The following is a 69,142-nucleotide window of genomic DNA, read 5'->3' on the forward strand; positions in this document are numbered from 1 at the left end:
TTACTCTCCCACAACCAGCAGGTCAGCACTGTTAAACACTGCACCTCCGCATGCACGCGCACAGCACATCTCACCTCTTCTACATGCACTCTGAACATTATTTTAAAACATCTGTTGATGGAATTGCAGAGGGAACTCATAAAGGCAAGGAAGATGAAAGGAAAAGGAAAGCAGCTGCCAAGCCTTCCCCCCTGTGAACGCCGTGTCTCAGTTAGGTATGAAATAAAGCTTCACCTTTCTTCGCTCATACATCACCGAGTTCCTCCTGGAGAGACAACAGGCACAAACACTGCCGCAGTGTTGTCTGCTGTTTATTCTCAGTGTGAGCCTGACTCTCATCTCCCTGGAACCACCACCAACTGACAAGGTTCCTAGGAGAATTCTGGCAGAAATGTTTTTGCAAACGTCAACTGCAGAGCCTGTGGCTGCTGCTGTGCACAAAGGCAGCTGTCTGTGTTACCCCAGGACAGGAGGTAGATGCACCTTCATAGGCGTGCATCTGCACTGGAGAGCTGTCCTGCTGAAGGCATCGTCTCAAAGCTTCTGACAACTCCAGCGTAGTCTGCTGAACATCAACAAATCAAGCAGACTAAAAATGCAGGAAGACCTGGATTTCCACATTATCCTTTTACTGCAAACCAAGGACTTTGGAAGTACAGTCCTATTGCTAATTAAGCAAGGACCATTTTTTTGTTGCTTCCTCCTCATGTTTCTTGAAAATTATTGAAAGAGTTCCCCCTGCTGGTAACTGCCTGACTCGTAAAGGGACTCAGGGCCGGCACTTCAGACCCAACGAGAAAAGGCAAGGTGGAATGGCTGCCTCATTTGTCCAACCTTTGTGTTTTGCACTTGCAGGTCTTTTTCTAAGGCACTTAAACTCAAGTCCTACTCGACTCAGTTCCCTTCTCCTCACAGAAAGGCCACTCATCTGCTAATGAAGGAGCAAGCCTCAAGATTTGCTTTAGTAACTCCTTGGCAAGTCAGCTCCAACTGGAAACATCCAGTGAGTGTTCAGAACATCTGCCATCCTGACTGCAAAGAGCGTTGACACCTCGGATTTTGCTTTGGAAAATATTCCACTATCACAATAAAGCTATTGCTTGCAGCTGGGGAAAGAAAAATAAGTGACAAATCAAACACACCACCCTAAAAAAACCCCATGTTATATATAGAATATAATATATATATATAATCATTATTTTCTAATGCACTTAGCTTATCTGTGATGAACTGGAGAGTGTCTAAAAGAGCAGAGACGTGCAAAGCAATGCAGCAGAACAGGCAAAGCCCAAACTGCTGGCAGAGAACGCGGGTGCTGCACTTCAATCCTCAACACCTCTACACTTCTGATGAATTCGGAGCCCATGCTACCACAAAACACAACTGGACAGCAATAGTTAGGCTAAAGATTCCTTTGCGTAGCCACACACCAGGTGTTATGCAGTATCTAGAAAAGCCAGAATAAACTGTAACCGTTTTGTTGATTACTCATCTCTTAGTTGAAGACAGAAAGCCTTTGCTACACTCCATCAGAAATCCCAGCATTCTGATTGAATTTCTGCCTTCTGCCCTCGGGTTGAAGACATCACAAAAAAAAGAACATAGCCAATAGAACAGTTCAACAGCTTCTCCTCTGCAAAAGGTGCCTCCGAGAGGAGCTAACACTTCTAATAATACAAAGTAACACAAATACAAAGAACTTCATTAGCTTGTAAACCCGGTTCCCTTGGAAGTTTCCTTGTATTTATCTGGAGACGGCTGAAGTCAAGCAGGAACACACAGCAGAAGCCACCAGGCAGGCTTCTGAGAACGTGGAAATCAGCCTGTCACTGGGGAGAGCCATTGCAGCAGCCCTCCTGGCAGCTCAGAGCTGGAGACCTGTTCTGTGGCAGCGCTGTTAAAACCAGCCATGAAAAAAGCCAGTGCTGATTTGAAAATAGCTTCTCGAATTGCTTTTGCAGCCTCCTCTGGGATCTCGCAGTACATGAGGTCTGGAGCAAAGACAGCAAAGCTGTCCAAGGAAATCCAAAAGATTCAGACTCAGGGTGAGCACAAGAGCCGGCTTTAAGAATTTCTTACTAAGATGTGGAGGTGCAGTGAGAACCAAGTTGGAGCCACACCAGGAATAGGCTTTAGAGCTAAAGTGGGTCAAGGCAGCCTGCAGAAATCGGAGAGAAAATCTCCTTTATTTTCTTCCTTCTTGGCAGGCTGATCCTTATGTCTGTGCTCTGAATACAGACAAGTTGGAGATACTGGGAAAGACGAATCTTGGCTTAGAAAATAGGCCCTAGAAAGCTCCCAGCTTTTTAATTTCTGCCAGTCCTCCAGGCTGCTGCAGCATGGGGAAGAGGACAGCCAGACCTGTGCTCTGAGAAAACATCCCTTGAGCCCCCGATAGCTTCTTTTCCACGGTTCAGGAATCATTTAGCAATGCTAAGTCTTTTTTTTTTCCCTTCTTTCCAATCAGACACCCTTTCTAGAGCTACAGCTGGACTCAGGGCAAGAAGAGGAGAAAAGCTCAAGAAGAGAGCGGTCTTGTGGTCCTTCCAACACACACACCAAAGCAGTTTGGAAGGTGCCTCCTCTCAGCCAGTCCTCAGGAAGTAACTTGGCTCGAGGTGCTGCAAATTAGGGAGATCACAAACAACAGCCTGACAGCAGTGGAGAAAGACTGGTGACGTCTCAGCTCCTCCATTTCTCATCACACGCGTCCTTAGGAGCACTGGTGACTAAAGAACTACAGCTAATAAGCAACCTGCTTCTGTGGAATCAAAACAGAGTCATTTCCATTTTATTTGCAGCAAGCTCCCTAGAGCAGAGAGGTGCTTTGGGAATTAACAGGTGATGCGTCTGAATGATTTTCCTGATCGTGTGGAGGAACACGGCTGAGGAAGTGATTTGTGGCATTTCTCAGCTGTTTGCACTGTGCACAGTGACGGGGGGTTATTCCTCATTAGATTACTTATTTAATAACGGGCAAAACGAGCCTGCAGAACTGTGAGTGTTTCTGCTGATGCTGGTTACTCAATTTAAGAACTGGCTGAATTCAAAAGATGCTCCTCTATCCCTCAGCACCAAGTCCTGCAGAGCAAAGACACCTTTACCACTCAGACAGCACCAAAACTCAGTGCTATCTACAGCACAAGTCATTCAGTATTTCTGCTCCCATTTATGAAATGGCAATTAATTACCTTGAATATACTGTTCTCAGGGCAGCTGGGATCTTCATACGGCAGCAGGTGCCAGCACGAAGTTCATCAAGCAGCATCCATGGAGTTACATCACAGAAGCTTTTATTTCGTGGTTCTCTACTACTGAGAACACATTTGTTTGCTGCTTATCATCTGACCTTTAAGGCAACACAAGTCAGCAAGGAGGTGAGAGTGACAGAAAAAAACAAAACCTTTCATATCCTCAGGTTTAATTCTGCAAGAAATGTGTTGTTGGAGGAGCGCTACAGGATAACGAGGCAGACTAAATGAAAAACAAATTGGAGTCCAGAAAAGTTGTAAGAAATACTGCAGAGGTGGGGATAGAAGGGGCTGGAAAGGGAGACTTACAGCAGCCGCTCAGTAAAGAGATCAAGATCCCATCTGGAGGGGCAAAAGGCCAAAGCCACAGAACAGATGGAGACCAAGCGACAGCTGGTGCAAACGTGCTTTCATGTGTAAAGTTTGTTCTGTGGAGAATTCTGCTCTCCAACTCTGCAGGCATCGTTCTGATAGCAGCTCCTCCCCCCGCAGCACTGGGACCCAGCCTGCGCCCAGGAGCGGCAGCTCACCATGATAGCGGTTAATTAACAAGGGCCCTTTCAACATTCAGAAGCTGTTGTCACACAACCTTGGCACCAGTTTAGCGGCAGAGGTTCCTGTTCCTTCCTCTGCAGGGGGAGATGAAAAGAATTCATTTTAACCCCGGCGGTTCAACAGATTTCCTGTATGTTTTTACATACGCCAAGGGCTGCCTGTTCAGAAGGGCTCAGGTGAAGAACGCAGTGCAGCACATTGTTAACAGCAGAACGTCCGACTGCCTGCTCCACTGTGAAAATCACCACACAATCAGCCAGGACAGAGGATCCTCTTCAACACAGGCATTTAATCCGGGACCTCCCCAGGCTGCACCATGCTAACGCCATTCTGACAGCCTCTCTTTGCAGAAAGCTGTGCTCTGCCTCCCCACCGTCAGCCAAGAAATCAAAGTCCTGGAGAAGAGGCCATTGTTTCCTTTTCTTTAATAAAGATAGGAAGTTTGTTTTTTCTGTTAAGGCAAGAATGTCATCCTGCTGCTAGGATCTAGTACTGCACCTTCGATTACAGAAAAAAACCATCATACTTGATTACAGTTAAAACTGAAGCAATTTGTAATTAAAAAACTAAAACAACAACAAAAAAAATCCAAACATTCCCCTTCTAATTACCTATCCTGAGTCCAGTTTCATGACAGACTTTGAGGTACAAGACAATAAATTAAAAGTTCATTCCAACAGCACAGATCCACCGCCTCCTCAATGCGACGTCTTCTTTACTCCCTTCCCAAATTTGGCATCAAGTCCAAGGCCTGCAAAGAGACAAAGCAATCTGCGTGCACGGAAAGCTTCCTCTTCTTCCCCCGCTCTAAGCTGCAGCACACTTCCATCACAAGCGTTCCACACAATTCCATTTTCTGACCAGCACCTTTTACAGCTGCCCCCGCTGAGCGCTGTTTATGTTAACGGAAGGAAGAGCTCAGCTCTGCTCCCAAACTTACCCAGGAACACCAGGACCGTCCCCACCCACTGCATGCTGCTGATGGGATTGGCAAACAGAATGACGGATGCTAAAATGGTGAAGAACTTGCGTGTCGTGGTGATGATGGAACAGGTCAGAGGTCCGAAGTAAACCACCGTCATGAAAATGAAGCTCTGGAAAACAAACAGGTGCTTTTCATCACAAAAAGACACAGCCGGGATCACATTTTCAACCACAGAGCCAGAGCTGAAAGAACAGCTTTCGGGTTGTTCTTCTTTTTTTTCCAACTCCCCATTACTTCCATACAACCATTTTAATTTCGTGGTAGCCTACATGGAAAGCAGCGATAACCAAAGCAACAGAAAGCGAGGCAACTTTGCTCTGCCATCTCCCAGCTGTGCAAACAAACCCCAGTGAAGGCTGCAGAACAAGGGCAGTTTACCTGACCCAGCGCGCTCGTCAGGCCGAACAGCAGGATGTTGTAAATGATGCTGGGATAACGCTCAGTGAAACTCAAGAACTCCCAGAGCTCTCCAGTGAACAGGATCCCTGCGGGAAGGGTCGGGATGAGAAGTTATTCACCCGAGCATCATCTCAGCCTACGGAGCACAACCTCAGTTCACATTCCCAACGCAGCCGGCAGCACGGAGGGCTGCTCAGCACGGAGCTCAGCTGGGGAATCAAGCTGTGTGTGAAGCAGCGCCCCCTGGTGGGCGTCGGAAGAGCTGCACCGAACACCCAGACACCGAACACCCAAACTGAAGCTCTTTTGCAACGAGCGTTTCCAAGTCCTTCAGGGAGCAGAACACGGCGCTGCTCCCGCAGGGCGCTGCAGGGCAGGCCGTACTTTGTGCAGGGCGTTCCTTACCAGCTCCCAGGAACAAGGTGGACCAGAGGTTAACATTCAGCATCATGTGATTGGAGCCGGTTTGATAGTGAGCTCTCATGTGGTCCTGAGAGACACCTGTCAGCCCATCCAAGGTCAGCGACAGCAACTGACAAAAGGAGACAGGGATACGAGTAAAGCGAAACCTTCTCTAAGGTGAAGACCTTCAGCTCCCTCCCTCGTTTGAGGCATCCCAAACACCTGTTAAACACCAATGATGCGATCTCAGAACAGACAGAAAGAAACATGCATCCCTCAAACTCGATGAGGCGCCCACTGCACGGAAGCATTTCCACATCAGCTTTAAGGTGCTCTTGCTGTACAAAGCTCTCACTGCTCCATCCTCCCACCCGGCAGCCCTGAGCTCACTGCACTGCAGCAGCACTCACCAGAAGGAGCTCCCCGTAGCCAAAGATGTGGTCATCACCTCCAGCTCCCTTTTTGGGCTTATACATGAACAGGGCCACGCCTGTGACTATCAGGAGGACGCAGAGGTACTTGGCCAGCGGGTACTTCTTCCTCAGCACAGTCACACCTAAAAGCATGACTGCAAAAGAAGCGACACCATGAAGCCCACATCCTCACCTGGGAATCCAGCTGCCCACAGAACAGAACACGGGGCCGAATGGTGCACAGCTGCTGTTCCTGCAACACGGCGCTGTTTTTACAGCTGTGCTCCTCGGATCGGTCAAAGGACACGAGAAACCCACAGAAACACACGCAAAGAAGCATTTTAATTTGCTTACCTGGAATGGGCTTACAGGATTTGCCTAGGACCTATCAAAAAAAAGAGCACATTAACCACCTGCACACCAACCTGCTGCCTGCAGTGTGAGCCCAACACGAGGGCGACCCGACCGGCACCGACACACTGCACCTCCTGCAGGAAAGCCAACAAAGCCCCGCCACACAGCGACCGCAAAACCAAAACCTGCAGCCCACAGCCGTCAGCGGCAGCTCCCAGCCGGCGAACGGAGCTCCGGTCCCGGAGCGGCCGACGCTCACCTGGGTCGGGTAGTTGACGAACTGCAGGGCCGAATTGCTGGAAACCATCGCGCCCAGATAAGAGAGCGAGCAGGCGGCGTACAGCCAGCCGTGCGTGCGATCCACCCTGACGGAGTCAAAGAAACGGATCACTGCGGGGAGAGCGAGGGAGGAGAAGCGTCAGGGCTGCGACGGAGCTCAGGGCGCTCAGAGCCGCGGAGCGCGGGGAGCCCCGCCGGCAGCCCGGACTCACGCAGCTTGGCGAAGGCGGCGTTGATGACGCACTGGATGAAGACCAGGCTGAGCGCGTACGTGAACTTCTCCTGCCGGGCGCCGTCGCCGTATTTCCCCCGCGTGCTGCAAGAGCGGGACGCGGTGAGCCGGCGGCGCGGGGAAAAACCCGAGTCCCGGGCCGGCCCCGCGCCCGCTCACATGCTCTCCTGCAGGATGCCGTAGTAGAAGTAGCAGGCGAAGACGCCCAGGAAGCAGATGGGCAGGCGGAGGCGCTCAGGCAGCGCGGGGCCGCCCGCGTTCGCTCCCATAGCGGCGGCGCGGCCGCTCAGCGCCGGGCCCACGTCCAAAGCCACATCGCGCACGGCGGCCGGCGGCGGCGGAGCGGGCGGCCTCATACACGCACCGTGCGCCCGCCCGCGGCGCAGGACCCGCCCGGCCCGGCCGCGCCCGCCCCCCGCGCTGCCGGATCCGCGGCGGGGTTGGGGGAGGACGAGAGGCGGGAGACGTCGAGCAAAACCATTCCGGAGCTGCGGAACGAAACCGTTCGCCTCCTCTCCGAGGTCGCCGCCGTCGCGGTTCGGCCACGATCGCGGCTGCGGGGATTTCTGGAGACAGGCAGCGCGTGGGGCAGCCCCGGGCTGGGGGCCTTCAGTGAGCGCTGCCCCGGCGGTGACGCAAGCAGATGTGGAGCACGGTGATTGGCTGTGCGGCCAGAGGGCGGAGCCCGGGTGGCGTTCCCGCCGTCGCCCGAGCGACTGGGCCGTGCCGTGCGCATGCGCAGCGCCGAGCCGTTCGGCGGCCGGGCTCGCTGCGTTCCCTCGACCCGGAGCTCCGCTCAGCGCCTCCCATCGCTCCGACCCCCGTCATACTCGGGAATATTAAATCCAACCCCCCCCCATGAACACGAGGGCTGTCGGATGCACGAAATAGTTTATTTTCTCCATGTAACTGTCAACACCAGCATCTGCAAAAACCCCTCTAAACACAACTCCAAATCTAACGTTCCTCCTTTAAGCTTTGCAATACATACATAAAATACAAACTTCAAACAGCTGCAAAAATAGTGTCTTTGGAAGAAAATAGAGTTTCTACATCAGATATAAGAAAATAGGCTTCTTCAGTACAACCCAGAGCCTTTGCAACAGAACACAACCAAACGCCGCTGTTAAGAGGCTTTTTACCATCTGTGTCCTCGTGTCACCGCTCTGCTTTCCGCTCTGCGGCCCACGAACCCCACACCCCCCCCAGGCAGCCCCAGCCCCGCTGTGCAGCTGTGTGGGCTCATGGCCGGGCGCCTTCCAGCACCGCAGTTTGTTTCCCATCCTCTCTTCCTGCAATGTGGCCGCAGCACCGGGGACACCGGCAGGCAGCTCTGCCATTCCTGAGCAGCCACCATCTCTCTCCTTCACTCCTTGCAGTAAGGCAAGTTTTCCTCCCCCTGCAGAAGGCGGCATTCGGTCACCTGTGCTCCCCCCCCTCCCCCCATTCAGCACAGCTGCCTCAGGGCTCCCAAAGCTCCGGGGTTTCAGGGGCTGAAGGCGTCCATGGAGGCGCAGGCAGAGAACGCTGCTGTCTGTGTCACCACTACAGATCAACAGCAGCTCCCACGGCCCCGGAGCAGCCGTCCTACGAGACCCTTCCCCCCTTCCCACCTCCCAGAGCTCAGCAAGCACCAGGCAGCGGCAGCAGCAGGGATGAGAAGCACTGGGAAGCTCCACCTGAATCCTCTCGGCTCAACTGCACTCAGAGGCCCGGTGCGCAGCTCCACCCATGGCAGGGGTGCCCAGCTGCTCTTCACCAGCAAAACAATCATACAGGAAATGACAATTCAACGCAGGAAAGTGCTTTCAGCAGGGGAGGCTCGGGGAAATGAGCCCCTCCCGCAGCAGCGAGGAGTCCTGTGGAACGTGGTCCTTCACAGCTGCTTTCATCCTTGGCAGCCCGCTGTGGTTTTCAGGCCCAGCGCTGCCCCTTCGCTGTCAAGTCCCAACCTCAAGGCACTGATCTCCACGGGATGGCCGAGGTGCACTGAGGAGCCAGAGCTGCTGTTGCTGGCTAACTTTCCCAAAGGCTTCACACAACGAGGGAGCTGTGGAAGACGACGTTCTCCTCTGGCTGCCCACGTTTCCAGTGTTCATAATTGAGTGAAGGCGACTTGGAGGCGTCGCTGAAGTTATCTACAGCAGCGTCCTTCCGTGCCCCAAGGAATGGCGTGGGGGCCGAGGGCTGGCAGGATGTAAACGTGCCCGTGCCAGGGCTGGATGATGCTGGAAAGCCCCTGCTAAAGAGAAAGCCCACGTTTGGGAAGAGAGGCTTCACCAGGCTGACCGGGCAGAAGGCAGAGCCCGTGGGGTTGAAGTGCACTTTGTTCTTATCTGGGCAGGAAGGCTGAAAGGTGTGGTCAGGGCTGGAGCTGAAAGAGACACAGAGGATGTGATCAGCAACAGATGCTCCCCAAGAGCACCAAACTGCCTGCGGCTGCAGGGACAACACCTGGGGTTGCGTGCTCTTCAAAGAGCCTGACTAAAAGCTGAGTCACTGGGCTGTGAGCTGGGCTGCTCCTCATGCACAGAGCAGCACGACGAGGCTGTTTTGTTTTGAAAGCACACTTATTTACAGGAAAAGCAGCTCTCTTTTTGAGGGGCTGTGCTGGCTGAGAGTTATCTACCGCCTAAGAAGGGCAGAAATCACAACACCCTTCCCAGTGTGTCTCAGGGTTAACGCTGCAGCTTTCACCTCTTCCACCAGGATCCGAGCAGCCAAGGTTTTGCTGCAGTGTTCCTTAGAGGCTGTTCCCTACTTTCAGAGCAGGGCACAACAGCACAACTGGAGGCTCAGCTGCTCCCACCCCAGCATCCTGCCATAGGAGCAACCCCAGCTGAGCTCTGCTCTGCCACAACTCCTCGCACTTACGAAGCTTCTTCAAAGGCCCGGACTTTCTCACATCCCTCAGGAGGCTCCCGTTTGAACATGTAGCTGTGGTTGGGCCGAGGAGAGGAAGCGAAAGCCAGCACTGGAGAAGGGCTGCCCTCCTCTACAAGAGATGAAAGATACTTTTAAAGAAATTTTTATGAGAATCATAGAATCACAAGGTTGGAAACGGCCCATAAGATCATCTGATCCAACAGAAGTTTAAGCTAATCCCAAGCGTGCTCTTCCAGTACCCCTGTGGCTGTGGGCTAAACCCAAAGCACTTTATTTGTGTAGCTCCCTGCTCATAACCACCATGCAGCACAACAGGAGAGCATCCACCTGGAGACCGATTAGCAGGGCTCAGGAAGTCCACCATTATTCAAAGTGGCCGAGATCCCTTCCAACCTCATCTGCAGCTTGGATCCATCACACAGCCTCCTCATCCCCCCACAGCCTCTCAGCCGCACGGGCTCAGCGCTTGCCTTTCTCTTTTGGATCCAGCTGCACCTCATCCACAGCAGAGGAGAGTTCTTCTGCCACCAGTCTCACTGGAGTGTGTGGAGAAAGGCGGAGAGGCACAGAAGGGGAAGGAGAAAGCGAGAGGCTGCTGCAGCTGCCACTGCTGGGCTCCAGCATCAGGGAGGCATCCCCAGAGCCTCTCGGAGCAGGTGCTGGTGCTCTGTGGCCATCTGGGACATCCAAGATCTAGGGAAAAAGCAAAATCTCAGCAGGACAAGAAGAAACCCAGCCCTTCCACCACAGAAAAGGTGAGGAAGCAGTTGCACCTACAGACGGTATTTTTTGGGTGCTGGCTCCCAGCAGAGGCTCAGCCACAGACAGAGCAGAAGGACACAGACCCTTCTGCATCCCCTGCACCACTTCTGCTCACAGGCTGGCTGGGATCACCTCCCACACCTGCATGGTACGAAGCAGCCTTTGGATGCTGATCTAAGACAGTGCCTCAGTGCTGCTGAGATTCCTGCTGGCTGATCTCCCACAGCACCAAGCCTAAGGAGGGAAGCCCAGAGCCATTCAGGCAGCTATGTGCCCAGAACTGAACACAGACATCATCCCCACAGCCAAGCAGCAGCTGTGGGCAGCGAGCGTCACGAGAGGAAAGCATTCAGAGACCATCCAGGAGATTGAGGGCGATCCTTCAAGCTTCACTCACCCTCAAAAGCTCTTCATCTCCATGTTCCTTCACAAACACTTCCTCTAGTTCCTGGTTTAGCCCTTCCAGGCTCCTGTGCAAGCAAGGACTGAGCCTCAAAACAGGAGACAGAGAAAGGAAGCCTGAAGGAGAGTCCTGCAACAACCCAGAGTGAAAGATGTTAGCTGTGGCAGCACAAACTCAGTCATTTCTCAGTTCCATTCCGATGTCGCAGCACTCAGTGCTCAGCCAGAGCCTTCGAGGAGGCTGACTGGCAAAGACCCACAGAAGAGCCACGGAAACCCACCAAGTGCTGGTCAGAGCACGGGGATCTGCTGAAGCAGCGGAGGAGGAAGAAAAAAACGCCCCCCTTCCACCCCCCCAACCCCTTTCTCAGAAGTCTGAGAACAGCTGGGATGTCTGCACTCATCTCATTGGGACGCACTGACAGCATGGGGAGGTGTGAGCCTACATCAACCTACCTGCAGCGATCCAAGCACGGCGTGGTCCCCCTGCAGAGGGGAGCTCTTCTCCTTTTCTTTGCCACTTCTGCCGTTTAGCTTCGTTCGCTGGAGCTGCTGCTTCAGTTTGGCAATCTAGCAAATAAAGTTTCAGCTGCAGAATGAGGCAAGCCAATACACCTCCACCAAAAATCAATCATCACATCTTGTCTCTCTCCTCCCCTCTCTCTCGACCCATGAGGAAGTGCCAAAATAGTGTCAGCTCCCATCGCACAACAAGCTGCTCTGCCTCTCCAAGGATGAGCAAGGACTGCCCACGAGGCCTCACCAAAAGCTGCCCCCTGGCAACGTGGGCAGCGCCGCTGCATCTGGGTTATCTTCCACCTGCAGCACCAGGCCCTGCTGGAGCCCACGCACACTGTGACACCTACCAGCAATGCGCTGAGCTCCAGAGGAGTTTCTTTATAACAGCTGCCTGTGAGATCAGCCTCCTGTCCAAGCACAGCATTAGGGGTGAGAATGAGGGCTAACATCTCATCTCTAACACTACAACCCCATCCTCCCACTCCCCTCCCATGCAAGCAGGAGCCTCCTGCACGTCAGCAGCTGACACAGACCTTGCTCAAGTGCTGGGAGCGATCTGTTTTACCTCTCTGCGGTGATCTGTGCTACCCCAGGAAGCAGAACGCTTGTGAGCACTGGAGCTGGCTTTTCCCACTTCTGCATCATGCCAGGACACCGGGGTCTGAATGAGGAGAAACATTGCTGAGAACAATCGCCAGCCTTACTGCTCTGAGGCTGCTGGGAGAGCACGAAAGAATAAAAGCGATCAACTGCTGCTCCTTCACAGCCCTGCTCCAGTCCTCCCCCACTGTTGCTCAGTAAAGCGCACCGAATTCTTTCAGCACTCACCAAAACCTCACCATTTTAACCGAATCTGTGCCTCTGAAGGAAAACTGGGCCCCACGGACCTGCATGGCAACTGAGCTGCTCGGAAGGCAGTGCCTCAATTCCCACGGGTACCTGGCAACGTGAGGCACAGCCATTGCTCCTCACGCCCTGGCGCTGCCTGCAGCCCAAAGCAGGGTGACGTAGAGACACAAGCACTCGTTTGTACACAGCAGCCTTACAGAGAGGAAAAGCCTCACCCAGCTGTGAGAACACACAGCTTGCTTCTGAGACCTCAGGCTCCCATTATCGCAGTTCAAAGGCGTAACCAAAAGCAGGGTTTGGCCTGCAGACTCGATGCTGCCGCAGGAGTGCTGGAAGAGCCCAGCTGCCTGTGCTGCTCACTGGCTGAAGGGCTGGCAGCTCTCAGCTGACTCTTGTTGCACAAAAACAGCCCCAGCGCACTGCACAGCTGTTTTCCAAGCAACAGCCACGTTATGAGCATCAATGGCAGTCAGAAGGGGCCGCTGATCTGATCGGCCATGGGTGTGAACTTCCTTCCGCTGAACTCAGTCCTGCTCAGCGGAGCCTCCAGCACCACAACGCTCCCAAGGCACATCAGCTGCAGGGCTGCTTTTTCCCAACATCGCATGTCAGGCCCTCTCAAAACACCCAGCCCCTGTCCCCACTGCCTGCCGTGCTGTGGGAGGCTCTGACAGCGCTCCCCTCCTCCATCCTCAGGGACGGGCTGCCCGGAGGTGCAAGGGCCTGAGAACAGCTCCTCTCCAAGCAGCTCTCCATCTCCCCTGAGGCCACTGCGAGAACAGCAGCTGTTGGAAGCAGCCCCATCGAGTCAGCAGGATGACAGAAACCTCTTCTCTCAAAATGTGTTTTAGTATGTATTGAAACCAAAGGAACAAGGCGGTTTATCTGGAGAGGTACCAGGCTTTCCTTTGCAAACTGGATGCAGAAGACTTCCAGACAGAAATCCAACCCTGCCCCAAGTCACAGGCTCCAATGCAGCCCCTCCTTGCACCCCCTCCCCCAAAGCAGGGCACACCATTCCCACCACAGCATGCGCTGCCTGGGTCTTCATCCACAGCACCAGTGAGCAGCAGGCACGGCAGCACAGCAGCTGCCACAGAGTGCAGAGCTCAGTTTGGTTTGACAGAAGCAATCTGCTCAGCCTGAAGCATTACTGCGAGGTCCTGCTGAGCTCAGAGCAGCCTCAGCCGCCCCGTGGAGGAGCAGGCTGCTCCCATAGGAAGTCCTGCAGCTCAGGCTAACCCCACACTTTGAGCACATGGCACATCTGATCTCATTTCCTACCTCAAATAGTCTCTCCTAAACAACTCGGACAGCGTTCGGTGTTGATGCCAGAACATTGTGTCATTTCACATCCCAGCAGATCACGTACGTAGGAAAGCTAAGGAGGAAAGCTAGAAGAGGCAAGACTCAGCTCCATCTCATGTTACTGCTGAAGGAGAGGCTGGGAAGCTCAGCTTCAGCTGCTGGAAGAGCCCAGGATGCGAGAAAAACTTAAGGCACCTGAAGACTCTCAAGCAACAACTCCTTTAACACCCTGCTCTACTGCTGTGACACCCAGAGCACCGGGCTGCCAAGAAACAGGGCCCAGAAAGGAAGAAGCGATGATTCTCGCAACAGGAAAACCTGAAAGTAAAGAATGTTTGTGCACCCCACTCCTTTTCTAGGCAGAGTGTCACGGCAGAAGGAAATTACAGAACTTTTTGTACTAACTGTGGCAAAACTGCTTCCTCAGAAAGAGGGGGGGAAAAAAACACTTTGCACAGCAAGATAAAGGCGCAGGCTGCAGCCATGCACGCTGCTGCCAGTCTCCCCCACGCTGAGCACCTGCAGTTGTATCTCACTTAAGGACCTTACGACAGCAAATCTACAGAGCTCTGCACAGCAGCTGATCAGTAGCTGTGGAAGGAGGAGAGTAAACACGTACTGACAGGCAGAGAAAGTCCCAGCTCAGAGCTGACAGCATGGAAGGGGCGTCAGCCTCCTGGAGGAACATTTTGTTAGAGCACAGAGCAGGCCACAACAGAGGACTTCATTCCCAGCTTCCACAACAGCCAAGTCATCTGATGTGCACACAAACCAGTGGAGCACAGCAGTGGAATGCTGGAGATCACTGCTCCTCTCACTGGCGTGTTGCAAGGTCACATCAGCGTCTGCAGATAGCAGGGCTGCAGCACAGCTGGCCCACTGAGCACAGCCAGCAGCTCCATCCTGAGGAGGTGCCCCCACTTCACAGCCCTCTCCTCACAAGGACCGAATGCAAGGGAAACTGAATGGCTGCAAAGTGCCAGAGCTCAGTGCTCGCCGATCTGCCTTGAGACAGAAAGGAGGAGCACGCTTCCCTTGCTCAGAAATGAAGGTTGACAAATCTTTTCCTTTCCAGAACGTCCTCTGCAGCTCTGCTGGGCACAGGACTGAAACAAAAGCAGGCAGAACACAGTGGGAAAGGACAAGGGAAGTTGGGAACTTCCTGCAAACAGCCCAGGAATAAATTGTCAAACAGCAAAGATCAAACAGCAAGTTAACACAGATTGAGTGTGCTAAACAAACGGCTTGCTAAGCTAACGGATGCTCTTATCCTCCTGAATTCCTTCACCTCTGCAGATAGGCGAGCACTATTTGCTGCCATGCAGTAATATTTACAGGTTGCTAAGAGTTCCTTGAGGTCTGGAGCTTTTCCATCCTACAGTAGAGCTGTGCTGTGTTAGTGAGCCCTTCTGTGGGAGCACCCTCACCGTCTCAGCGTGTGGCACGCAGCCCATGCGTGTTATATAAGGACTTGGCCCATAGCTGCAAGCCAGAAAAAAAACGAGCAGTGAGCCAGGGCTGGAGCAGAAAGCCAGAGGCCATCTGCCTCCAAAGAAGGCCAAGGAAATTCTAACTGCACCGAAATGGAATCATGGAGCTGAAAAGCACAAGGGGAAAAACAGCCTTCCTAGAAAGCTGCAGCTGGATGGAGGGGAATGCAGCAATTCCTCTCTTTGCCCAGTTTACAGCCATTGCAGTTCTGCAGCCCCTTCCTGGCCCAGGGACTTCCCGCACAGCCCACATCCATACCTGGGTAGCTTTGTCATTCATGCACGAGGCAGAAGCTCCATCAGCATCCCGTGGCCACTGCCCCAGCAGGTAGGAGCCCACGATGGTGTCCAGTGAGGAGGTGCGACGCACGCGGGGCTGCCGGGGCCGGCAGGGCTTCTCTGCAGCAGCAGCAGCGCAGGGAACACTCGCTACACAGGAGAGAAGAGAGGAGGACGTTCAGGCTCTCAAAGCACAGCTCCAGCAACAGCCACCCCCGCCAGCAAGCCCACGTACACTGCAGAGATCCCAAGAAGGGAGGGAGCACACAGAACCTGGAGAAGCTCATTTGCTTCTTGAAAATCTAAGTGCTAACGAAGGCCCTGAGCTCCCAGCCCTGCAGCAGCAGCAGCTCTGGTGCCCAGGCCACGTTGCACAGCACAGCACTGCTGCTCCTGGGCCATCAGAACCACGCAGCAGAGTGGGTCAGTGAGGGCTGGTGGAGCTCTTGCTCTCCCTTATCGCTGAGCGACTGCTTTTGTACAACAGGAGATTTTACTGCAGCCCTTCAGTGCCTGCTTGAAACCAGCGATCAGACACTCCATCCTAAGCCAAAGGAGCTGCCACACGAGCGGGGGAAGTGCTCAACAGGGCAACCTTGCTTCTGCGTGGGAAAAAACATCACGATGTCCACAGAGCCCCATTTCTTATTAGCTGCAGCGCAGTGCTTCAGCTGCAAGAAGCCGGGCTCCTCCCGTGGGAAGGCCCAGCAGTGATGGGCAGCCTGCACGCCTTCACTTCAGCAGAGGAAGCCTGCAATCGTCTGCTCCCAGCTAAGGGAGGCCAAGAGAACACCTGCACAGCTCAGGATCCTGCAGGCAGCCTTGAACCCTCGCTGCCGTTGGCAGCTGCAGGCACTCGCCCAGCAACCAGCAGGAAGGAAGAGCACAACCTGAGTGCTGCTGTGACCCAGGGCAGGCTGGCAAGACCCCAGCACCCACCCTGCAGCCCAGCACCTGCTCTGCCCAGCTTCCCCCTTCCAGGAGGTGACCACCCCTCACCCGTGCAGATTTTTACCACGGTACCGAGGAGGAAAAGCTTCGTGCATACAAGTAGTTCAAACAGCAACAGCACAGCTGCCCTCTCCTGCAGCTGAAAGCTGTTATCACCAAACCCAAAAAAGCAGCACTCATGAAAGGCAAGTTCAAGCCAGCAGAAAAGTCTGTTTGCATTTCATTTTGATTAGACATGCAAATTACCATGCATATTAGAATCAGCCCCATGGCCTCCTGGCAGGGTAGTGAGGCCACGAGCAGCTCTGCTCCAGGTGTGCTGTGCACAGACATTCTCTCCTTCCTCCCCAAACTCAAGGTAAGGCTGGCAGTGAGTTGACTGCGTTGAAGCCAGCATCAGGACTGCCCAGCACCACGCTGTGTGCCAAATTCCTCTACAGAGGTGTCTCAGCTCTCACTGCTTGGGGACGTGGCTGGGTAAATACCTCTTTTTATCAGCTAAAATACCATTTGAGAAGTGGAATTTGAGTTCCAGGTGAGAAGGGTAGGGACAAAAAGCCACGTGGGAGGGCTGGAATAGCATTAGTCCTTGCACCACAGCCACACCTCACAAGGTCCACACAGGATTAAAGGCTTATTGTGCTGGCCCAGCTGGCATCTCAAGACACACTCCCCGCTTCCAACAGTTAATAGCCTAAGACAGCTACCACTAATTTAGAAACTCAGCATTTGCAGCTTCCTCACTCACACACACCTCCATCCTGTGTGGCTGCTGCCCCTGAACTCAGCCCACGAGCACAGCAGGGACAGATCCACAGCACACAGCACAGCAGCTCCATCAGGAGCAGCACAAGGCAAGAGCTGGGCTGTGAGCAGCACGCAGGGAGGCCGTGCCATGGCTGCAGGGTGCTGCAGCAGGGTGGAGCGTCCTGTTTGCAGCCCTGAGCCGTTATCAGCGCTCTGCACTGAGCTGCACAGCTGCCACCTGGTACCGGTGCTGGGTCTGGGCAGCTCCGCAGCTGGGAAGTGTTGGCTGTGGTGCTTTTAGTTCTCAAGTGACAGCAAAGCTGCTGGAGATAAGAGAGCTATCGCTGTGCCTCCAGGAGCCACTGGGCTGCTCCGATTGCTGCACGCATCCCCAAGTTCAGGAGATCGGTGTGATGCATGCAAGCACAAGCAGGAAGCCTTCAGGATGGAGTTCTGGATCTGCAGGATCTCTGGTCTTTCCCAGCCACAACACGGGGAGTTCAGAGCTTCCAAAACCACCCTGGGCCATCACTGGGTCTAAAAAGAGAAACGCCTACAGTCCATCGATTAAAACAATAACCAAAAGGATCTCTCCATTTTCCAGAGTCACCATTCAGTGAGCAGCACTTGGAGCTGAATCCACAAATGATGGCAAACAACAACAGTGCTCCCACTACTGCTCTCTTTTTAGAGTTGTAAAATTTTATTCCTTCCTTCCCTCAATTTCACCCTGGGGAAACCCACCCTCTCACATCAGAAGGCTGTTTAGAGATTGAGGGACGTGCTGTTCAGACCCTGACATGCTTTGGAACACGGCCATGAGAAGTCTGCCTTAAAGTGACAGAGCATGAAACAACAGCCCACGTTCCAGTACAGCCAGCTTTAAAGAGAACCACAGAGCAACGGGAGCCTCAGCCCCTGAGTTCTGCACCAACCAGGCACAGGGAATGCTCTGGGACACAGCTTTCCTCTCAATGGCTTAAGCAAGAACTGTTAGCATTCCTGAAGCATCAGGCTGAAATGGAACCTAAGCAACTCGGTCAATAATTAACTCATGCAAATATCTTCCACCCAACTGTAACAGAAATTACAGCTGATTATTTAAGTTCTGCATCAGCTTCTCTTACCCACACCTTGCAATGCTCTTTACAATGCAGCCCATACCCAGGGGATGCTCCTGACCGAGGGCAGAACAGTGATCAGCAGTGCAGATGGTGGAGATCAAGATCAGAACTGAAGCCCTGATGTTATAAGCTGTTCAGGTCTCATTTCAGCCTCTCCTCAGTCCCACCAGGGTGAATCAATCAGGCTACCTGACAGGTTGCTGCCATATAGCACTGAATTCTCAGCAGCAAGCAGGCAGTTCTACGTACAATAAAACTTTAAATCCTCTGCTTTGTGCAGCACAGCAATCTGCAGGCAGAGGCATTCCCTCTGCAGGGACTCACAGCTGACCAGATGGGCACCAAATGGGCACCAAAGCACCACAGAGCTGGAACAGCACTGGGAGGCAGCATGCAGAGAAGGGACAGAGCTCCAGGCAGGTGCCTGGAAGCAGAGGTGACAGCAAATCTCAAACTCTGACCAGAAATCAATGAGAGATCCAGAGAGAACTGCAAGCATACGGCTACTGAGGGACGAGGAAGGTCTGGAACCACATCATGAACTGAGTGCCACAGCAAAACCGCTGGCATCCAGCCCTGCCACAGGACTGCATAGGAAACAATTGACATCTCCACCTCTGGCCACGTTTTCAAGCTTTGGTTCCTTTGTCCTTTAAGAAGATACGCAACACACAGTTGTACCAGGATGGGATTTCAGAGCTCTTTGCAATGTACATTAATACAGAAAGGCAGGGAAATACGGTGAGGAGACAGAAGCTGTGGTTGGACTGCAATCCCCCTCATGACTGTTGCTCAAACCATACACACATGGCTTGAGAAAAGCAGAAAGCACACAGCCCTGAGGATAACACAGATCTGCCTCTGCTTCAGGGCTTCTCCTGCACACGAAACGCTGGGAACAGCGCTGGGAAAGCAGGACTGCAGCGTCCTGCAGCCAAGGGCAAGGAGCACCAACACCTCCAGGCCAGGGGTCTGCAGCACCAGCAAAGGGATCCCAGGCTCCCAGCCCTGCTGGTTGGATGCTGCAGCGACTACAGCTGGATAGAGCTACCATAAATACAACAGGAAGAGATCAGTAAGAGCCAGCAGCAGCTCAGGCTGCTTGGGACAGTCAGAACAGCCCAGGGACTGGAACTGAGCACCCTGAACGGAGGAAACGAGCTGAACTTTTCACCTTCATCTTAATTCTTTCAAAGTTTGTTTTCCAAATGAGAAAACAATCTGAAGAATTTCAGCTTCCTCAGAGCCTTTGGTCCAAGTGAACATTTCCTCCATTGGGCCAACGCACCGCAAACCCATCTGCTCCCATTGGCAGGAGGGCTGTGTTTCTGGACGGGCTTCTGGATGCTGAAATTGGTGAAAGATCAGAAGAAACCAGAAGGGCAGGCAGGCAGGGAGCCTCTCACAGACTGTAAGGGTGGTTCAGAGACGAGCAAAATTCCAACTTCAGATTTTGAGGTAATGTTCACTCTGATCTGGAAAAAGAGTGGTGACCAAGGAGCTGCTCAGATCACCCACATCCCTATCAGAAGAGTGAAACCCCAGCTATGAAAGCAGAGCTGGGGGTGTTTTCCTCCCCCCTTTTTTGTTACACCTCTTTAAATCAATTCTGATAAGCATCTAGGAACCAAGATCTCAGCGGAAGGCAGGGCCAAGGTGAGGAACCTTTGATTCCTGAGCCCTTGGAAATCTTCCAGTACAAAGTAAAGCAAACACAGCAAAGACATCCTCAGTATTTCTACAGTTACAATCAAGCTGGAAAACAAGGAAAAAGGAGGCTTGTGCTTTATACATACAGGTACATAAATCTCACCACACTGCACGACAAGCCCTTCTCCCTTTCTCCTTCACAGCCATCGTTAGGATGAGTTTCAGTTGAGCCTGCAGAGTCCAAGCGTGAAACTATTGAGAAAAGCCTTCATCAGGGAGAAAAAGTAAGAATAAAGCCACAGGATCTGCTACTCCTTCCTACAGCCTTCCTTGTGCCTCCCACCTGGGGCAGCAGAATGGCACAGCTGCTATCAGCTCACCAGCCTGAACGGCACTGCAGGGCAGCAGCCACGGGACCAAGCCAGGAACTGCACTCAGTAACTCCTGCAGACTGAGAGGATGGCAAAGTGGGAGAAGCACAGGGAGGGCAGGAGCAGCAGCTCTGTGCAGTGGCACACAGGCATGGCAGGCAGCACGGAAGCAGCCATCTCTCCCACTGTGCAGACGCCACCATCTTCAACGCTCGCCTGGTTTCCTCTACAACCATCCCTGAAAGACCAGGTGCCCACAGGCAGCACCACAGGCACCATTTTTAATGCAAAAAGACCTGAGTGACATAAATTCCAAAAGGGAATGGATTTTACAAGTCCTGTACCCGTGCATGGACATCTTTTGTACGAGCACAGTCGCACCCAGTGTCTCAGTGCCATCACCTTGAACTGCACAAGCAATGGGGAAAGTGCCAAGACGACCTGCTGCAGTCAGTGCAGCTTAAAGGTCTTGCCATGCGCACGCTATTTCAACACCCAAGCTTTGCATAAAAGAGAACTTGCTGCACTTGGTGCTCAGCATCACTTCTCTGGCAGCACTTGTTTTTTCCTTTGCACCACGCAGTCACACAGGGAAACGTTCACCCCACCTGGAGCGGCACAGATCAGCGCCCAGGTTCTTCCAGTTCTTACCCAACAAATGTGAGAACTCGGCTGTGCTCCACGCAGCTCTGAGAGACAAACCCCAGCTGATAGAAAGATCCAGAAGCAAACATCCATGTAGGGTAAATGAGCCGAGCGTTCCTGCGGAGCATTCTGCTATAAAAGGGGCAGATCAAACTCACCGCCTGGCCCCGCTGCTGCTTCCTGCACGTTTCCCTTTAAATGTCATCTCCAGAGTTTGAAAGCAGGGAAAAACTCGTTTCACCCACAGAACGTCAACACAAGTCAAGATTAGTTATAGATGTGTCCTTTGTTTCCCCTTTCCCACACCCGTATCCACAGGCTGACAAACTGGGAGCAGCAGGTTTAGATGGAAGGTACGATCCGTATCAGCTGAGGACTGCAATGCCATGAATGGGCTCCAATTACTCGGCCAGAAACTCGTTCTACATTAAACAAAGCCACCTGCAATGCTCCGACCCCAAGCCTGAGCCACACATTGTGCTCAGCTGTTTTATACCAGCAGTGATTTGATTTCATAGGACAGAAGCAGGATTCTTCCTGGAGAGCACAGCAGCAGGGCATCTCCAGGGCTTTCCCATCCCAAATCAGTCTCCACACGACTGCTTTTCCTCATTGCAGCTCTGCCTGTGCTTAACCCTTTATTTCTATCAGCTTGTTTTCCCACAGCAAAACCCTGAAGGCAAAAGCAGAACTCCAGAGCGATGAATCTCAACGTTTGGGAAAGCAAAGTTTGCAAAGCAGCCATTGGCACAGGGCAGCAGTTTTCCCATGGCAGTTCTCTGCATCCACACTTGAGGGCTTTTGTTTCTTTTCCGGAAAGCTGGTACCCAACGAACTGCTCCTTCTGATGCTCCTTCCTTGCAAGTTCTCAGTTTCACATCAGACTTGTGATACAGACCATGCAGATCTGTGTGCTCCTTGTTCATTTGCTTAAGCGCCCCCCTAAACAGCTGCAGGTGTCAAAGAGCATAAAGGGAAACTCAGGAGCAGACACCACGAACATCTGGAGCGCTATTTTGGTAACGAGAGCCTTCACACACATCCCCAGGATACAGAAACACCACTGGGTACCAATTCCTAAAGCAAACACAGCAAGGCCTGAAGCAGTTACCAAATTCAACTAATAAGATGGGGGAGGCAGAAAGGAGACCCCCACACTCATTGTTTGAGGCCTGCAAAGGGAAGAAGAGATGCTGTTACCAGCACTGCTCTATCAAGCAGGCAGCCCTCCTACAGCATTTCCAAGAGGTAAACAGACATTTTCTTTCTGCTAAACACACACTCGGACAGAACTGCCTACAAACAGTGTCCCACTCGTCTGGCATGGCTTTCATTCAGATACCAAATAAAGCTAGTTGGCAGTCTGCTTACTTCAGGATCCACGCAGCAAAACAACTGGACATCTCAGAAGCAAGCAAGTTGAGCAGGCAAGCAATGAAATCTCAAGGAGATGAGTCAGCCCAGCTAATCAGCTTCCTGAAAAGCTGCAAGGCACACACAGGTCTGGAGCAGCAGTGCTGGTGAGGGAAGCCTGCTGGCCATCAGTGAGGATTCAGACTCAGAGGCTCACAAGGGACATGAATTGGTGCACAGCATTTGTCAGACGCTCCTGGAGGACGATCTGCAGTTCTGCTGTTGTCCTTCTCCTTTGCCACACCACCACTGACAAACCTGCACAGGGCTTAGAAAACAAAGGCACAGCCTTACCTCCTTCCAAGGAATCAACCCCAGCACTGCTTGGAAGAGCAGCTGGTAGGCAGCTTCTTGTCCAGCCCTCACCCTCACTTACTCTGATTTTAATGAAGTGTTCTGAAAACTGCTGAACTCGTAACACAAAACACGACTTTGCTGTTCTACTCTATTCCATCTTCTTTTTCTCTGTGCATGATCCAATTAAGACAGCTAAGCTTACTTACCTGCTTACGTTCTCAAAATGCTACGTTCACACATTAAAATGTAAGCTCCTATTTCAATAATCCTATTTCTCTAGTGCTGCACTGGAAAAAGCATAAAGACTTCTGGTCGTCTTACTTTAGAAAACCAGGTTTCAGTTCTGTGATGAGGAAGACTGGAGCTCAAAGCAACTGTAGCATGGAGGTCTGAGGGAGGAACTTCGATGTGGGCTTGGGAGGAAACAACCCAGAGCACACAAAGCACAAGCAGTGCCATGGGCTGCTTTCAGCTTCAGGCCCTCCATCCCCACAGAGCTCCATCAGCCCCAGGTCCACCTCACCTGGGAGAAATGAACGCAGCAGGGACGGGCTTGGCCTGAACATGGAGGAAACCAGAACAGACCCACCTAACCACTGAAAGCCCGAGCACTTTCAAGATGATACAGAATTTAAAAAGACAGCAGTGGCACAGGTCACGATGCCTAGCGATGAATGTGATATCTCCATTTCTAAGCAGCAAGTCAACTCCTTTAAAAGACTCTCAGCCCAACTTCCTGGCATCCCCCAGCTTCAGCTCTCCCTTTCAACAGAAGCCCTTTGAGAGACTCAACAGCTGCTCCTCGTTTCAATGGGATCCTCTATTATCAGAGCAGCTGCAGGATCAGCCCCTGGATCTCACAGCATCTCTCTCAGCACAGAGATCCCTGTAAAACCAGGCAGCTCCAGAGCAATGCAGAAAGGCAGCTGAGACAGAAGGGGAAGAGGTGACAAAGCAGCACGTTTCCACCCCAGCTCCCAAAAGGTGGGAGCAGAGCTCTCAGATGGTGAATCACCACGATAGCAGTTTTTGGTTAAAGCCTGCCAGTGTGCTGCTCCCACACACGCAGGGAGCAAATTGAGGCTTACGACTGAGGCAGAGAGCAATGGAAATTCAAACACTTACAAAACTGCATATGAAATGCCTATGATCAAGAGGAAAAAATCAAGCTGCTACAGCCCCAGCAGTGAGGCACAGAGCCAGGAAGAAATGAAGAGCAGCAATTCTGGTTCGTGTCAGCGGAGCTGCAGCCTTTTTGCCCTGGGAAAGCTGCACGCTGCCGTGTGCAGGCACAGCACTCAGCTCCCACAGCTGAAGGCTGCAGGCAGCCTCCTGCCTCTCCTTTCTTTGAGGTTTGATTTTTGGTAACATCTGAAGCTACCGAATAATTGCCCTATTAGCAGCAAGTTCACCTTCCTTTCAGCACAGTGCTGTGAAGGAAGAAGAGCCCAGCACTCAACATTTATTTCATTAACTTGGATCAAGTGTAAATTGAGCAAGTAGCTTTCTAATAGCTCCTCCGATCAATGCAAACCCTGCCAGGGGCACGAGAGACTCAATCGCAAGCAATGAAGAGCACAGTGTTTCAGGAAAGGCTATTAACTCTCACTTCGGGACGGGCTGCAGCACTCCTTTCTGCAGGGCAGAGGAAGCAGCTGCTGCATTCAGTATGGGAGCAGCACGCTGGTTGCCCGGCCGAGCAGGCAAGCAGCCCTCGCTGCCATGCAGCCCCGGTGAAGGTTGCATTTAAGACCCAAACGCTCTGGTTGCTTATTTGAGTGCTTCTCGCTGTAATTTACAGCCAAACGAGAATCCGACCCCCAGGAGCAGTCCCACGAGCAGCTCATCCATATGCACATAAAGGAAAGCCGAAGGCTGAGAAGAGGTCACCAAAAAGTTCTATTTCAATCAGTGTTTCTGAAGTAGTCAGGAAGAAACCTCCGCGATGCGACTGAGGATGAATTAGGGGAAATCGAGTCATCGCCGCTGTAACACGGCGGTACCGAACAAAGGGCCGGGTTTTGGGAGCCACCCCCGAGCGGAGCTCTCCCCACGCGTGGGGCCGGAGCTCGGCTTTGTCCCGACCGCTCCCCTATCCTTCCTCCCTCCCCCCCGCAGTCACGTTCTGCTCTCCCCGGGCCTCTCCTTCCCCTCCCTTCCCGAGTTTCGGCCCCAGCTCCACGCGCTGTCGCCCGGGCCGTTCAGAGGTGACTGTAGCGCCCTAAAGACCCGAGCGCAGCCGCGCAGCACCGCCCGGGGCCGAGCGGGGGGGAAGGGAATTGATATTACAGCACACCGCGGCTGCGCTCCGGGACCAGACGCTGCCTGTGCCCGGGAAGGGTCCCCCGGTGCCGGTTACAACCCCCAGCACAGCCCCACCGGAGCTCGGTTGGTGGAGGAGGTACCCCGCAGTTACCTGCCCGGCCCCCGTCTCCGCTGGCGCCGCGGCGCTGCTGGAGCTGGAAGGGGACGGTAGCGCGGAGCGGCTGGAGCCCCCCCGCCCCGCCGCGGCAGCAGGAGGTGCTCGCGGCACCCGCCATGCCCGGCCCGACCCGCTGCACTGAGCGCCCACCGCCGCTGCCACCGCTTATCAGCGCTCGGGGGCGGGGTTAGCGGGAGGAGCCCGGTGCTCATTGGGTGTCTGCGGCGAGGCTCCGCCCCCTTAGCAGAAGCCAATTAAGACGCCTCGCGAGGTCCTCGCCGCACGCGCTGTAAATGTAGCCAATCGCAAACGCTGCCATCCTCAAGAAACGTCATCCCTTTCTTCAGAGCCAATCACTGACAAACGAGATCCTCAAGTCCCGCCCCTTCGCCCTCCTCATAGCCGCAGCAAAACCAATCACTACAGGAGAACGCCACGGAAATCCCGCCCTACCGCGTGGAACCAATCGCGTGCCTACTCCAGCTCCCTTCCCGGCAAACACCAATCGGAGCGAGTCGCCAGTGTTTGTGTTCGGCAGCCAGGCGGCCAATCAGCGGCGGGGCACGCTGCGGCGCTCACGCCCCCGGACGCGGTTTCTCTTTCGCCTTCGCAGGCCGCTCCCCCGCACTCGCGGCTGGCGGCGCCGGGCCCGGCCCAGGCCTCCCCTCGGCCCAGACAAAGAGAGCGGGGCTCGAGGCCCTGGCCCAATTTATACCGGTGCTGTTGTGCCACATGCCATCCCCTAAACGTACGGCTTTTTTTATTTCGCCGAGACTCTCCGCAGCTTGCAGAGCGCATGGCCTGACACCGTGCTGCAAACCAGAAAGTAGAACAACCCCTACCCACAGGGTAAGCACCGTGCTGGCACCCCCACATCTGCTCTGCAATGGGCCAGCTGTGCAAACAGCTAGCCAAGCTAGCAGGCATAGCAGCCTCCTGCCTGCCTCTCTTCACAACCTTCAGCCCTCACATCCGTGCTCCTGAGCTGAGCTTTGTGTAAGCTGCTTGCTGTCTTCTTTTCCACCCATGGTCACGTTTGTTGTCTTTCAGCCATAAAAACATGCTGCAGAAGGAAATTCTAACATGTTTTACTGCCAAGTGAGTCTGCCATTTTTTTGTATGCCTCAGACAGCTGAAATTCAGAATGTTTCAACAGAAGCCCTACCAGGTTGAGCTTAGACACACACACACACACACACACACACACACACATATATACACACAGGTAAAGCAGAAGTGCTGGGATACAGCAGGGCAGCTCTGCCAGACACAGGTATGGGCATAACGTGGCCTGCTGCTCAGCCTGTGCTTGGGCCTCAGCCTTCTGGGAAGGGCTGCAGAGAGGGGGAACATTCAGGATTTTTGGGAAGGCAATGCAGCTTTGCAGTGCTCAGCATATGCAAACCTGATTGAGGGCCTTTTTCCAAGCTTTGGCTGCTGTACTGTGCCTCAGTCCCTCAGCAAATGCAGACTTCTCTCTCCCTATCCATGGCTCTCAGCAGCCGGCCATTACCATCCTTTGACTTTCTGTTCCCTAAGGATCACTACTGATCACGGGTGCCACTTAAACCTCACCATTATACCATTCTGTTTAGCCTCCTGAAAGGCTTCACAACATCCGCACCAATCCCTTGTTCCAGTCCCCTACAACACTTGTATTTTGGTCACTGTTCCTCAAATAAGCATCATTACGATTCACCCCCTTTCTTCTAGCCGTACCTCTACCAAACCCACAGCAGAATGCCCACTTTAGGCCCCAGCCTGCACTTTGCCTGCAGCAGGGTGCAGCTGTGGGGGATTAGGGCAAGGAAGCACTCATCCCAGTACAAAGGGTGGGGCAGATTGGTCCCATCCAGGCTTCTGGGAAGCCAGATAAGAGAAGGGGGATGGCATGAGATGGCAAAGTAGCCTGGGCTTCGTGCCAGTCTCTCTGGAGAGGAGAGGTTATGACAGCAGCAGGCGGTTGGCCTCCCCCAGTGGCTATCACAGCAGAGCAGCACTCCCCATCCTCTTCCTGTATCTCTGCTCACAAGGCCGCCTGTTTCTATTTGCATGTAATCAGGCAACAGATGGGAAACTAGACAGTGCAATCGTCTTGCTTCTAGAAGAACCCTGCAGGGGGTAGAGGCAGCGAATATTGCAGTGCTTCAGTTGCTGAAAGAGGACAGAATGTACCTCCTGATGGAACCAAAGATGAGATAAAAGCCACAGCTTTGGTTATTAGATCTTGGTAAACAAACAGAATGCCACCCATCAAACTAATCAGCCCTATCTCTTCTTGCAGTACTCCTTGCTAGATCTGATAACACTCAAGAATCGCAGCTGTACAGAGAGGCACAATGATCTCTGTTCAAGACCATCTTAAGAGTTGGAGAACATTCCAGAACAGCAGCACCATTAAGGGCAATTCTGGGAGTTGAACAGTTAAACTGTTTTCTGGTGAATGCTTTTATCTACGCATTCCTTCTCTCATCCTGAAATTAAGTTTCAAACAAAGCAAAGGTCCTCAGGTGCCTGCTTTCCCAACACTTCTTCCTATTCCAGCTCCCAAGGCAGAAAGAAGGTAAAAAAAAAAAACAACACACCAAGCAGAACTTCAAAGTTTGGCTGCCATTCTGCATACAGACATTCCTTCATATCAAGGATTCCCTTCCTGAAAATATCTCCTCCCCAGTACACACAGCAGCAAGACGTTCAGGGGGACATCAAGTGTTCTTAAAGGCCAAACAGAGAATTGTGACTTTTTTTTACTGCTGGCAGCTCACTCGGCCTTCTTCCAGGATTCTGTCAGTCCTTCCAGCCTATGAATTCAAATTCACCTTTCAGTTTCTTCGCCACACTTTTAAGGCACTGCAATTTGAACCCAATACTTACAGCTGGAACAAAGTAAAAATATTCACTCCTCTGTGTTGTTTTGTTTTAGCATAAAGGTCACACAGCTGTGCCTCTGGCTGTTCTTACCATATCTCATGCTATAAATACTGCAAGGACTACTCCAATGAAAGTGGTTCAGCACAGCTAAACGAAGCACCACGTTGTCTCAAGTCCAAGTTTTGCTTTCATCAAATGTTTCCTCCAAGCCTTAAAACTCCACATTTTGCTTTATCACATAGGAAGAAGCAAGACATCACCAGCTGTTACCTATCAAGGGGCTGCAGCCATGCTAGCTCAGACGAGCTGCACACTATCAGCCAGCTGAGTTTGTTTCATGTGCAACAAGATCAGCCCTTGCTGTGCCATTGCTGGGGAGAGATACACCACAAACAAGCACTGTAAAATTAAAGCTCCTACATTCCTGCAGGCTACGCTCTAGCCTACGCAATGTAGTCACCTCCCAGTAATTAAGTTTCCTAATGATGTGCTGCATGGTAGCAGAAGTAACAAGCTTTTACAACTGCTCAAAGACTGCAGGTCAAGGATCCACGTTATCATACTGTGTCTGTCCACTCCTATTGCATCTGCCACAGCGGTTTCTACAGCCTTCTCTCCTCGCACAGAGTTGACCAACCTCACCACTGGTTAACCTTCCTCAGCTTTCAGAGCCCTGGGCAGACAGTCATTTCATCACACCGAGCAAACACCGCACAGCTTTAGGGCTCTCTTACAGCTATGGACTGACCTAAGCAGCACGCTCCAGAAAGCGGCCTTCAGTGCTGCAGCGCTGCCCAGCTCCTCAGCTTACAAACATGCAGCAAAATAACTTTGTTTAACAGCTCTGGCTTTACCCTCCCCCATTTACTCCTGCAAGTGCAACCAGTACCCAGCCCAGAACAGCTACACAGAAATAACAAGCAGACAGGAGACATGCAAGGCTGAACAGATGTCACTGCAGTGCTGCCATTCTAGCGCAGGCTCGGGCCCTAAATGAGGGACATTTCTGGCCGTTCGCTATGGGTAGGAGCAGACAGAGCTTAGATTTAAAGTCCTGATCAGCTCAGCATGAACGTGGAAGATCAAAGGGTCATTGAGCACACAAGCTCAGTTTCCCTCATTGTCCTTAAACAAAATTCCTCTCACTCTAAACCGTGTAGTAAAACGCCTGTCTGCCTCCCACTCTGTTTCCAAGAGAGACGGCTGCATTTCACTACTGGACAGTTTCTGCACTCAAATGTTTTGAGATGAAAAGCCCTATGGAGTAAGATAAATACAACTGCCGTTTATTAAAAGACTCTAACAGATTATTCACCAGACCAGCCAAGCTATTTCACAGTCTGGTCATGCTTGCAGTGAAAACAGTGGGAGTTTTGGGAACAAAGTATAAGCTCTGCTAAGAGTAAGGAGATGTTATGAAATGGATTGCTTTCTCTAAGTCATGGAAAGGCAGGAAGCATCTCCTAACAGCATGAATCATCAATAAAACAGAAAGGAAGATTGCACCTCCAAGTATTCACTGACATCCAGCACTGCCAGCATCAGAACAGAGCACGTAAATGAATGCAAGGACCGAGGAGAACAGACAGATGGATACAAACCAGGGAGGCACTCAGAGCCAGGAGAGCAGCTCTCATTTAAAAACAAATAGTGCAAGCAGCAGTGCCTGCTGCAGGAAGAGCCATAACAAAGCACAACAAGCACCTTCAGCACATCCACTGCTGCTTGCCTTCCTTCTACCCACTACAACAGCCTCCTGATCATCCCACTGCTGTGACCCTGAAGTTCATCCTACTGGAAAACAAACACAGAAGGAAATAAATTTACTGTCTTGCATGGGATCCTTTCATCACATGCTTGAAGGAACTTGGACGCAGGATTTCTGTTTTGCTTCTTTATCATCATTAGTATGAAGGTGTTCAGAGCAATCCCCACTCTTGTGCCAGGCCACGCACCTATGCAGGAGCTGGCGTTACCTGAAGGATGCCAGGACTTGCAATCTACAATGACAACTCCCAGTTACCTGAAGAGATGACCTCGTTTCTCCTGCCTTTCCCAGCCACTTGTGTTCAGAAATTATAAATACAATTTCCTAAAATAATACAAGACTGCAGTAGATGTAAAATGTTAACTATGAAGGAACGACAGCTTGCTTAGGGGAACGTGTTGAAGAACAGCAGGAGAAGCTTTATGTTCTCAGGATAGGCAAGCCCCTGGTTTTTCAGCTGGCAAAGAGAAGAGTCAGCAAGGAGAGCTCTAGCTCACCCATCTGCCACTGCCTGGCAAAGCACAGCTGCTCAGTCACACAGCACCACCTCTCCGCTTCCTGAAACTGAATCACATCAGAAAATGTTAGAAACGTGATACAGAAAAAAAATGTTTATGTCAAAGGCTGTGTTTGGCACAAGAGTGTTATTCTCTCGGATACCAGGCAGTCCCAAGACGAGCTCCAGAAGAAACACTGCTGAGCCTTTTGAGAACATGAAGCCTGTGAATTTTGAAGCGCAGGTAAAGAAAACTGCGTGGTAACAACTGGCACAAAGTAATTAGGAAAAAATGCAGACATTGAAGAAAATAACCTACTTGGCTCACCTCACAGCTCAGTAAGCCAGGAGTTCATATGGGAAGAAACAGTTCTTTTTGCCATGAATAATTACAAAACCAGGAGTTTTAAAGGAAATCAGCAGTTCCAGCTGGCACATAAGCCTTACCTAGGAACAGCCATTTTGCTGCACTGCACTTCAAATAGGACACAAGCCCCCAAAAGCAGTAATGCTGCTCACCCCAATCTTTACTTGTTTGACTCTGTGTTGTTTTCTACATACAGATCTAGAAACACAAAGGACAGTGAACCTTAACATAAGAACAGATAGAAGTGACTGATTCCATCTTGAGACACACTTCCTCCAGTTACATTCCCCATCCATTTTACAGGCAGTTTGCATTCATTGCTGGAGAAAGTGAAAACAAATTCTGCCCCCACCATACACACACATGACCCCTCGTTAATAGCCTCGAAGTTCTTGCTATGATCAAGTTATTTAGGACAGCTGGAAACTGAGCTACTAAATCTCTGCTGGTTGCCCACAGTACCCAAGTCAGTTCTAAGGAAAGAACTGCCCAGAGGCTCAGAGGTGCCAAACAGGATTAAAGTTTGGCCTTCACATCCCACATTGGTGCCATTTGCCAGTGACAAACGTTTCTTACACCTGTGGAAGTTTGTGTCACTGGGCTGAACAACATGAGCAGAGTTTTCCTTTAAGGAAGCATGGAGTGGACTTGATTGATTAGGAAGCAAGGCATTAACATCAGTGCCAGGCAGTTGGGGAACACTGCCTAGACTGGAAGGAATGTATTAAAGGAACAGATCACAAATCCAAAAGCAGACAAGAGTCCAAAAAACACCCTCATTTTGGCAGGAACAGGACAAGGATGGCATAAAAATATCTTCCCTACCAATAGGCTTTAGTCCTGCTAGGGCAAAATGTACTTTTATTGCAACTATTTAATAAGTAGATTATGCTATGAGACCCAAGGGAGGCAGGGAGGAGGGGAGGGAGGAAAGCAGGAAGTGTGGCTATATTCAGCTGTAACTAAGTGTAAAACTTCTGCTTTCAGACTCAGCCTGGATCCTTTTTCCGTTACAATTAAAAAAAAACCAAACCAAAACAACAAAACAGATACAGGCCAAACTGGGTTGACTTTCCTTCTGTTGCCATAAAACACAGGCTCTACTCAGATGCCTGCATGCCAGAGCCCCGGGGAAGGAGTGAGTAGATGGCTTCTGTTCAGGTTGACTAAAGCACTCCTATACAACTACAGCAAGTCCTGCTCTGTAAGGCCTTCAGCTCAATGCACAGCACGTGGTTGCAATTCTCCTACAAGGGTTTTCCTGACTATTTATACCCACAAGACAGCATCCATTCGAATCTAAACAAGCTTCAGGCTTACAAATAATAATAATAATAATAATAATGATGATGATGATGCCACCCACTCCCTCCGCAGACATACAGCTTGCCAGGCTCCTGTTCTGTTTTATCAGAGAACAGGGCATGGAAAAAAGGAAACAGGTCGTTTATCAGCTGCTGAACTGTCTGCAAACAAACCCTCAAAACTGGAGTGTTTCAGATGTGCAACAGCTGGCATTCACGTGGAAGTGAGAAAATAAAGATACCACGATGCCAACCTAAAAATCAACCCAGTCTGAAGTGATTTCATCACTGTTACTGTCTGCGTTAATCCATTTGTTGCTGTTGGGTTTATTTCTGATGTGTGCTAAGGCCCAGAGGAGAGAGCTGGTCTCCTCAGTGCTGAACAGAAGCCAAGGCTCAGATAATACCTAGAGCTATGCTGGTCGTCAGCCCAGGTTCCACAGCCTGTTTTCTATACATTCTGTGTTTTGCACCTTCTGCCATTTGCATACACATACCAGCAATTAACTTGCTTGCATGTCACTGTCTATACTATGTTTAATCCAGGCAATAACCAAATTTAAGCTTCCCACCAGTCACAGTAAACATAATTTAGGCTCCAACCCCTGCTCTAAAGAAGAGCCAAAGTAGATCAGGTTGCTCAGGGACCTATCCAAAAATATACCCAGCAAGCAGCAGCCAGGCTCCAGTTATTTTATAGTAAGAGCGACCCACTTCAGTACAGGCCTTTAAGACACATCAAGCTGGGAGCAGAGATTCTTCAAGCTTTATATCTCGAGGCTCTGTCATGCTGCTCCATTGCCCTGACTTACCACACTTACAGAACAGACACTGAAGGGTACAAGGTTGGAACCCAAACCAGATCAAAGTCAACTCCACTCACCCGCCGAAGATGTGAACACAGAGTGAAGTGGCAGCCTTGGATCCTCACGTCTGTGTGGCAACGCTGCAGGGAGCTGCAGCATGCAGCCATGGTGCCTCTCTGTGTACCTGCAGCCCCCACAGCTGGTCTGAGACAACACCTAAAAGCAAGCAAGAATCGTTGAAACGCAGCACTTCAGATCGTTCTACAGCAGATTCCCATCACCCAGCGTTTGTCCCACTTGCTTTAAAACATGCTGAAGCAGGTAAAGTAACCCTGTAGGAATGCAGCGTAACAAAAAGAGCAATTAAAGTGAATGCTTCAAGATCTGCAAAGCAAGTGAAAAACCCAAAGCATTCATTCTGCTTCAGAACAATTCCTACATAAGCAGCCTACCTTGTACCACCACTGACCTAAGCTGGCTACACTGAGATCCCTCACACAGACTCCGTGCCAGAGCAAGCACGAACCAAGGCAAGAAACTGGACAATCTAATTTCAACCTATTGGTGTCCATACCTGTTCACAAAGATTTTGGGTTTTTTTTGGTGGAAATTCCCTTCTCATTGGCTGCATTTGCTAACATTCAGCAAAAGATCCCTCTCTTTACCTAGGACACTTGGATTTCAAAGAACATTAGTGAGGATCAAGGCATAAAAAGACACCAACAGATTCAGCTAGGTTTGCTGTTATCTAATCCTGCTGCCCTTCACAGCAATTGAGAAGGTGTATATATTCAAAAAGCCAGGATTTAAAAAGCAAAACACACATTTTTGTGTCATTTAACATAAAACTTCAAATCATCAAGCACCTTCTAAACTTCCTTTAGAAGCAACACCAGGAAATTCCTCATTTCCTGCCTGGAACATTCTGACAGTGAAGACACTAAACGTGTCTCCAGGACCTTATTAAAGGAATTTAACCCCCAGGAGGCATAAGGATGAGTAGAGAATATCATTCCTCCTCCTCCACTGATTCCCAATTTGTCCATCCTGCTCGGGTTGCAGTTTCGTGCACTGACATCTAGTGGCGAAGCCAACAAAGGAGGCATCTCCTCCAGTTTCTCTGCTTTTCCTCCACAGCAGCCCTTCAACTTCAGCTCCAACAAATGTCGATAATGGAACCTTCCAGAGCCAATCACGGGCGCACACATCCTCCACACACAGATCCATTAAAACAATACATGGATTTTTATTTCCGCCAGAAGCAGCCTAAATTTGGGAAGCATTTTAAGGAGCATGGCAACAACACGTTACCCTATCAGTATGTGCACGTATGAATACAGAAGGGGACTTAAAGGCTCTGCCATGGTCACAGCACATTTTCCCCCAGAGGGTGGTGAGGCACTGGAACAGGTTGCCCAAGGAGGCTGTGGATGCTCCATCCCTGCAGGCATTCAAGGCCAGGCTGGATGTGGCTCTGGGCAGCCTGGGCTGCTGGTTGGTGACCTGCACACAGCAGGGGGTTGGAACCAGGTGAGCACTGTGCTCCTTTTCAACCCAAGCCATTCTACGATAACAACTGACCACTATTCTTCTTATAGCATGCAAGAGTTCCACAGATGTAAGGCCATCATTACCACCTTACTGTATAACACAGTAAGTATATTATACACTGGGCAGTGTAGAGTTACATCATTTCAAACTGCAGAGAACTGTTTGCGTGGCCATTTTAAACAGCAGGACACGATCAGACCTCATGGGGAACTGGATTCCTGGCTGCTATTCAACGGCTGCCACCTCTAGGAAAGTTATTAAGCACCACCCACCTCTGCTTGTCTGCTTCGTTCCTCCAGTAACATCCTGCTGATGGTGAGAAGTCCTGCTAACATGCATTAGTACTTAACTTGTTATTTCAGAACGGCAGTGACACCTAGAAGTTCCAGTTAATGCTTTTCTTGTTTTATCCAATATACTTAAAAGATGTAGCTCTCACGTGATGCATAGCTTACAAAAGAGGAATCCTCCAGCAACCACTGACAAGCGACTCTTTCACTGGGATGTGGTAACTTGTAACCCTTTGAATTTACACAGGCATCACATTCTCCTCTCTTTTTCATCCAAGCAAACCTGTAATTCAATTTGGATACTTACAAAGTCCAATTATGTTACGCTGAAACCACCTTTTAAGCTAATTGCAGTTCTTTTAACACACATAGAGTCTACTTAATGTAAGAAAAAGATAGAAAGAAAAAAAAAAAGAAAAAAGATGATGCAGTTGAGAAGCCTTTTAGAAGCTTTTTCATTGCCCCTGACTGTCCTCCATTTCCATTAAAGCCCTTCATCAGTTTGCAACATGATGCACATTCACTCTGGCAAGGTCTCGCCAACAACTATAATGTATTCAGACCAACGCTTCCCTTCTCTATCTATTAAGGAGAAGTGTGTTGTTTTCCTCTGTTCCCATTCCTACTGCCCTTTCAGGCAACAGCTTTAGTTACACGCAGATCATATTTTAAACTAAGCATTTCAGGTCAGTCTAACAATCTGACAGCTGTTATATAGAGTTCATGAGATGTTGGGGGTCAAATGCAATTTGAGACACGCTTGAGCTCCTGTCAGTCCATTCCTCTCATGAAGCTGGAAGAAGTACTGCGTTCCTGCAGTGCTTTCTACTGCAAATTGAGACACTCAACTCATCAGATTCCTATGAATGGGTTGTTCAGGGGATGAGTGTGCAAAATGTTTACACAAAACGTATCCCTATTTGCCACCAATGCAAACATTCCCAGCTCACATACCACACACGCAGCTTCCCATTCCTCTCCTTTTAGACAAAAGCAGACTTTCCATCTGAATTCCTCACAGAATCACAGAACAACCAGGGTTGGAAGGGACCTCAAGGATCTGAAGCTCCAACGACATGCAGGGCCACCAACCCCCACATTTCATAGCAGCCCAGGCTGCCCAGGGCCCCATCCAACCTGGCCTTGAACACCTCCAGGGATGGACAGGGCATCACAGCCTCTCTGGCAGCTGTTCCAGCAGCTCACCACTCTCACAGCAAAGAACTTCCCCTGACATCCAACCTCAATCTTCCCTCCCTCAACTTCAAACCATTTCCCCTTGTCCTGCCGTTATCACCCCTTTCCAAGAGTTGATTCCCCTCCTGCTTGCAGGCTCCCTTTAGGCACTGAAGGCTGCAATGAGGTCGCCCCGCAGCCTTCTTTTCTCCAGGCTGAACAAGCCCAGCTCCCTCAGTTTCCTCCAGGTTTGCCTTCCAGCATCCCACAGATCCAGCACACCTCACAGCAACAACTGGCAATGAAAGAAGCATCATGACTCGCATGACGAAGTGCGACACGGGATATAGGATTAAACCCCGAGAATTCGATAATCCCTAAAGATAACCTTGGCTGCAAAGAGATCTCACGTCTGAACAAACGGGCCGAAGGAAAACCGCCTCCATGCCGCAGGAACCCGAGCTGGGAGAGAGACACACGGGTAAATCTTGACACACACACATACACACATATATAGAAACCTCCCCCTGAGGAAAAAAGAAAGTTTAACCGACGGAAAGGCCCGTCTAAGGAACAGAAGAGAGGGGAGGGAAGGAGGGAGGAGGCCCCGAGCGCCTCAGGCCTGCAAGGCCCGCCCAGGCCCGCCCGCCACAGCGAGCAGCCGCGGCCCAGGCAAGGCCGTGCGCAGGGCAGACGGCGGCACCCCCTGACGAGGAGGGCCGGCAGCCGCTCCCCGCCTCCGCCGTAAAAATCAACGGGGACTCACCGCCTTTCCTCCACCCAATCACTCCATCACCCCGACGGCGCGCTTCTGCCCGGCTCCAAGATGGCGCCCGCGGAGGTCCGCGGTGCTCGTTGACTTCACGCCCTCATTCAACATGGCCGCCGCCGGCGCCCCGATTCCCGCCGAGAGCCCTTCTGCCCAAAACCAAGATGGCCGCCACCAACTTCGCCGCTGGAACGCCCAAACAAAGATGGCGGCTCCCGCTGGCGTGAGTCTCGGGCGGGGTCACGTGACAAGGGGGTGTGGGCCGTGTCCCGGCGGAAGCGTGAGGGACCGAGCGGGGAGCAGGGCTGGCGGCGGGAGCGCGCTGGCGCCGCCGGAGCAGACGTGCCGTAGGGCGGGCGACACGGCCGTCACCACGGAGCCTGCCGGCACTAACACGGCGGCCACCGCCGCTTCACGAGCCGGGGGCGCCGGGGACCAGGCAGCCTCGCTGCCCCCGCCCCCTCCGAGGATGCCGCGCAGGAAGGTGAGCGGAGCCGGGGAGGTGGCTGGGGAGGGAGCGGTAGGTTCAGGACGGAGCCTTCCAGCTTTCCCGTCCCTTCCAGTTACCTCTTACCGGTAGAAAACCAGGGGGAAAATAGCGGCCTTCAGCCCCCCCGCGCCCGCCCCACTCGTTCCCTCATTGGCTGTCGCAGAGTCCCGCGCAGCATTGATTGGCCGCCCCGCCCGTCACTCGTCGCCCCCAACGGTTACCCTTTTCCTCCCCCCCCCCGCCGGCGGCGCGGCCCCCCTCCCGGTTTCTCCCATTGGACAGACGGTCGAAGAGCCGGCGCCGTATTGGCTGGGCTGTCTTGCCGGGCTAGCCACTGATTGGCTTCCATGGCTGCCCATCTCCGCTCCCAACGGTCACCTCCCCGCGCGTGCCTTGTTCCTCCCTTCCCCCCATCCCACTCCGCCCCCGGGGTGGATGTTTCTGTGAGAGCGAAGCTCTCAGTGATTGGCTGTCGCCCGCTGTCAGTCACACCCTACCGGCATGCTCCTTCTCTCCTCGAGCTCCTATTGGCGGAATCGCCTTTTCGGCCCCACCCACGTGCGTTACGATTGGCCGAGGCCGACGAGTCGCTGTAGAACGCAAAACAAAGCGGCGCAGGGCGGTGTGCATTCTGAGGGGCTCGGTGCCGTTCCCGCCTCTTTTCTCGGGGCTGCTCTCCTCACAGTAGCCACTCTTGCGGCCTCGGGTGAACGCAACCGCGTTCGTTGCCTGCTGCGCTCCTTTCCGTTGTTTTCCCAGCCCGTATTGCTCTCAGTGATGCACAACCAACGCATCCCCTGGCAGAGCCCGTCTGTTTCCCCACCACCTCCCCCTTGTGCCCAGCTGGGCCTTCAGGGTGACGATGCTGTATGAATGACACACAAAGCTTTTTGTCTGGCGTGAAATTATTAGTCTGAATGATTTCTTCACTATGAGAGCAGTGAGGTGCTGGAACAGCTGCCCAGAGGCTGTGGATGCCCCGTCCATCCCTGGAGGTGTTCAAGGCCAGGTTGGATGGGGGGTCCTGGGCATCCTGGCTGGTATTAAATGTGGGGGTTGGTGGCCCTGCGTGTGGCAGGAGGTTGGAGCTTCATGATCCTTGAGGTCTCTTCCAACCCTGGCCATTCTGTGATTGTGTCAACTGTACGTTATCACCACCTGCTTTCCGTGTGGTTGTGGTTAGCATCCCTGCTAACGTCTGCATCTGTTGTTGCAGAGGAACGCTGGCAGCAGCTCGGATGGAACAGAGGACTCCGATTTCTCCACAGATCCAGAGCATACAGACAGCTCTGAAAGCGATGCCACATCACGGCGATCCGCCCGTGTGACCCGCTCCTCAGCCAGGCTCAGCCAGAGCTCCCAAGGTAAAGATGTATCTCCTTAAACACACCACTGGCAGGAGGCTCGGTTTGCTCCACATTCACTTTCACAGATTAAACACGTGGAGTTTCGCACCCAAATGCAAATACATAATTTTTTTCATTGGGTTTTATTGTATCTTAGTAAAATCCAGTCTTTCTGACTGCAGATTGCAAACATATGAGGTTACGTAACGTAAGGATCACAGTGGTGGCAGAAAGGAAAACTTGAGCATCCTCAGTTCTAAAAGTAAAGCTGTTTCTTTATTAGAGGAGATAGAAATCAAACCCGTTGTGTTGAGGGACATGGTTTAGTGAGACTATTGGTGATGGGTGGATGGTTGGGCTGGGTGATCTTTGGGTCTTTTCCAACCTCGGTGATTCTATGATTCTATGAACCCATGATTCTGCTTTGCCTGATTTATGTAAGAACTCTGTAAACTTATCCTGTTAGTTAAATATAATTATATAGGCAAGCTAGAGAGGGAGCATTTAGGGATAAAAGTTGCTGTCGTTTGCTTTGTTTCTTTGGGGTTTTCTATACAGCAAGGAAAGATGTGTTTTCAGGATTTGCTGATGCAAAATGTCAACAAATTTTGCATGCTTCTACTTTTGCATCCAGTTTAAAAGAGGAAGCATGTGTCCACCTCCTCGTTTTTAGCTTTCGGATAGCAATTCCTAGGCTGTTAGCTATTAAGAAAATGACAGTAGGTAAGTTTGTTCCTTCCATCTGTGCATGCACTGTTTTGTGATGGATTTTCTTGTAGGTGAAAAAACTTACGTGCACAGTCATCTGGTGGTTAGGCCTCAAAAACAGAAGGAGGAGCGATTTGGGTTGGTATGTGGGATACCTATAATGCTATTAGGGTGTGAAAGCATTGTTTTCATGCAGAATAATCTGTTTTATTGTCTTATGAGCAGCATGTCTTTGTAAAGCCATACGTGGTGTCCCAAATGTACCTCCATACCAGAAGCAGCTTTGATATTCTCAAGAGTTTTCTAAATGCTGATGGTTGTTATCTAAGTTAAACACTACAAGCTTTCTGAATGGGAGCTGTTTGTAATTCCTAATCGATTCAGTTATCATCTCAGAGAAAGTGCATCAAATTCCAGGTCCATTGGTGTTTGTAGAAGTGATGATTTAATCTTAGAAGAGTATATCATATCTGTGATAATGCGCAGTGATTGCACAGAATCCTGTGCTGTTACCCCGTGGTGCTATCAGAGCACGTGTGAGGCAGTTCACTGGCATTCACTGCTTCCTGTGGGTGTAATTATGGCGTTTCCACGAAATTAGATTCCAGCCCGGTTCGCAATCCGCCCTCGTTTGGAGCAGAAGAACCAGTCTATTCCACGAGGAGGGTGACCCGCAGCCAGCAGCAGCCTGCCCCTGTGACCCCAAAGAAATACCCGCTCCGGCAGACCCGCTCTTCTGGATCAGAAACAGAGCAAGTGGTTGACTTTTCTGACAGAGGTACGTAGGCATGGTGAAGTGCTGAGAGCTTGCAAAATGCTGTTGGAGAGGATATGCGGCTCCGTTCCCTGGGCACGGTGTGATATCCTCGGGTCACAGGGTTTGAGGCAGCTCTCCAGAGCTGCTTTACGTATTATTTTTTATTGAAAGCTTCTTTTTTTTCCTGGCAAATTTGTAACATCTGGATCCTTGTTCAGACACTAAAAATGCGGCGGATCACGATGAGTCTCCACCTCGTACCCCCACTGGGAATGCCCCTTCCTCAGAGTCTGATATTGACATCTCCAGTCCAAACGTATCCCACGATGAGAGCATTGCCAAGGACATGTCCATGAAGGATTCAGGAAGTGACCTGTCTCACCGCCCGAAGCGCCGCCGCTTCCATGAGAGCTACAATTTCAACATGAAATGTCCCACTCCTGGTTGTAACTCTTTAGGTAATTTCAGTTCCAGGATTGATTTGTTGATTTATTTACTTTTTTTTGCCTTGATATTAAGTCCCCCTCCGTTGACTGGTTCAACGTAACAGTAAGCAGTTGCTTGGAATCAGAAACACTACTGAGAAGTGGGTGCAGAGAAGGGTTATGGAGCATGTCCACAAGTATATCTTTATTGTCTAGAGGTCTTCAGGGGACGATGGGATAAAGAGCAAGTTGGGAGAGTGAGTGAGTGAGCACAGGCATGGGAGGAGAATGCAGAGCCTTGGAGGTGAGGGTATTGATCTCAGACTGAAGACAAAAGGTTCTCAGCAACAAATGCATGCAGTTATCTAATATACGTGGCTGCTTGCATGGAGTGCAGCTTTTGAGTTAGTGTGAAAAGGATTTTCCTTCTTTGTTCTTATAGCTTGTGCCACGAGCCATGAAATGTTTTCCTTCTACCGCAGTGTTAACAAATGGAGTTGCCTCTCCTGAGAAGCTCATATGCAGTATCTGACCATCTGGGCTGCAGTTAATGATCCTATGTTAACAGCTTTCTCTTTTTCCTGATCCTTTACAGGACACCTAACTGGAAAACACGAGCGGCACTTCTCCATATCAGGATGCCCACTGTATCACAATCTGTCAGCAGATGAGTGCAAGGTAGCGAAGTCTTCTGTTTCATCTTCTTATGCTTTTATAGAACAAAATACCAAGACTTGCTTGTGCACAGGAAATAACGTCTTCCACTGATGTCCTTAGCTGTAAGACAGCAGCATTTGTAGTGCGTCAAATAATTTGTAAGTTACACGTTAGAAAATCCAGCTAAACAGAGAAACGGAGGACGAGGTGGAAGCTCTGACAGCACTTTGCTGCAGTGCTGACTGAGGAGTTCTGACTTCCAGGTGCGAGCGCAGAGCCGGGATAAGCAGATTGAGGAGAGGATGCTGGCCCATCGGCAGGACGACAACAACAGGCACGCCACCAGGCACCAGGTGGGCAGTCTGCACATGGTGGAGTGGCTGCTCCGTTAAGAGTGGAAAAAGCTCAGTTGTGTTTCTAATGACAGCGGCTTTAACTTGATTCTCCCTTCCTTACCTCTTAGTTAAGCTATTGTGCTGAGTCCCGAGGCTCCCTTTTGCAGTCTCCAGTTTGTTTCAGCAGGGGAAATTCATTTTCTCCCTTCAATAAGAGCCTGGAGCAGCCAGTGAGAGCCGAGAGGTGACTCTGGGCAGTGATATGACAGAGGAGGCTGGAGTTGTTCTCATAGTGGTCTTTTCCGTGTGCTTTCATGTGTGTGACAGCAGAATTTCCATGCCACCATTTTACTCTGCGTAATTCCAGCAGGGGAATTATGTTCCTCAATTCAAATGAGTCTTGATTGAGAGTCAGGGTGACCTGATGAGTCAGCAGTGAGCTTTTCCATGTGATTAAGCAGTGCATAAGGAATGCACCCTGTCTTGTGGGACTGAGGTGTGTTGACAAAGGCAGGCTACAGAAAGTAGAAAAGATTTCCATTTTACATATTTGCATTTATCTCATGCATGCAGGATTTGGTTTGGAGACAACAAACCTGATAAAATAGAAGCCAACACAGAGCTCCTTGAGATGAGGTGCAGGTGAATATTGGAAGTGCATGAAGACTCATGAAGCTTTCTGTTTTTTTTTTTTTGCAGGCACCAACAGAGAGACAGCTTCGATACAAAGAGAAAGTAGCTGAACTCAGGAAGAAGAGGAATTCAGGACTAAGCAAGGAGCAAAAAGAAAAATACATGGTAAAGGCAGCACTTCTTTTATTCCTTTGTGTCTGGAATGAAACCACTAAGGTGTCATCCTGCAACATCTTCAGTTACAAAAAGGTACAACGTTCAACAGCCTAGAATAGCAGTGAAAACTCCTTTTTTTGGTTTGTTTTTGCTCTAGGAACACAGGCAAACCTATGGCAATACTAGGGAACCTCTTCTTGAGAACCTGACCAGTGAGTATGACCTTGAGCTTTTCCGAAGAGCACAAGCACGGGCATCTGAGGACCTGGTAAGCCTTCTAACTGATAGTTATTCAGAAATTTAATGGTTTGGGGCTTTTGTTGTACTTGTGCAGATAGAATCTGCTGTAAGGTGAGCGCCCACAGCCCAACTGAGTCAGCAAAGTTAGAGTAGGTGTGATGCTGAAATCATTGAGTAGGTTTACTGAAAGTATAGCTGGACCTCAGCGTCTGCAGAGATGAATGCCTTGGATGAGGAATAATCAGTAACAGCCTTGTTTAAGAGGTGTATCTTTTCAGTGAGGGAATGGGCAGCTCCAGCTGTGCAAACGGCAGCAAAGGAATGATTAGAAAGGAAAGACAGAAAGCATCTTGACAGTATTTGGTGACTGTGGAACGGGGTTGAAATCCTTCTGTTGTGGCTGAGGCTTCTGTAGGTGCTCTTCAAATCTCCAGTGCTCTCCCATCTCCAGAAATGAACCCAAAGATTCTTTGATGCTTACCAGTGGCATTGGTATCTGGCACATCTCAAGGCTGAGAGTTAGGCTGTGTCTCTCCTTGCAGGTGAGGGAAGAAGCGTTCAGAGATGTTTTCTGAGTCCTTCCATCACTAGCTGTCGCTTGTGAACGGGGCTCAGGCTGAGTTGACTTGAGGAGGGGTTTGTGGGAGGTGTCGTTGGGTCACAGAGCTCACAGGATTGAATCACAGAATTGTAGGGGTTGGAAGGGACCTCTGGAGATCATCGAGAGCAACCCCCCTGCCAAAGGAGGTGAAGTGAAGTGAAGGATCTCCTTGAGGGAAATGAATACAACCCCTTCCTCTCAGCACCCCTTTAAAACATTTCTTAATAGCTGTTCACGTGTTTCATCTGTAGGAAAAGCTGCGGCTCCAGGGCCAGATCACAGAAGGCAGCAATATGATCAAAACCATCGCTTTTGGCCGCTATGAACTGGACACCTGGTACCATTCTCCCTACCCAGAGGAGTACGCTCGTCTGGGGCGTCTCTACATGTGTGAGTTCTGCCTCAAGTACATGAAGAGCCAGACAATACTGCGCAGACACATGGTAAGGGCTGGGGAGGATCTCAGATTCCTGAGCTTCGAATCAGGTGTGAGCATGTGGATGTTTGTAAACGTTGTCACTGCTGTCAGTTCACTTTGAGAGCTGAGGAGATTCTGAGTTGTTTTGAGAGAAAGTTTTCCTAGATGCAGGCTTGATTTCTGGTCTGTTCAGTGGGTTACAGAGGCTCAGAAATGGGACCTAGAATTGAATTTAAAGGGTCTGAGTGTTTTCTGGTGTATCCAGCAGCTGTTGTAACCTCTTCTGCCTTTAAAACAGTAGTGTCACCCTAATTTTGTTTACTTGTCATAGGCAAAATGTGTTTGGAAACATCCACCAGGTGATGAAATCTACCGCAAAGGCTCCATTTCAGTTTTTGAAGTGGATGGGAAAAAGAACAAGGTAATTAATTGTATTAATAGGCCTAGCACTGCTTTTCCTGTAGAGAAGCAGGATGCAAACGGCCCTTTCTCTAGTGGTGGAAAGGCTGCTGCAGTCAGGTCTGTCCATTCCTGATGTTTGTTTTGTCTGTGTTTTCGTTGTGGTGATTCCTCGCTGCTGTTGTGCACAAGCAGTTTCCCCTGTTCTCTTGCACTGTGTTGGATCAGTAGCTTTTGGGGGCTTATGCCAGGATCCCTTTCTTAAAACGAATGGGGAGCTTCTGTGTGTGGCCTCAATACATTGCCACTGCATCTCTCATTCAGCTGAAACATTCAAACTTGTGTTAGAGTGGAAAGTAGGCTAATATTACAGGGGGTGACCCTCAACTGAAGGGTAGAAGATGAATCTGCAGCCACTGGTTCAGTGCCAGGTAGCAGCAGTCTGTAGGTGCATCCAGTCCTGGAGGCTTCAGAGGGAAGAACAGAAAAACACATTCACAGCTAAATTTTGCACTGCCAGAAGTTGGGAGGAGGGTTTTCCATTTACCACAGCTGACCTTGAAGCATGGGATTGACACAAACAAGCTGAGCTCCAACCTTCTGTTTCCCTTCACTGAGGATGTGATGTTTTGAGCATCCAGAGATTGGTATCACAAACAGAAATTCCCACCTTGCAAATTTCACCTTATCCAATTTCTTCATAAATGGGATTGTTCCCCAGCCCAGCTGCTCTATCTGAAAGGCTCCACGCCATTTCTGAGATGATGCAGAACTTTCTTTGTATTTCCCACCTATGTCTGTTTTTGTTCACGCTCTCCTTTTGTTTCTAGATCTACTGTCAAAACCTATGTCTGCTGGCAAAACTTTTCTTGGACCATAAAACATTGTATTATGATGTTGAACCCTTCCTCTTCTATGTCATGACAGAAGCTGACAACACTGGCTGCCACCTGATAGGATATTTCTCTAAGGTTGGTTGCTTTCTTCTTGCTTATAAACCTGTTAGAAGTGGTAGTGAGAGTGCAAGTGGCTGCTCCTCAGGTACAGCTCCACGTGCTGCCACCCTGAGCTTTGCACAGTGCACCAAGCACCCACTGGCTGATGCAGATGATCACATTACTGGTTGCTAGGCAGGAATTCCTGAAATTGCTGCTTTCACCTTGTATTGAATCAGTTGCACAGGCTTGTTCTGTCTGTCAGGGTTATGATGCAGCCTATTGTTTGTGCAGATCTAGACTTGTTAACTTGTTCTGTGTATTCCTGATTTTTAGGAGAAGAATTCTTTTCTCAATTACAATGTCTCTTGTATCCTGACAATGCCCCAGTACATGAGGCAAGGCTATGGCAAGATGCTCATTGACTTCAGTAAGTATAAAGAGAATCATTCTGGAAACACTCAGTTTGGTATAATAATCTCACCCACTACCTAACACATCTGTTAGATGTGCAGCAGTTTTTATTAGAGCTGATTTCTTCTCGTTCTGGAGAGTGTAGCAGTCAGGAGGGAGCAGTTTGGGAAGGAGAAATAAATCTCCTTTTCTTTACAGGCTATTTGCTTTCTAAAGTAGAAGAAAAAGTCGGCTCTCCAGAGCGACCTCTGTCTGATTTGGGTCTCATCAGCTACAGGAGCTACTGGAAGGAAGTTCTCCTTCGTTACCTGCATAATTTCCAAGGAAAAGAGATCTCTATAAAAGGTATAATTTCAACCTAAACGAGCTGGTTCAGGAGCGTGCCTGTGCGACCTCAAACATGAGACAGGTCACGCTCATTGCACTGCTGCACGTGTTTGTGTAGCAGCACAGTTGGTGGAATGTTCTTTTGTTTGGATGTTGCTCCTTTTTTTAGTCCATCCAACAGCAAAAATAATCCAACTTGATGAGTTCTTAAAGCGTGGATCGAAAGCTTTCAAATATTTTGCAAGTGAATTGACCACAGACGAGTTGTGTAACAGTGCTACAGGTAACCAGAGCAGTCAGAGGCTTCAGGTCAGGCAGCAGCAATAGTGCTGCACGCCTCCACCATCTGCAAGGCATTTTGTGTTCATCACCTCCAATGTGATGCCTAAGACTTGAGTTGAAAACTAACTGTCAGAGACTGTTGCAGTGGAATTTGTTTCTGTTCTAACCTGAACTGATACTGGTTTGCAGAAATCAGCCAGGAGACTGCAGTAAACCCTGTCGACATTGTTAGTACATTGCAGGCACTGCAGATGCTGAAGTACTGGAAGGGAAAACACCTGGTCCTGAAAAGACAGGTAAGGTTTCTCATAGCTCTCTCTGCACCTTGATTTCCTGCCATTTAGCTGTTGGACTCACATGAACTAATGAAGTCAGTGTTATCTTTATTTGGTGCTGGGGCTTCCCTGCCCTTTGATTCCAGCAGGGAGCACCATCATTTTGAAATGCACTGAAGTGCAGCACTGGCATTGAGCATGATTCTTCACCAGTGTAGAAATAGGCTGCACAGACTGACATTTTTTTGATGTATGGAAGCACATTGTTCATTGTAAGCAGTTTTTGGGGAATTGTCACTCCTCTCTTGCCCCTCATCGTGCCTAACCTTTATTGAGCAAATGGATGCACAGTAGTGAAATGAACCCTGCATGTGTCCTGTTTATATCCTCATGGACAATGAGTTATAAACCCCCAAAGACAGGACAGTTTCTCTCGTTGATGTGCTCTTTCCTGAAGCTTTGTAGCTACAAGTAGCCTTATCAGTGTGGTTGGAAGTGCTTCTAGGAAGTGCTGTGGAATAGGAGTTATATTTTTGACATGCTCAGCAGTAATGGAGTGGGCTGATCAGATTTCTGGACTTTGATGTTTGGCGTTGGACTTTGGATAATCCTCTCGTCGCAGCCTGTTTGCTTTAACCCACCCTTTCGTGCTCTTCTCCCCAGGATCTGATCGACGAATGGATAGCCAAAGAGGCAAAAAGATCCAACAGCAATAAGATAATGGATCCCAGCTGTTTGAAATGGACCCCTCCTAAGGGAACTTAGCTGTCTGTCACTCCTGAAGCCAGTGAACCCCAGCAGTAGGAAGTACCCTCGGGATCTCTGTTGTACCTGTTGCTGTTGTGATTGGCTGGTACAGTACCCTCCCAAAAGATCAGCTCCCCTTGGTACTGTTCTGGCCCAGATCTTTTGTGCACACCAGAAGCTAGTTCTGAGGAACTTGATGTTTCGGCCTCAATGAGGTTGCAAGGATTGGATCTGTGTAGGACCCACACGAAGCTCCTAGCAGCGCTGGCCCAAGGAGTTCTGATATCTGGTACTGTACCTGTCCAGTCACTGGTCTCACCCTCATGTTCTCATTCCGATGAGGTTGTGTTGTGTCCCGTTACCTGGTTGTTTCTTCCTTCAGGTTCCTTGCTTTGTACGTAACGGAGGTGACTTCTGTGGCTTTGGAACAAGGTCTAATAACACTTGTTTGCAGAAAGGCTGTTTTCCTAGCGAGCTGCCATTTACACTGACTTCAGCATTTGTAACTAGTCCTGTCTGACAGACTGTTCCATTCCACGTATGAAATAATTGTACTAAAGCAACACGCCACCTCTTTGGGCAGTGTTTTCTCCTACAATCCAGTAGGTCTTCACATAGTTAAGGTTGTGCAGTCAGAAGCTGATGTATCTTAGGAGCGAGCGGTGGGATTGTTAGCGTTATCCCAGGGAGTGCAGGCTGACTGCCTGAGGGTGTCACAGTCTGATGAGCTTCATGGAGCTGCTCTTGTGTGCTCCTGGAGCTACAGCACTACCACTTCTGTTGGAGGCACTTCTGTCACTGCTATTGCTGCTTGCCTCGTTTTCCTCTTGGAGTTGGTGGGTTCCTTCCCACAGCAGCAGCCCGTGAGTGTATTTCGCTGGAGGTGTTTTGGATCGTAGGCCTCTTTCTACTGAGGAAGATTTTTTTCCTCAAGATTGAAGAAATGAAAATCTTCGCTACAGATAAATATTTGCCAGCCTTATCCAAACAGCCACAGAAACCCTGACATCCGAATATCACCAGTTGTTGGATTGCCTACAGTTCATGTTCTGTGCATCAGTGGCAGCTTCACGTAGCTGTGTGGATGGTTTGTTTCTCTGACAGTGCATCCTGGTTTGTCTTTGTAAAACAAGAAAGCTTTTACTTCTTCTGTCCCATCAGCAGAACCAGATGAAGCTATCATGCAATGGCTTTCAAGTGTAACCACTGTCCTTGTGCCACGAGTTTGCTATATGGCTCCAGTGTGATTAAAAGAAGGGGACACACTTGGAGCAGGCGATGGCAGCGTCGTACAGTGCTGATTTCATCCTTCCAATGCTTTTCTGTTGAATGGTGACTGAAGTGAAGCACTTGCAGCATACCATACCAGTAGGTAGGAGCTGTTTCCTGTTAACCACTGACCCATCCTTGTGTGGAAAAGTTCTCTGTTGCCCTTCTGGTGGTTGTCTGCCTTTCTCTGCCTCTTTAAAAAAGAAAAAAAGAAAAAAAAAAAACAAGAAAAAAACCCCAGATCATCAGTCAATGATGTGTACTTTGTGGGCATTACTGAATTTTGCTGTCTCGTGCCCTTTGCTCCTGTATTGTAACTAAATACAGCTACTCATGAAAATATCCAACCAAGTAGATCTGTGGAGTAGGGAAGAAGGCCGTTCTTGTACAGAAGCTGATCCCTGTTCCCATGATGTGGTAGAATGTGCTGTTCTTGTATCTACTTCTCAATAAAGCATGTTCTCTGCTCAGGTTTGTGCCTGCCCTGTATTTTCTTGTTAGATAGACTGTTCTGCATCTTCAGTTCAGCAAAGCTGCTGCTTTATGCTTCAAGGAACTGATTTGGAACCCATCTTTGTGCCTGGTGGAATCGATTGTAGCAGCCTCGAGGTTGGATGTCACAGAGATTGATGCCCTGTGTCATGGATTCACGTGGATTCTCCTCCTGGTCCTGCATGGAGGCTGCCAGGAGGAGAGCGTGGATGTTTCCAGCAGCAACTTTGCCATGGAAAACTGGGATAGCACATCGAGTTGAAGTTCTAAGAAGGAAGGAATTGCCCTAAAAAAACCCCTAGAAATCAGGTAGTCCCGTGTCCAGATCTCCCTGTACTGTGCAAGGACATGGAGCAGTGAAATCTTTGATCTCTGAAAAATAGCAGCTGGAGTTCGTTGCTGAGCTCGAACATTTTGGATCTTTGAATTTCTGATAGCAGGTTCCAGCTCCTTCCAGGGAGTCAATTCAGTGGGAGGAAAAGAAAAAAGAGGGGATGTTCTTTGGGCTCTGAGCTTGCAGAGAGGCAAGGATGCTGTTAAGAGTGAGGCCAACATGTCAGTGGTTGTGGCTTGGGACTCGAAATGAACTGAGAGGAAGCACCTTGGTGGCTGTGATCTCTGAGATGCATGAGGAGCAGATGATCAGAACCACAGACTGTGATGTTTGCTAACTCACATCGAGGCTCCTGTTTCTGCCTTTCCTAAATAACAAAACCATTTAATATCAGTACAAATAATACCAGTTAAGGAAATACATGCATATGGGAGCACTACTTTAACTTGAGCACAGTTTTGCATCATACCAGTTGCCAGATTTACTTTTCTAAGCACAGGAGGATACAGCCTGGCTTAATCTGTAGATAACTGTACAGAGATGGGATGATGAGGGGCTCAGTTCCCCCGCTGCTCTGCTGTGGGGCAGCCAGCCCCTCTCACAGCTTTGTTTCCCTTCCTCTGCCTGCTCTGTTTATGCTGCGTGTTCTCAGGCTGCTCCCTGCATGTACAGCCCTTAACAAGACAGGGTCTTCTCTTGGCTGGGACTCCAGCATCCTTAGGTAATGCAAACACTAATTAAGCAGTGAGTCATACAGAGAGCCATAAACATCGCTAGGTGACCGAGGGTGAGACATGCAGCCGCTCACAGTTTCACCCACAGTTTATTCATAGCGACTGCAAACTTGCAGATGTTTTACACTGTGTTGGTGGTTTGAAGCCCACTTCAAAATGATGATGCTCCCAAAAAGCAGCGGGTGCTTTCGGAAAGCATCCTAGGTGATGCCATTCTTGCTCTGCCTCGTCTCAGTCGTAGAACACATTTGCTTTCTGCATTGACCTAACACAGGCACCGACTGCATATGTGATTTTAGCACACTGGTGACTCTGCTGTGTGCTTTGCTATGACAGACCCTACAGATACAAATTCAATGCAAGGCAGAATCACAAATCGAGAGCCAAACTGCTTCACTTCTATTATCCCAGAAACAAAACCAATGGAATTACAAGTCATGTCAATTAGGTAAGACTGAATGCCACTGAGTGTGAATGGTTGGAGCAGATGCAGCATTACGAGCTCTCATTGAAGGCCTCAGGTTCTGTGCCCAGAATCACAGAGGTGCTCTGCCTATCAAACTGCAGTAAGACAGGCCTGCCAATGTTCAGTCCTGATGCTTCCCATCAAACTCATTTTCTCCTGTGAGCCAGCACTGCGTTGCCTTTGTTCTGGGTGCAATCTAATGCACCTTTCAGTAACTGTCTGTGAGAAATATATATTTAAAACAATAATAACAGTAGATGGGTAGTTCAACAGAGCCAAAGTTGAGAAATGTTTTATGGTGCATGTTTCTGTGCTGTCAGAAAATGACAAATAGCCCCGTGGAAGCTTTATGGGTGCAGCAGCAGCCTCCCTGCCTACTGATACAACAGTATTGTTTCCTGTTCTGTTTGTTTCCCAGAGAACTTTCCACGGCTTCTGCCCCACTGCTTGAATGCCAGCAGTCCTGGAGCCATTTCACCAGCAGTCCTGCAGCCTTTTCCCTGCTCATTTTGCAGTTCCTGGCTTTCCAGTGTCCTTGCAAGCCATGGATCCATCCCAGGTGACCAATTATGGTCTACCCATACATTCTCTATCCATTGTCTGCCATCCCATCGTGTGTCACAGAGCTCTCAGGGCTGCTGTGTGTGTTAACCCAGCACTTCCATCAGCTTTAAGAAGGGGAACCAAGCCTCTCCTCAGCCTCATCCCCAAATCCAGGCTCCGGAAGCACAAGGAAAACAAGAACTTCAGAGGTGGTGACCCCGACAAAGAACAAACTGCACAGGGCTTTCTCAAGGACGGTCACGTTCACTTTTTGCTGCTGCTGCTGCAGCCCCATGTGGGTGAAGCTGGGATTTTCTCAGAGTCTGCCACTAGAAAAAGTTCTTTCGACCACAGACGTTGCTAAAGCATTTCTTCCTCTTGAATTTCTTCAGAAGACAAGGAAAATACGGCTGTTCCAGCATGGAAGCTGTCCAAGCTGAACTTCTGCCCAGTTTAATTTCTGCAGTTTAAACCCCCAGAATGAGAATTCAGAATAGGCTGAGGACACATCGTTAACTGCTGCCCTGCCTGTGGTTACGTGTGATCACCTCACCCTCCGTGCACTGCAGCCAGGCTGTGCTCCATGCATGCCAGCCCTCAGCCCTTCAGGCCTCGTTCAATGAAAACTAAGACAGCAAACAGCCACAGGGATCCCCATGAGCACCAACCTTGCACTCACTGTGCTGCCCTTATTTGTACCAGTGCAGTGCTGGTAAGCGCCATTCTGAGCCAGTTCACGCGACACAAACATCTCCATCTTCACAGCAGTCAGACCACAAAGCCCCTCCTCTTACAGTCTTCCTCCCCCAGACTCCTGGAATGTGGGCACAATAGGATCTGTCAGTGCAGAAAGGCAAACCAGTGCTTGTTTTTGTTCACCAAGCAGGTCTGTGTGCACCCCGAGGAGCCGGCAGGTCGTTCCTGCTGCTCCCAGCCAGCTGAGCACTGCCGGTTCTGATGGCTTTTCCTTTTTGATGTAATCGTTTGGGGGCAGGATGGCAGGATGTGGTCACGGCGCAGCCACACAGGATCTGCAGGGAAGGGATTGGTGGTTGATATCCCTATAAAGAGCGTGAAAGGAAAAGAGACAGCGGGGAAGCAGGAAGGAAAGGAAGCTAAATATGTCAGATTACTTCAGTTGTTTCTATTGTGACGGCGGTGTAAGTGAGCTTAGTTTAAACCCGTGTAAAGCAGTAACTCTGCCCTTCTGTTGATCCAAAGCTGTGGAAAGAACCAGAACAACACCTACCTCTCACAGCAGCTCACGGACGAGGGGAAAAGCAGCTCTATTTTTGAGAGCATCCCCTGTAATTAGCTCTGCTCTTTCCCCCTCTCCCCTGAGCTCCTGCCCACACGTCCCAAGCAAACAGCCAACCCCAGCTCTGTGACAGCAGCAGAGGTACAGCAAAAAAAGGAGAAAAAAGAAAGCAAACATCCCAAGGAAGAGAGCGGATCTCTTCCTGTGGGCTTTGTGCAGAGAAACATTTGGAGTTAGAAGAGAGCTGTTAATTTGGGAAGAGCCGAGCCTACAAACAGGAGGGGAATCAACTCATGGAAAGGGGAGATAACAGCAGGACAAGGGGAAATGGTCTGAAGTTGAAGGAAGGAGGATTGAGGTTGGATGTCAGGGGGAAATTCTTTACTATGAGAGAGGTGAGGTGCTGGAACAGCTGCCAGAGAGGCTGTGATGCCCCGTCCATCCCTGGAGGTGTTCAAGGCCAGGTTGGATGGGGCCCTGGGCAGCCTGGGCTGCTATGAAATGGGGAGGTTGGCGGCCCTGCGTGTGGCAGCGGGTTGGAAATTCAGATCCTTGAGATGCCTTCCAACCCTGGCCATTCTGTGATGCTGCGAGCCATGGCTCCCTTCGTGGGTGTCACAGCTCCTGCCCAACAGCAGCACAGCACTGCTGCATTTGTGCCTTCTTTCCTACAAAGCACACACCCTGCCAGTGCTTTGTGCAAGCCAGCTGCTTGGTGTGACATTAGTGGCCATGTTCAGGTCTGGTTGTATTCTATCTTCCTCTGGATCTACGTGACATGTTCTGTAATTCATAGAAATGAATCAGGAAAAGGATGAGCTACGTGATGGGATATAAAAGGCAGCAAACAACTGAGCTGCATGGCTTTGAGAGCAAATATGCATCAGCTCAGTTCAGTGGGGGTGGTTAGAAGGCAGCTGTTGGAACACAGGGAGATGGTGATGACTTATTTTTTCTTTGTGTTCAGTCCCCCTGGTGCTCAGGTAGGTGATGGCACACCAGGCTGCTCCACTACCAGTGCTTTTAGGTGGAGATTAATGAGGAGTCTGAGTTGGGCTCACAGCTGAGATAAATCTTTACCATAATAGCAGGAGTAGGAGGAGATCTGTGGGAGAGCAGGGGATTTGTGTGCTGTCAGCCACTGCATCCTGCTCTTACCTTGGTTGGTCTGAATGATGAGGAGCATTGCAGCCTGAAGCTTCAATGATAGGACGTTCCCTGCATGGCAGCCCTTTGTTTCTGTACCTGGGACAAAAAGGACATCAGTGGCTTTCAGCTCTGCTGGATGGTATTTCCCTGAAGCAACATAACTGCAAATGCTGCTCATGAGAGATTATAGCACCGTTCCTATTCCTATGAAAAGAAATAAAAAGGTCTTAAGGAACTCTTCTACTTCACCTGGGATGCGCCACCAGAACTGCAGCTCATGGACAACCTGCGGCTTTGGATGCTATGCTGAATGAATGAACCTTTCGCATCAGGTTAGAGATCAACCACTGTGCCAGGAAATCTTTGCTTTGCTGTAATGGCTCGTGTGAGGCTAACATTGCTCAGCACTGACTTTGAGAAGATCATGGCTGGTCAGTGGGACTTTGGCTCAGAAAGAAACGGAACCTCCTGCAGATCTCAGTGAAAATGGAGAAGCGATGCCCTGTGATGTGAGAGCCTGGGGTGCCTCTGTGTGCTGCAGCAGCCTTGCTGGGAGCTCCCAGTTAGCAACAGCTGGTCCCACTTGGCTGCAGAGCAGCAGCAGCATTCATTAATGCTGGCCCAGGCCAAACCAGTGGAAAAACTTTAAACGTGTTTCCATTTCACACTAGAACTCCTGGATGCTTCTCTTAGCTCAGCCATTGCATGATTGCCTTCTGTAGGTGCATCAGTGAAGTGCAGGCCTTCTACAGAGGGATGCATTTGGCATCTAAATGAAGGTAATCCCAGCCTGGGTCTGACCAGAGATCAACTGCACAGCCACAACAAGGTGCTGCAGCATAGTGCAAGGCACACCAGGGCAGAAGAAGACATAGAAGTACAGTCTGCTCTTCCCAGAGTTCCCCCAGCACTCTTCATCTGGCTGTGCATCCTTTCACCTCTGCCCTGAGAGCAGCTTCTTGGGCAAAAGCAGTGCAAACAGGAAGCTCTCCTCATGCTTCTCCCACCTCTGGAGATGCAGACTGACCCCGTGGAGCAGCAGCAGAGAAACAGGATGTCAGTGAACCATGCTGGCAGCCGTAGCGTGCTCCTGACGAGCCAACAGCCTGCATCAAGATCCGTGTTTGCTTTCTGTCCCGCTGGGGAGTTTTCCATGCAGACCAATTAGGTTCTTTCCAGCCTGCAAATCGCTTGCAGTTCGAACAACTCTGCGTGTTACTTAATGCTGGCACTGGAAGCTGGCTGTCAGAAATCTGTAAGCAATCTTGTTTTGATGGGCCAGCCCTCGTATGAGAAAAAACAAAATTCAGATAGGGAGCAACAACAAACTGCTGTGACTAAGCTTCGTCTTGGCCAAGATGCCTCTTCTGCCTGGTTTTGTGTCTCAGCCTGCAGAGGATCACTGCACAAATGCAGGTGATGCCTTTGTGCTGCCCTGCTGCTCGCTGGTTATTTTTTCAGCCATGCTGATTCTGAATACTTCTTCCTTTCTCCTTTTTTTTCCTTAATTTAGCTAATTCAATTACATGCGGGTAAAGAAATCTGTGGCTCCAAGAAAGTCTGTAGATGGAAGTACAGAGGGAGGTTTTGCAATTGAAGATCACCTGTTGAATCGCATTGTGCCAGAAAAATCTCCCCGAGGTTCCCATTACAAAGCAGAACTTTGCTCTGTGGGGCTGTAGGTGATGGATTTCCTATACGAGCTGGACTGAGATTTAAGCATCCTAAAACATTTCCCACCCTCCAGAGGAGGGGTGCATGTGTTAAAGCATTGCATTTCAAGCCCAGCAGTCCCTCCCTGCTCACGCTCTGCCTCGTCTTCTACAATCACAGGCAGCTCATTAAAAGGGTTTTACAAGTTAATGGCTTTCGTTCTCAGTTCACTCTGATCATCCATCATACTTGCTAGCAGAAGAGGCACTGCACACATGACTGAATCCAAGCAACCGCAGAACTGCCTGGAAATCCCCAGCGAAACGTCAGCGATGCTCTTTGCTCCGAGGCGGCAGCAGAGGGTGCTGCATCCCCAGGGCACGCAGGGCTGATCTGCAAAGCTCGGAGCCACTCAGGGCACCAAGGCACCTTCTGGGAGCCGCCCCACTTTCATCTGTCCACCGATGTGTATTTTCTGGGCCCAAATTGCATTTCCCATTTAGTGATGCTTGGCTTGCACGGTGGTTTGCACGTCAGTGTTTGTATCAGCTTTGGGAGAGGTTGGGGGAGGGCTGTGCATCAGGAAAAGCCTAAACTCACTGTTAGAGCATCTCCCTGGTGCTCGGGAGCTGGGTTTTCCTCCCAGTCTGGGCAGGAGCAGGTAGCTTGGAGGTGACAGATTGCATCACCATCGTGTGCTGCAATTGCTCTACTTACGGGACATGTTCTGCTCTTCTCATCCCTTGCTATAAAGCAGCATTCACATTTGGGGGTGCGTGGTGTCCCCATAACTCAGGACAGTTTTTCTTCCATTGGTGGCTTTCTGACACACTGGAACAGGTTGCCCAAGGAGGCTGTGGATGCCCCATCCCTGCAGGCATTCAAGGCCAGGCTGGATGTGGCTCTGGGCAGCCTGGGCTGCTGGTTGGCGACCTGCACACAGCAGAGGGTTGAACTGGATGAGCACTGTGCTCCTTTTCAACCCAGGCCGTTCTATGATTCCATGATTCTGTATTGTCCCAGGTGGGGATGCCAGGCTGGTGCCTCCACTGCCCTCAATAGGGCTCTTTTCCCCCCACCCCAGCTGACAGCTGCTCCATCAGCACAACCCAAATCCACAGTTTCCCTGTTCTCAACTGAACGATGCCATTTCTAAGCAGCAATCCTTGCTGCCAGCCCCATCCCCGCTGCTGTCCCTTCTCCCAGCTCAGCACAGAGAGAGTGACCGAGGCAGGATGTGACCCATAGATGGCACTGGCCTTCCACCACCGCTGTCCTGGGATGCTGCATCTGCCGGACATGAGTAACCCAGCACCACCCACGGCCCTGCAGCTCTTGTGTCACCCCTGGGCGACAGAGGTGGGAGGCCAAAGCTGTCCCCATGGCTTCAGATCCTCGCCATGCATCGCAGCCTTGTGCCGTGCACCTCGTGAGGCAGCTCTTTAATAACCTGCTGCCTGCAATGTGGGCAAGCAGCAACAGGAGGCTCTCTGCCTCCGACGCAGGGATGTGTGGGTCGGTGGGTGTTAAGCCACCTCTGGTTTTGCTGTTTTCACTAAAACAAGCCAACCTGCCCCACAGCACTGCAACAGCACACGCAAAGCGCTCAGACTTTTCTCCTTCTCTCAGTCTGGATGGAGAATGTAGCAGCTGTAAAAGCCATCCTTCTCCTTTTTATGTCCCTTCTTCATAATGATGCAGACTTCATTTTAGCACTGGGTGAGCTGACAGCAAAACGTGCAGTGGGATGTGAGGGTGGTTTGCATTGGTGCTGGGGTTTGGGGCCCCTTCTTGTCTTCTCTCCTGAGCAGCAGCTCTGTGCTGGTGTGCTGTGTGATGCTGGGATCTGGTTCTGGCTATGGAAAATTTCAGCCTTCCGGCCGGAAGAAAACCACTAACAGAATTCAGGAGAGAGCAGTAAAGTGGTGAGGATCTGGAGGGACTGGTTGGTGACAAAAGGCTGAATCAGATGGTGGGGAGGGGCTGGGAGATGCCCAGGGAGAGCGAAAGATTTTCTAGGGGACATCAGCAGGTAACTAATTAACTTAAGGGATGAAAGAGAGGGGAAATAGAGGGTGGCTGTCAGATAAAACCGCCATCTGCTGAGCTTTCAGTGTGTTTCTGTAGCCCTGGGAGGCACCCCATCACCAGGGACAGCAGTGGGAAGAGGCCCAAGGAGAGGGCCTTGTGTTGACCCAGGGGATGAACCACATGAAACTGTGATCATTTCTGTGCTGGATCATCAGCCCAAGATTTTAATGACTTGCATTTATTCCTCTGCAGATTATCTGTACCCCTCCTTTGCTGCGTTGTCTTTTCTGTTTCAGTGCTCTCAAATAGGAGTTGGAGGATGTTTGGTGAGGTGTGAGACCTCTGTTGTTAACCACCAACCCAGACTCTTATTCCAATGCAATATTCTGTTCTCTTCTACTTTTGCTCTTCTGGGAATTACTCCCTCCCATCATCCCACCTCCACTCCCAGCAGGAACACAGCATTGTGTTGGAAAGTTCCTTCCCCAAAGCACTCATTGCGGGATAAAAGCAGAGGGGATCTCATTCTGAAAGCCATCGCCAGGGTGTTTGCCTCTCTTATTGGCAGAGTGTTCAGAGTTCCCTGCACTCAGTGAATCCATATCACTGCAAAACGAGTTTTTCCAAGTGTCCCCATCTTTCCAGGTTTGGGTTTCCAGGTGTCCCAAACTTTCACCCATTTTGCACCATTGGATTCAGACCCACAATCCTGCTCATTCCTGTATAGGGTTGCACCCAGATGTGCCCATTTAACTCGGTCTGAGGGAGAGAGCAGCACAGCAGCTCACAGCCCTGCCCGATTTTGCAAATCCACGCTGGCATCCCGTGATCTGGGCACAAGTGCACGAGTGCTCAGCTCTCGTGTTGTGCATTCTCTGCTCCTGGGCCGGACGGTTTTTCCACCTCCACGGCCTGGTAAGAGTGCTGCAGCATCCGGTCGGTGTCGTGTAAAGCTCTCGGCTCTTCCCTTACTCCACCACCTCCTCCCACGCATGGAGAGATGCTGCCAGAACGCCAGAGGCGCAGCAGTGGGGAGCCAGGCTCACCCTCCTGAGCTGGGAGATGGGCAGACAGAGAGCCCTGGGATGAGGAGAGCCGAGGCTGCCAGGCAGACACAGACAATGTGCAGTCAACAGGCAGAGCTTCCGTCCTGCCCAGACGGACAGATGGAGCCTATCAGACTGGGGAGAAGAGATAACCGAGGCTCCTCAGGCGAAGGAAAGGGTACGGCAGGGGGAAGTGCTGCTTGTGCTGTCTTGCTCCTGCTGTGAAAGCAGCGGTGTGGTGCAGTGGGAGCGAGCCCTCCATGCAGGCTGCTGTCTGCTGGGTGGAACATGGGCTGGGGAGCGCTGGCATGGGGAGGTGGCTGCTGCTCCCAGCCCAGCTCAGCCTGCAGTGGCCGTAGCACCTCGGGCAAGGTGCTCCTCCTGCCTCTGTGACACAGCTCTGCGGCAGGTAGGACGAAACAAATTCCCTGAATTCCTTGGGGTCTTCACATGCTGTTCTTGTGCACGTGATAACTGGCTCCATTTCGACTCGGGAAAGCCCAGTGAACAAGAAGTGCATCCATCAGGATCCTTACTGAGCAGACGCTCAGGGCAAGGCCCCGTCCTCCTTGGCCAGCAGCCCCGCAGCTCCCACAGGCATGGCAGAGTTTGGCTTGGTCAGTGGATTTCTGCCTGGGAGTTCTCCCCATGGAGCCGGCTGGTGCAGGAAGCTCTGCTGATGATTCAGCAGGTGATGCTGTGTTTTCTGAATCACTCCCCAGGCGGGCCAGGAAGGGGGAGATGGTGCCAGCGGAGATGCTCTCAGCCAGACCAGATCCAAACCTGATGGCTTAGGTCATTAGCTGCCCTATGACAGCTGAGGATGCTGCTTATCCAGAACTGATAAGAGGAATTGCTGCGTGGCTGCTATGCTCCCTCCCAAGGTGGATTCATTTCAGCTGGAGGACTGCGAATTTGCAGTGCAGCGCAGGTAAAAGGCTTCAGGGCTTTTTTTCTTGGCCATCCACTGAGAAAGGCACGTGTTCTTTCATTCATCACCTGTAAAAATGAGATGGTTACATTGAGGGTTAAATGCTGAGAAAGCCATGCATTAAATGCCGGGCTGTGCTTGGGCCACCTCAGAACCACAGTCAGACAGCAGAGCACCTGAGACAATGCAGTAGTGGTAAGCAGGAGTTAAACGAGGATGTTTTCTCGGTGTCTTTGTTCCTTGGAAGCAGGAGCAGAGAAAATTTCAGGTCCTGACACGGTCCTGGCACCAACAGTCTGCTCGATCTACAGGCAACATTCAGCAGTGATGCTGAATTCCCGATTCCTATTCGGGTCGATGGAATCATTGGCTTGGGGCTGGAATTCTGCTGGGAAAACCCTGCAGAGCATCGTTTTGCTGGGGAAGCTGGCTGGGCCTTCAGCCCTTCCTTCCCCAGCTGTGATCACACATGAATAGAGAACCGTCCTTCGTCACCTCTGGCTCTCAGCAGGCACAGGTAAGGCACTGAGCAGAGGACTTCAGCTGCCTCAGGTCCGGCCCATCGTGTTGCTTTTGTGTTCCCTCGAAAATGGTAAAACATCCTCATACCCCCAGGAGCAGAGAGCCTGGAGCCTCGGCTGCTGTTAGCAGCAGGGCCAAGAGCTCTGAACTCCAAACACCCTTTCCCTCTGTAATTATGTTTTATTTTTAGGTGTCCCTTCCTTTTACTATTTCCAGCCCGCATCCTCCGCAGAGTAAACCGGAGAAGGTGCACCGAGCCGAACCCGCTGTGTTTGGGAAGCAGTAAAACGAGGCTTCTAAACTGGGAGCAGAGGCGTAGGAGCCATTGGCCAGGGCTGGCAGGGAGCCCTGGCACAGCACAGACCGCAGCTCTCCCCATGCAGGACGGCAGGGCTGCAGCGGGGCTGGGGCTGCAGTGGGACTGGGGATGGAGTTGGCTTGCAGGAACGATGCGGTGTTTTTGTTGAGCAGGTGGATGTGAGCCCTGCGGACCTCAGCTGGGTCTGATCTCAGGGTGATTGGAGCCGAAGGACCTGGTTTTGGTCCTCTGTGTGCGGAGCTCCACGGCTTTAGTGATGGGCTCTGCTCCATCTTTGGAGAGACTGTGGTTGTCCCAACTCCGCAGAGCTGAGCTGAAAATGGAACTTCCCTTTCTTCAAAGCCACTTGCAAGTCCTTCCATTTCGCATTTGTCTTTATATGACCTGGTATTGTGAGCTTGCCACATCCACTCTGTGGACTGATTAACACTTTGTGGACTGATTAACACTTTGTGGATTGATAAACACTTTGACAGTGACAGAATGTTTCCCAAACAGGACCATGGGAGCTCCTGCTTGTTCACATCCAAGCCCTGGGGGGGCTTTACCCATCCATACTTCCCACGTCCACACAGCAAGGAGGTTCATTTTGCAATGCTGTCACCACCAGCTGGTGGTAGGATGAACCTGGCTTCTCCCTGCTGCTCTTGGCTAAGCCAAATGTCTTACAATGCATCCTCTCAGGGCTAATAAATGGTCATTTGCCACAGATCTCTCTAGAGATGTTCTCAAACAGAGTCACTAGGTCAGCCCTGGCTTCCAGAGAACCCCTTGCTGCTCAGCTCAGCTGCAGGGGCTCAATGCTGGAGTCCCTCCGCTGTGTTTTGCTGTGATGTGGCACTGAGGGATGCGGTTGGGCACAGCAGGGACGGGTCAGTGGTTGGACTTGGTGATCTGGAGGTCTTTTGCAACCTTTATGATTCTGTAAGTTCTGATTCCACCCTGCTTGCTGAGGGAATCACCTCTGCAAAGACAAGGAGAGAAGGGAAAGGGCTGCTGAGCTGCCTTTGCATTCCTCCCAAGCAGCATTCGGGCTGAAGCAGCCCCTCACTCTCAGCACTTCGGGAGCTCCCCACGTTGCAGCAGCCTCCCGCCGAGCAGTTTGGATGCTGCTGCATCTCAGCTCTGTCCCACTGAACCCCAACCATCCCACCCTGCTGCAGGCTCTGCCAGTTCCGGGCTCTGGAGCAGCAAGCAGACAACAGCAGGGCCTGGGAGAGCGGATTTACCATTGCAGATGGTTTCAGTTAGCCCTCAAGACACATTAAAGCCAGCGAAGGTTTATATTTAGCCGGTCTTCTTTAAGAGGAAAGCCTTTTATCCTCCTGGCTGGTCATCCATCAAGCCCTTGGGAGGGCGGGGTCGTGTCTCCAAATAGATCCCACGGACAAGCAGCCACTGTGAAACCACATTTCCTCTTGGGAGGGCCCTCCAGAGACGGGCGCTCTGCGGTGCAGCCGTGGGTCGCCAGCCCTGGGCTGCTCACGGGAGCTGGCAGCAGCACAAAACGGGGGCAGGGATGCAGCCCAAGCCGGGCACTGTCTCAGCATCGTGGCATTTCAAGTGCCTCACAAACCCCGAGCCTGCGCTTCTTGATTCTGCAGCCTGGAATGGAAACTGCAGCTGGAACGGCTGTAGCCAGAAATTAACGTTTGGAGCTGAGCTAGAGGTGGATCCAGCAGCTCCTGGGGTGTAAAGATCTGCTGGACAGGCAGCAGCTGCACTGCTGTGATGGAGTCCTGCAGGTGGGGGTCTGAGAGCAGGCCTGCAAGCTGGCTGGTGCCAGCCTCACTGGCATCACGTTTAGCCAGCAGCTAAAAGGAAGGTGACAGCAAGGAAAGCTGAAGAAGGAAATGCCAGGATAATGGAGTGCCTGGATAACGAAATACCCAGATAATGAAATGCCAAGCAGCTCTGCTGCAAAGGCTCCTAACGTCCCAGTTGTGCACTGTGTCACTTCTTACTGCAGCTTCTCTGACAGCTCTGTTGCATTTCTGGAACTCCAGGTAGCACAGATGCATCCCTGCAGTGTGGACCTTCAGACCCAGGGGGCACGGCGTTCCTCTCGGAAGGTTTGTGCTCTCCTGGCATTGCTACAAGAAGCTCCCAGTGCTGATGCTTTAGCCATGAGTGGGAAAAATTCAGGGAAGGAGAAACCTGCAGTCAAGGACAGGAAAAGTTCCTTGGCTGGGAGCTCCTTTTGCTCACGCCAGTATAAATTTTAGTGGATTTACTTCAGGTTTACATTGGCATCAGTGAGCGGGGAGTTGGACCCTGTTTCTGCATTTCACAGCCCTTGTGAGAGCATGAGTGCATTGGATCATCATCACTCCCTTGGCTTTTCTGAGGTCTGTGTGTCACTGATGTTGCTCTAACTGCCACAGATGGATCAGGAGCCCTCGCCTGTCCCCCTTCATTGCCACAGTCCCAGCTCCCAGCAGCACGCTGCTCTGCCTCAGCACCAGCAAAGGGCAATGGTGTTTCAGGCTCTGCAGACATTGATGTCTGGAGGACATGGGGTGAATCACATCTGTGGGGCAGCAGGACCCATCTGGAGCATTACTGCTGATCCTAAAGGGCTTCCATCCCTTGAGAAACTGCCCAGGCAATCGGGAGGGGCTGCGTGTGTGCAAGCAAAACCAGTTTGGAACTGGAACCAGTCTGAGATTAAGCCATTTCCTTTGCTCTCTTTCCAAGAATGAACTTTATTTTTCCAGTTGATCTGAAACGGAATATTGGGATGTTTTCTTTCTTTCTTTTTTTTTTTCTACTTGTGTCTGGATGCTCTCCCAGAAAAACACAGAAAATGAAACATTTAGTTTTCTTCCCAGTGAGAAAATTCTTCTTTTCTGGGAAGAAGTGCAAGGGTCGGACCAGAGCTCCGGTCATCCTTGTTTAGTGAGGAGCAACTGTGGATAGGAAATGCATCTCCTGGCCACACAGAGGCTGTCTGCTGAGGAAGGCTATGGGATGAGGATGTTAGGAAGTGAACATGCCACGTTCTTGGTGCTTGTGTCTGGAAAATGTGTTCATCCATGACAGATCTGCACGCTTGGAGCCCTCTGGATTTCAGAGCCTCTGTGCTTTGGAGAGGAGAAAAGGGAGAGTTCACACAGCGGAGGAGACAGGGAGATGCACAGTGGCACATGTGCCAATTTAACTCTCGTTGCATCGAGCAGTGCTTTAGTTCTGGATGTCCAACATGGAGTGGGTGCTGCATGGAGCTGGAAGGAGCAGCTCTGTGTCCTGGGGACCACACAGGGCTGTGGTGATGCTTCCCCATGCAGCGCCAGCTCCTTCCTGCCCTGGACTGATTTGCCAGGGCAGTGGAGAGGAAGGGGCTGACGGTTCTGTTTTGCTCCCCACCTCCACTCCCCAGCTTTGAAGACCTCCCAGTAAGTAACCCAAGCCCAGAGCTGTGGTGACAGACTCTGCTGGGGAGGAACTTGCAGTCTCTGAGGCTCTAACCGCCCCAGGAACCACCTCTTCATCCCCACAAATTACAGGCTCCTGCCTGCCCTGGAGAGACGAGCAGGCACCATGCAGAAAGGAGCTCACGTCTGGAAGTACCCAAGCAGATGCTCAGGGGGGTTGTTGGTTCCTCCTGGGCCCCCCAGAGCAGGGAGGTGAGAGTTTGCCTCCCTTCTGCCAGCAAGCTGCAGCCCTGCAGGCTGTGCATTAGCAGATGTGCAGCACAGAATTCTCTTGTGGTTAAGGGATCATGTTGCATTCAAGATTCAAAGCTCAGCTATGGACTCTAGATTGTCCCCATGCCCAGATCCCACCTCTGAAACAGAGCAATAACGCAGCTTCTGTCTTGCTGTAGATCTGGATGAGGGGACTGAGAGCACTCTCAGTAAGATGGCATTGAGCTGGGAGGAAGCATTGAGCTGCCTGAGGGTGGGAAGGCACTCCAGAGGGACTTGGATTGGCTGAAGCCAACTGTATGAGCTTTAGAAAGAGCAAGTGCTGGGTCCTGCACTTGGTCACAACAACCCTATGCAGGGCTGCAGGCTTAGGGCAGAGCAGCTGGGAAGCTGCATAGAGGAGAAGGATCTGTGAATTCAGGTTGGGTATCGGGAAAAATTACATCTCAGAAGAGTGATGAGGGATCAGCATGGGCTGCCCAAGGCAGCTGGGGAGTCCTCATCCATGGAGGTATTCCAGAACCACGGGGACGTGACACTTGAGTTCAAGGTCAGTGGGCATGGTGGCATGGGTTGGGGTTGGGTTCGGTGATCTTACAGCTTTTTTCCAGCCTTCATGACTCTATCATTCTATGATCCCAAGGCCCAGGTGTTCAAATGTGCTTGGGCTCCAACTTCTCACTGCCTGCTGAACTCAAAACGTGCTTTCCAAGGATGTGGAGATGAGTTCTTTGGATGGTGGCTTTCCCCACTCTTTATTGCACAGTGGGCGCTTCCCTCACTAAGCAGCAATGGGCAGAAAATTAACCCCAGTAAATAATAACACAGAACCAGGAGCTTTGAAAGCAGCAGGAGGCCTGGCTGGGCGTGCTTGGTGGCAGTGGGTTCCTCTGGAGTGAGAACACACCAGAGACAAGCTGAGATGCTTCGCTGAGTTCATCTCAGGTCCTCTGCAAACAGCCCCATTCGCTGGGAAGCTGGGAGGAGGGAGGAATGATTAATAAGGGCAATGTCCCAGTGAGGAGGTGGAGAAGGACTGCTGATGCTCATAAATACTGCCCTGCTTGTCAGAAATGCTGTTCCTCTGCTTTCATTGCAGCCCCTGATTTATGAGCTGGGCTGAGTGCCAGGCAGGAGGAGATGTGTGTGCCTGCATGCACACGTGTGTGTGTGCACACCTTCACATGGCACGTTCTGCAGCACACTGCAGGAACCCATCACTCCGATCCCATCACTCTGAGGATTTGCAGGCTGCCTGGAAGGGCTTTGCAGGCTTTGTTTGGACAATGCTCTCACTGCAGGTTGGATTCCTCTCTGCTCTCAGCCTGCCTGCCCATCTCCTGGGCAGCATCCCACTGCGCTCTGCCCATGCGTGCTCAAGGAGGTGTAGGAAGCACAGTTTGTAGGACACACAAGCTGCAGCTGCATCAAATCCTTCAGCTCAGACTGCTCTTCCCCAGATAAGAGAATGTCCTGGACGTTACGGCGTTCTGAGATATCTGAGAGGTTGTCCCAGTCTGTATCCACTCTCCAAACCTGGTGCCATTGTGAAGTCACGTAGCCAAAGAGAATCACTGAAAGATGCTGCTTTCACTTGATGTCAGGGAGGGTTTTACAGCGGCAGCAGAGGCAGGCAGACGCTGCATGCTTGGGAAAACCCTCTTGGTTTTGCACCAGCAGAGCTGCATTGGCTTGAGATCTGAATGAGCTTCAGGACCGCCAATTGCAGCTCATTGATTGCAGCTGCAGGAAGTCTGCTGGCCTCAGCGCTGGGCAAATATCAACCAAACAACCAGAAATGAGAGCTTGGCCTTCTTTGTGATGGAGTGGCTCCTGGCACAGAGGCGTGTAGAAGGAACACCTGAGTAGGACTCACCCAACAAAGCTGAGCAGAACACAGGGCAGCACCACCTGCTGACTCCAACCACACCAAATCCACACCGAGAGATGTCCAACCTGCCATGTCCTTCGGTAACCTGTGCTAGTTTAATTACCTGCTCTGCTAATGATTTGCATAGTTATACATCCGTAAAATGCGCTCCCTGTGCCACACATTGGCACAGTTGAGCAAGGAGCCTTTTTCCTTCGTGTCCCCCTGGGCTCACCCCCAAGCACGTTTCCTCCGTGGAGAGCAGCCCACCAGGGCTGGCGGTGGCTGCTCTGAGTGTCACTGAGTCATCCATATTCCCCTTTCTGTTTGCCAATGCACGTTTTATTTAGCAACGGGCATGACTCACCCATGGGATGATGACTGTGGAGAGATGGAGTGATACGGGCTGCTAATGCTCATTTTCTTAGGGCCGAATGCTTCCTCTGCTTCTTTGCTTACATCACAGCTGCAGTGTTGGGTTTGCCGTTCACCACTGCCCCAGAGTGGGATGTGTGGATGTACTCAAGGATGCACACAGTGATGTGGGGAGAGAAGGAAGCATCTCACCATGTTCCTGTGGCTGAGCCTCAGCCAGAACTGTGCAACCTTGGTTACAAAACACGAAACTGGGCTGAACTTCTCCGGTTTCAGGTTTCACATCATGCTTTGGGATTCGGCCAAGCACCTCAAGTCAGGACTGGGGGATTTTGGGGGGTGACTTCCAGCAGCTCTGGCAGCATTGGAGAAGTCACTGGTCAGGCACTGCAATGGATGCCCAGGGAGGTGGTGGAGTCACCGAGCCTGGGGGTGTTCAAGGAAAGGCTGGATGTTGTGTTGAGGGACATGGTTTAGTGGGAGCTGTTGGGAATAGGTGAACGGTTGGACTGGATGAGCTTTTAGGTCTTTTCCAACCTTGGTGATTCTATGATTCTATGAAGTCCTGCAGGTTTTCATGTTCTCCTTAGGACTCCCATTGTTGGACATCAACATCTTCAATGTGTGCCTTCTCTAAAGCGACGTCAAGCCAACAAGATGTGAGCTGTCCTAGAGCTGAACAGCCCTCAAAATCCAGATTCTAGCACGCATTCTGCTGAAGAAAAGATCTATCAGCAATTAATTTTATATTAGCAATCAGTTCTATAGAAACACCCAGCACTGATTTGACATTTTGCCTGGCAGACTGATGGCATCAGCTGAGTGGATGGGAGCCCACGTCTGTATGTGATCTGTAGCTTTTGAACAACAGAGCTGTGTAGAGTTGAGTTGCATCCACCTCCGAGGGCTCAGGAAAGACTTCCATCAGAATGAAAGCATTTTCCTGATGTCAGCTGTGCATTTGTTACAAGATGCTTCATTTGGTTTTGTTGCATCTGACCTCATTTTACTTTGGTTTTTGTATTTAAGTACCATTTTCACCACCTATTCTATCAATAGCCGTGCTTTTATTTGCACGTATTGCACAATAGCCCCATTTATATCACGTTCTGATGTTATGAAACGAGAAGCACCCAAGCAAAGTAATTTTGATGCCCATGTTTTTTCAGAGCTGGATGACACGATCTGGTTTGGGGTGTAACTTGGAGAGGATGAGCCTGACATCACATCCCATGCAATGGAAATCTGGTCTCCTTCACCAAATGCAAGCTTTCTGGGTGCTGCTTGGATGCAGTAGGTCTTCACTTCAGAGCTCCTCCTGATGCCTGAACCCCAAACGCTCCATTGAATGGTAATGGTGCCTGCCCCACTGCCCCCACAGTAGCAGAGCTGTGGGAGCTGACATCACAGATGAGAGATCCCCATCTCCACCGAGCGCTCGGGATGACAACGCACCCATATCTTGGTTCTTCTTGACACCACGAGATGTGCCTGCACGGCTCCTGCCCTCCCTCCCCAGACCCTGCACTCCCCTTTGATGCCTCTCTGCTCTCAGCTACTTCAAACAGCCCAGGAGGGTGGTTCAGCCCCACTGGTAATTACACCCTACTGCAGCTCGCTGGTGCTGGAGCCCCTTTGAAGTGAATTTACCACCCAGCCTCGTCGCCAGGAGCCACACGCACGCACATACCACGGAGTTCAGCCTCCCTAGCAGCTCTGCCCTAAGGGCCCTATGGGAAGGTGGGAGTGGACGGGGGACAAGGCAACAAGATGAATGAGGGCTTCCAAGAAAAAAAAAAAGAAAAATCTCGTAAACCATCTCCCAAATATTTTATTAACCCTTCGAGTGGCCGAGCGCGTCCCGGTGGGGTCTGTGCATGTGCAACCAGGTGTTTCTACTCCTGAGCAAAACCAGGCCATGGCAAGAAGAGGTTCATCAGTTGGAACTCTCCACCTATTGGAGGGAATCAGGAATCTCTCCCTGATGCTGGCAATGATGAGCTTCGTGCCCAGTGCTGGGAGCCTCCCTTGGATGGACACGTTTCCCATCAGCTCAGCAGGCAAAGAGCTCCTATTGCTTCCTCATAAACCTGCCTGGGGATAGACACTGTGATGGTGCAGGCTGTGATGCTCAGAGATCCTGTTTGTCATTAGCAAGCTGTACCCCTACTTCCATTTGTGGTTTTGTCGTATCGTTCCATTTACGTACCTCAAATATTTGCACGTCTGACCCGAGCAGAGTCTGAGGCTCCACCGTGTTGTTTTCTCTGCCTGCCCTTTGGAGCAATGGGCTCTGATTTCACCCCCAGTGGTGCAGAATTGAGGCCATCTAAACCATCCAAACCTGAGTTTGATGCAACACCGATGGCCTTTTCTCTGCAGGCAGCTGAGCTCCGAGTGTAAATGCAAAGAGCAAAGGAAACCCAACCCAGGATGCCCCAGCCTTCACCTGAGCACCTTTAGGCATGGCTGAGCACCACTGGCACCTGTTTATCTGTGGGAAACACTGAAAACCAACCATGACCCACAGACTCAACAAAATTGCAAGCAATGGCTCTGAAGCACCTGGCACCAGCTGTTCCCAGAGACAAAAACCAGGCTCTCATTGGGACGTGGAGATGTCCATGCTCTGTCTGACCAAAACCCCCCACCCCCCTCTTGCTTTGTTTGGTGAAGATCACAAACCTGGCTCTTTATCCTGGCTTTGGCTGCAGCAGAGCCTCTCCCTGATTACAGACACAGACCAACTTCTTTTGGCTCGGGAGCCACTCGGCTGTGCCCTGGCAGCCCTCCTGGAGCCACAGAGACAAATGCACAGCCCTCCTCCCCGCTCACCACCACCTTAATCACCAAGGCTGCCATCAGCAGCTCTCAAACATGCAATTGTCTGGCAGACACACTACTGCTCTGAGGCTGCTGAGGGGCAGCTGGAGGGAGCAGAGGCAGCTGTGGGTGAGCTGCAGCCCTCTGGCTTTTCATCTCCTGCAAGAGCACAAGTAGCACCACGTAATGCAGAATTGCCTTTGTTAGCAGCTGGCATTTCAGCAACCTAGCTTTATCCCAGCTCTTCCCATTAAGCTGGGACTGCTGGGGCAACTCCTCGTAATTTGGCTTTTAAAGGACAGCATCTTCCTGAGACTGAGGCCGACGGGTTTGTTGCATGCAAGGGAGAACGGCTGTAAACTCAAACATTTTGGTGGACGTCATGTGAAACAGCAAAATAGTTTGAGTAGAAGGGCCATGTGGTCACAGTCATCTTCCCATCACCCTTGGGATCACCCTGTTTGAAAGCCCGAATGCAGCCATGCATAGAACAGGTCCTACCCAAAACAAAAGGCCCCACCTCTCCCATTATGACAGCAGAATTTTGGGGGTTTTCCCACCAATGTGAAGGCAAAGCTGGTGAACCCCTGTGCTCCTTTGAACTGCGAAGCTCTGGATCTGATTTGAATTTGCTTTTGTAAAACCGAACGTCAGCATATTGATTAATGGATGTCTTCCCATCATCCTGATCAGCACTGTCCATGCCATCACCGAAAATACTTCACTATGTACTGGCTAATAACGTCAGTATATGAAGGTAGGCTCAAGCCAAATCCTGGTTCCTTTGAACATGGACATACCCTGAACTGGGCTGAACAGCTTGGGGCCATCCCAGGTTGTTGTATTTTATTTGCCTGTGCAATGAGTTTGCTTCCTTAAAGGGATTCCTCCATTGGGATGAGACAAAGTGAGAGTCCCCTGCTTGGAGGAGTGGTTAAAGGTCTACAAAGCAAAGTTTGCCTCAGAGTGAGGTTTTGTTGCTCACAACACGAGGAGGCACAGAATGCAATCGTCAGGCACACATCAAAACAACAGAAGGGAGATTTTCTCTCCTGTTCCTGCTCCTGGCATGACATCAGTGCATGAAATTGATAAGCGTGTCACTGAGGTCGGGAGCTCTCGAGGACTGCTTTGCTTACTGGCAGCAGCAGG

General features: G+C 50.8%; 3 protein-coding genes across 8 annotated transcripts; 1 reads left to right on the forward strand and 2 right to left on the reverse strand.

Moving 5' to 3' along the window:
* Positions 1-4,214: 4,214 nt before the first annotated feature.
* Positions 4,215-7,171, reverse strand: SLC35B1 (solute carrier family 35 member B1). Its single transcript, XM_042836521.1, has 9 exons — positions 7,030-7,171; positions 6,851-6,954; positions 6,619-6,749; positions 6,360-6,390; positions 6,003-6,160; positions 5,596-5,722; positions 5,170-5,276; positions 4,747-4,900; positions 4,215-4,557 (listed from the first exon to the last, which is right to left on the reverse strand). The coding sequence occupies exons 1-9, from the start codon at positions 7,137-7,139 to the stop codon at positions 4,505-4,507; spliced, it is 975 nt and encodes a 324-aa protein (XP_042692455.1). The 5' UTR covers positions 7,140-7,171; the 3' UTR covers positions 4,215-4,504.
* A 573-nt stretch (positions 7,172-7,744) lies between these two features.
* Positions 7,745-36,482, reverse strand: FAM117A (family with sequence similarity 117 member A). Of its 6 annotated transcripts, XM_042836489.1 has the most exons (10): positions 34,421-34,721; positions 32,675-32,813; positions 30,122-30,188; positions 15,346-15,515; positions 12,005-12,100; positions 11,377-11,490; positions 10,916-11,050; positions 10,227-10,449; positions 9,745-9,865; positions 7,745-9,244 (listed from the first exon to the last, which is right to left on the reverse strand). In XM_042836489.1, exons 2-10 carry the CDS (start codon positions 32,762-32,764, stop codon positions 8,905-8,907), a joined length of 1,356 nt encoding a protein of 451 aa, XP_042692423.1. In that variant the 5' UTR covers positions 32,765-32,813; positions 34,421-34,721; the 3' UTR covers positions 7,745-8,904. The 6 variants fall into 6 exon arrangements, with proteins under 6 accessions (XP_042692423.1, XP_042692420.1, XP_042692422.1 ...); XM_042836486.1 differs by lacking the exons at positions 30,122-30,188; positions 34,421-34,721 and adding an exon at positions 36,381-36,482; XM_042836488.1 differs by lacking the exons at positions 30,122-30,188; positions 34,421-34,721 and adding an exon at positions 36,003-36,227.
* Positions 36,483-36,772: 290 nt separating this feature from the next.
* On the forward strand, positions 36,773-48,267 carry KAT7 (lysine acetyltransferase 7). The gene is made up of 15 exons (XM_042836509.1): positions 36,773-36,867; positions 38,090-38,237; positions 39,529-39,705; positions 39,903-40,142; positions 40,705-40,787; positions 41,030-41,119; positions 41,801-41,899; positions 42,048-42,158; positions 42,983-43,174; positions 43,481-43,570; positions 44,379-44,519; positions 44,820-44,913; positions 45,096-45,242; positions 45,696-45,802; positions 46,445-48,267. The coding sequence occupies exons 1-15, from the start codon at positions 36,853-36,855 to the stop codon at positions 46,544-46,546; spliced, it is 1,836 nt and encodes a 611-aa protein (XP_042692443.1). The 5' UTR covers positions 36,773-36,852; the 3' UTR covers positions 46,547-48,267.
* Positions 48,268-69,142: the final 20,875 nt, after the last annotated feature.

This window comes from Centrocercus urophasianus, unplaced genomic scaffold (genome assembly GCF_019232065.1).
Source record: "Centrocercus urophasianus isolate 14NV4802_14NV808 unplaced genomic scaffold, USGS_Curo_1.0 seq_61, whole genome shotgun sequence".
Lineage (NCBI taxonomy): Eukaryota > Metazoa > Chordata > Aves > Galliformes > Phasianidae > Centrocercus > Centrocercus urophasianus.

Bases quoted from the DNA above. Each gene is read 5' to 3' on its own strand.
- SLC35B1 (XM_042836521.1), bottom strand. From the start codon at position 7,139: ATGGGAGCGAACGCGGGCGGCCCCGCGCTGCCTGAGCGCCTCCGCCTG. The intron at 6,391-6,618 runs GTGAGCGTCGGC...TTTTTTTGATAG, and splicing joins TCGTCAACTACCCGACCCAG to GTCCTAGGCAAATCCTGTAA. The intron at 4,901-5,169 runs GTAAACTGCCCT...TTTGTTTTCCAG, and splicing joins TGACGAGCGCGCTGGGTCAG to AGCTTCATTTTCATGACGGT.
- FAM117A (XM_042836484.1), bottom strand. From the start codon at position 34,483: ATGTTAGCAGGACTTCTCACCATCAGCAGGATGTTACTGGAGGAACGA. The intron at 15,516-32,674 runs GTGAGTGGAGTT...TCTCCTGTGTAG, and splicing joins TGTGTTCACATCTTCGGCGG to CGAGTGTTCCCTGCGCTGCT. The intron at 11,051-11,376 runs GTAGGTTGATGT...GGGTTGTTGCAG, and splicing joins CCGTGCTTGGATCGCTGCAG to GACTCTCCTTCAGGCTTCCT.
- KAT7 (XM_042836509.1), top strand. The intron at 41,120-41,800 runs GTGGGCAGTCTG...TTTTTTTTGCAG, and splicing joins GGCACGCCACCAGGCACCAG to GCACCAACAGAGAGACAGCT. The intron at 41,900-42,047 runs GTAAAGGCAGCA...TTTTTGCTCTAG, and splicing joins AGCAAAAAGAAAAATACATG to GAACACAGGCAAACCTATGG.